Below are 71224 nucleotides of genomic sequence, written 5' to 3'. Positions count from 1 at the left end.
AGACAGTCATTGTTTGAGCCCTGATTAAGCCATTCCTGAAGCTAGCTACCCTGGGACCTTTCAGTTATATGAATCAATGAATTCCCTTTTTGCTTAAAGCCAGTTTATATAGTGTTCATTCCCTTGTGTGTGATAAGAAATATACACCCTTGAACAACAAGGGCATAAATCCAAGTATAATTTACAGTTGTTCTGAGGTTTCTTCACATCCTCGGAGTCAACCAACTGTACATCATGTTGTCCTGTGGTATTTACTATTGAAAAATATCCATGTATAAGTGGACCCACACAGTTCAAACCCACGTTGTTCAAGGGTCAACTGTATGTTTGATCTTTGTTCCTGGCACAGAGCTTTTAAAACCTCTGTAATTTCCTAAGTGATGAATGTCTGTTGTTATTAATAACAAGCCCTTTCTATCACACTTGAGTTTATGTTAATGAGGTAACTTAGGGTAGGGTCCCCACAGAGTCTCTGGATAGGGAATGTTTCCTGACATCACCCAGTGTACCTCTTCATCTGATGGTTCATTTCTATCCTTTATAATAACCTAGTAATCGTAAGCGTTCCCCTGAGTTAGTGAGCCATTGTAGCAAATTATAAGAACTGAGGAGGCAGTTATGGGAACTCCCTATTTATAGCCAAAATCCATCAGAAGTATGGGAGGCCTAGAGTTGCAATAGGCGTCTGAGGTAGAGAGTAGTCTTCCCCTCCCCACCACAGCTTTATTGAGATATAATTAACATGAAACATTGTATAAGTTTAAGTTGTACAATGTGATGATTTGATGCAAAATGATTACCACCATTTGTAGCCAACACCTCCATCCTGTTATATAGTTTTTTTCTTTAAATTGGAGTATAATTGCTTTACAATGTTGTGTTAGCTTTTGCTGTACGATGAAGTGAATCAGCTATATGTTTACCTATAGCCCCTCCCTCTTGGACCTCCCTCTCACTCCCCCCATCTCACCCATCTAGGTCATCACAGAGCACTGAGCTGAGCTTCCTGTGTTTTATAGCTTGTTTCCACTAGCTATCTATTATTTACAGTAGCCAGGACATGGAAACAACCTAAATGACCAAAAACAGATGAATGGATAAAGAAGATGTGGTATGTATATACAATGGAATATTACTCGCCATAAAAAGGAACATAATTGGGTCATTTGTAGAGATGTGGATGAACCTAGAGTCTGTCATACAGAGTGAAGTAAGTCAGAAAGAGAAAAACAAATATCATATATTAATGCATCTATGTGAAATCTAGAAAAATGGCACAGATGAATCTATTTGCAGGGCAGGAATAGAGACGCAGATGTAGAGAAGGGACATGTGGACATGGTGGGGAAGGAGAGTGTGAGACGAATTGGGAGTTTAGGATGGACCTACATACACTACCATCCTGTCACATAGTTATCATTTTTTTTGTGGTGAGAACATTTAAGATCTACTCTCTTAGCAACTTTTAAGCATACACTACAATATTATTAGCTATAATCGCCATGCTGTACATTAGGTCCCCAGAGCTTATTCACCTTACAACTGGAAGTCTGTACCCTTTGACAAACATCTCCCCATTTCCCCCACACCCCAGCCCCTGGCAACCACCATTCTACTCCCTTTTTCTCTGAGTTTGGCCTATTTGTCCTGCTCTGTCTGACTTATCTCACTTTGCATAATTAATGCCTTTAAGTTTCATCCAAGTTATTGCAAATGGCAGGATTTCCTTCTTTCTCATGTCTGAGTAATATTCATTGTATATATATGAACAATATCTTCTTTATCCATTCATCCATTGACAGGTAATTAAGGTTGGTTCCATATCTTTCCTGTTGAATATGGGGGTGAAGATATCTCTTTGAGATCCTACTTTCATTTCTTTTGGATATATAATCCAGAAGTGAGATTGCTGGATCCCACGGTAGTTCCATTTTTGATTTTTTGAGGAACCTCCATACTGTTTTCCATAGTGGCTCCACCAACTTACATTCTGAAGTGGGGGGGGGGCAGTCTTAACCTGTGGGGTCTGATGCTATCTCTAGGTAGAGAGTGTCAGAATTGAGTTAAATTATAGGACAACCAGTTGGTGAAAAAACCCACACATCCTGTGTCCAAAGTGTTCTTTTTGTGGGGGAGTGGGGTAGGATCTTAGTTTCCCGGTCAGGGATTGAACCCGGGCCACCTCAGTAAAAGCGCCAAGTCCTAACCACTGGACAGCCAGGGAATTCCCTGGTGTCTGAAGTGTTCTGTGTGAGAATGTAGAGAAAGTTTTCCCAGATCTTGCAAAGGAAAGAGACCTGGAAGGGATGAGAGCCACTGAAACTTTGCTCCACCGGCCTGCTGTTGAGTGTGAGAAGGATCAGGACAAAACTACACACATGAGAAGAAGCCTCTCCACGCTTGTGGGAGTCTCTTGGGAGGCTTGGGCTCAAACCTGGGTCTGCTTTTAATGAGCTGGGTCAATGGACATGTCCCTTCTGCTCTCAGGGCCTTGGGCTTCTCACAGGTAGCCAAGGGGGAGACCTTCCTTCCCTGCTTTGCCAGTGCATGGGCCCTGGGAGCCGCTGGTGGGGTGTGGAGGCCAGGAGCAGCTTATTCAAACCTGGCTCTCAGATCATGAGGCCTTGTTCCATCTGGGAGAGGAGCCAGGGCCCTCCTGCCCCCATTCTTCATTGAGAAAACTTGGGCTCCCAGCCAGGGTGAGAGCCTCATGCTGTGGCAGCTGAGCCTTCTTCTTTGCTTCTGGCCTTTCTCTCCTCTGCGCTCTTTCCCCAAATCCTGTCCTGAATCAGTGCTCAGGGAAGCTGAGCACAGGATGTTAAGAATGACTTTATCAGGAAAGCCCATCTGCTCTCACAACTCAGCCTTTAATCATTGGGAATTGCCTGTCTCACATGCCAGAGAAGTGGTTCTCACAGTCTGGACTCCACACCAGCAGCAAGAGCAACACCTGGGAACTTGTTAAGAATGCAGGTTCTCAGGTCTCATCCCAGGCCTACAGAATCAGGTACTCTGGGGATGCAGCCCAGCAATGTATGTTTGAAGGAGCCCTCCAGGGGATGCTCCCTCCAAGTGTGAGAACTACTTGGATCTCTTCTAGAACTAGCTTGGAGCTGTCGCTCATACAAAAGATGCAGGAGGGGATGGTCTGGTACTTGCCTAGATCCCTTTTAGCTGCAGATATGCCATTCCTCAGCTACTATGAGTGAGGGTGTCTTCTAAGGCCTCCAGCTGGTCCTTCTATTGAGCATTGCCTTGTGCTAAATCCCTATGCCCAGAAATGCCTGAGAGGTTATGTACTCACCCATCATATGTGGGCCACAGCCAATGACTGATGGATGGGGTATAACAGGCTGACCGCTTGTCTTAAGATGGGACACTCTGGTGTGAATTACTCTCTGGAGCCCCTCTGTGAATTAGGTTAAGTCTAGACTTCAATTGCTCCAAGTTGCTGCTTATCTCAAATCCCAGGCTCTTGTTGGTACAATAGGTATGAATTACTGCACAAGACCCTGGTGTAAAAAGAAAATGTCACTTGGTTTGCTTTGGAAAACTAAAAATAAACCTAGCTCCGAAGCCCTGTCTGCCAAAATGGCTATGCTTGGTACCCTCCTTTGAATGCTGGTTTGCAGTCAGCCAGGAGGGCCTCTTGAAGTCCGGGAAGCTGGGGAGGGCCCTGGTCACAGGCCCTGGTGGCCACAACTGTGCTGGGCCCATTTTCCTCTTGGTCTTAAAGAATCAACTCATCTACCCTTGATCCAGACATCACAGGGCCATGTTTCATAGGGATCCCAGGAAACACAAAAAAATTGTCAATGATTTTCCTCCGCAAACTCTCCTTCCTGAGAGGAGAGAGAAGGAAAATGTTTACTTTTTGTCCTCAATAGAAAAAAAAAAAGGCAAGACATGAATTAATTTCTCCAATTAGTTTCTGGGAGTTTCAGAGCAGATGGTAAATGTATGTGTGTGTGTGTGTGTGTGTGTGTGTGTGTGTGTGTAGGGATATGTTTGCATATTGTGTACACAGAGATGTGTTTGCATGTGTGAGAGACTGGGACTTGGGTTCCAGTACTGAGAGATAGTAACCAAGGCCAGAGACCTTATCACTCCCTGAGAAGGTGTCCATCTCTCCCCTAGTCCCAGTTTTCTGCCTCAGGCCTCACAAATGATATGCTCTCATCTGCTACCCTCTTGGAGCCTATTGGGAGCAACAGAAGGTGGCACTGGACAGGACAGTGGGATGACCTGTCTAAGTTCTAGCCACCTCCCTGTTTTGGCACTTCAGGGATGTGGGTTTCTGACTCCTGTTGTTTGCTGTTTTTGCTGTTTGGAAGCCACAACAGCAAAACCTGGGTAATTATGGTAATATAGTAAAACATTTACAGCATTTTTTCCCCTTGGGAGCTGTGATTATGGGTGGTTTCTATTTGATGTGTTTGTGTTTATTTGCATTTTTGAAACTTTCTACAATTGACATGAATTATGTGTATAATAATTAAAAATGAAACCATAAGATTAATTATAAACACCTATTCCTTGCGTGTCAGTTTCCTCTCCACCCACATCATCAATGGAAAGTTTGTATTTCCTCAACTTTGTATTATGAAAATTTCTTGGCATACATAAGAAAATGGAAAGAACAGTATGACAAACACCTATATAAATTTTCAATATACCCCACCACCTAGATTCAAAATTGGAAATATATTTTCATATTTGATATATTTATATATATTAAAACATATACATTTTTCCTGAAACATTTTGAAAGTAATGAAAACATTCTAAAACAATTTGTAAGTAAATTGCAGATATCATGATATTTCACTTCTAAACACTTTTCATCTCCTAAGAGTAAAGATTCCTGAGAATCCAGGTCAGTTTCTTGTAGAATGTCCTACAATCCAGCTTAGTCACTGTCAGCCCTCTCTCCTGGGCCACTTCCTTCCACCGAATGTTTCCCTGCATGGCTTCACCTGCCCAGACTGTCTGCAGATTCAGGGTCTATTGCAAACCCCACCTCCCTGACATTATCACTTACTCTCCTCTTTTGTTATATTACTGTTCATTCTACATTTCCTGAGTAGAACAGTTCAGACCAAGACACAGTCCTGCTCTCAGGGAGCCTGCAGTGCAGGTGTTGGAGGCACGGAACAGGTAATCTGCAGTGTGGGGGGCTGAGGAGGCACTGGGACTCAGTGCTCTTGGAGGTAGAGGAGGTGTGCCTCCCTGAGGCTGGGGGCGGCCAGAGAAGGCATTTCAGAGAGGCAGATGGTCTCTGACCCGGGAGCTGAAGGGTACACGGGAGCATGTGGAGTCGGGGCAGATCAGGATTGGTAGAAGGTGCCTCGGTTAGATTTTCATGTCAGGAAAATTTCTCTGCCCACATAAATTTCTCTGCTCTAAGAAATATTGTTTGAACAAATGAACCACTGAATGGAGAATGGATTGGAGAAAAACAGGGACTATTGAGGAGCTATGGCAGTAATCTGGAAGAAAATCACAGTGTAACTTGAGTAGGTGGATATTAAGGGTTCTTAAGGGGTTACAATCAGCAGAGTTTGGTTATTGAGTAGATGTGGGAGGATGAGCAGGGAGATAAGTCAAAACTGGATAAAGCATCCGAATTTCTGGCTTGAGCAACTGGACCGACACTTTGCCCTTGAATCAGGTAATTTGAAAAAAGAAATAAGATTTTACGGCTGGGTGGGGGAAATGAGCTTCCTTTCTCACGTGTTTTGTTTGAATTTCCTGAGGCTTATCCAAGTGGAGACATCTGATAATTGGGAGTTTATATGAAAGGTTAGGGGACTCATCTAGAGCCAGGATACAGACTTGTGGGGCTTCACTGTATGAATGGCAAATGACACCAGACCTAGGAAATGAGTGTGGCTTGAGAGGAGAAATGAGCTGAGCCCCAAACCTGGAGGAACCGCCACATTTAAGAGTTAGAAGAAGACTGAGGTGTGGCCAGAGAAGTGAGAGGAAAGCCAGGACCTGGTGCCAAAGAAACCAACAACACTACCAAAGGAGGATGAAATGGTTAGTGAGCCAAATGATCCTAAGAGGGTAAGACAGATGAGGATGTACAAAGGTCCATGGGAGATGGTATAATTGAAGGACAGTATCAATAGAGTGATAAGGGCAGAAAGATTCCAGGGACTTGGGTGATAAGCAGAACCCAAGGCAGGGAGATACCAATGAGGGTATGCTTTGTGAGCAAAAGGAAGGAGTTGGAAGTAGTGGATGGGTAGAGGGAGGAGGGAAAGCTCTTTGAAATGGGTCTCCCATTCTCCATTGTTCCTCAGTATCCAGCTAGTGAGAGCAAAGCTGTGATGGGACCTAGGAATGCAGGAGGATGGTGCTAACTGCCAAATAAACACACCATACAGGGAAACCAGCCAAGGCTGGGCCCAGAATCTCTGGAACGGAACCCATCTTCCGTCTGCAGCAGGAAATGGTGTTGGGAGCTGAGTTTACTGTGGAATTTCCGAGCAGTGAGGATGTTCCTGGTGAATTCTTTTTATTTATTTATTTATTCATTCATGAAAAAGAGTTGGAATTAAGTCATCAGCCACCCCCCACCCCCCCAAAAAACCCATTCCCTCCCACAGAGGAAGTGCTTAATTTAGCCTTATGTTCCAGTCAAAAAATATCCCTGATGTTTGGAAGTTTCTGCTGGTTGTTTGTCACCCTTGAATGTGGCAGGATGTTAAATGCATATGGCAAGATTGGACTCTTTGTGCCTTGATTTCAGCTGTGGTCCTAAGAGAATAGGTGGCACCATCCCAACCTCCACACCAAGAGGAAGTCCTGTTCGACCATCTATGCAGGATGTGGAAGGACTGTCTCTAAAACCAGCTTTAGGAACCTTAGATGACCCTTCCCTCTCTGGCCCATAAAAGAGGTTGGCAAGGCAGAGAAAGAGAGTTGAAATGAGTGCTATGGGTCTATCTCCCTTGTGGTGAGGTAGGGGGTGCTCTCCCTTATCTAGAGTCAAATGAGAGGGTCTTCGATTGCACCATATGTGCCCCCTGGAGTTTGCAGGACATAGCAGACTGGCATCTGATTCACCGAAGAAAGTTGATCTGTGAAAGACTGTGCCTCAAACTGACTGTCTGAGATCTAAATGGAAATGTGACTGTGTTTGGGAAGTAACTGCAGCCTGTGAGGTGGTGGGTCAAAGGAACTAGTTTTTTTGTACCAGATGTAGCCACACACAAGAGGCAAGGAGGATTGTTTAGGTTCTTCCCCAAGGGCTACCTGGCATAACAGGGTGATCCCAGCATAAGGAGCCTGAAGGTAAACCATCCCAGAATATGGGTATTTAAAGGAGGTGGCTTTGAGAAGACATTCTAAGCAAGTGTTAAGACTGGGACCCCAAGGCTTTCTCAAGCATTTATAGGAAGGGTTCTTGGCTGTACAATGAACATCTGTCTAGCAGCAAGATCAGAATACAGCTGTTGCCTTCACATCTGTGATGTTGTGATTTATCATGGAAAGTATATATTTGGTCTTTGTCCCTGGTTTCTGGTTATAAAACTTTGAAAACCCTTGGGATTTCTTAAGTGATAAGAGCAATAAAGGTGTCTTGATATTCATAACAAACCCCTTTCAACCTCACCTGAGTTTATGTTAATGAGGTGACTTTTGGAAAGCCCCTAAGAATGGAGGAGCTGGTTTCCAGGGCAACCAACTTTCAGTCTCATCTCCCTTGACTTCCAGAGAGGGGACAGGGACTGGAGATTGAGTTCAATCACTAATAGCCAATGATTTATGCAGTCACACCTGTGGAGATGGGGAGAGTGGCATGCCTGGATAAGGCATGGAAGCTCCTCACCCTTTCTCCATACCTTGCACTACACACCTCTTCTGTCTGGCTGTTCTGGAGTTATATCTTTTTATAATAAACCAGTAATATAGTAAATAAAATATTTCCATGCATTCTGTGAGCAAGAACTTAATCAGATCCAAGAAAGGGGTTGTGGGAACCTCTGATCTATAGCCAGTCAGTCAGAAGCACAGGTGACAACCTGGACTTGCAGCAGTTGGTATCTGAAGTGGGAGGGGGGCAGTGTTGTGGGGCTGAGCCCTTAACCTGTGGGATCTGACGTTATCTCCAGGTAGATAGTGTCAGAATTGAGTTGAATTGTAGGACACTCAGTGAGTGTCCCCCATGAATTGAAGAATTGCTGGGTGGTGTTGAAATAAACACACACATTGAAAACTCCAAGTCTATTGTTTCATAGGCCTTAGGGAGCTGTCATTAAGCTAAATAATGGAGGATGTCAGAATACAGAGGCCAATGAATAAAAGTCAAGAGTTTTCAAATGTAAAAATAAAAAAGAGAAAGAAAAAACGTTGTTATTTGGGTAAGTTTAACATCAAATTGAGTGTGGATAAACATACACCTGAAGGCTTCTAAAGGTTGGATGGGACTGGACTGCTAAAGAGATTCCAAGCCTGGTCTGCAACACTTAAAGCAACACCAGACCTGCTGCACCAGTCAGAAGTCAGTTGTGAAAGGTGTGCAGAACCCAGGGAGGGCACATGTTTCAAAGTCTGTTTCATTATTTATTTATTTAGGCCACGCTGTGCAGCATGCAGGATCTTAGTTCCCCGACCAGGGATTGAACTCATGCCCCCTGCATTGGGAGTGTAGAGTCCTAACCACTGGACCACCAGGGAAGTCCCAAAGCCCATTTTCAAATGGAGAAAAATTAATCTCCAAGTGGCAATTCCAAGGCCAAAGAGGAAAAGTGCAGAGCCAAGTGAGCCAGCTGAGAAACTCAGGGCAGAAATTTTACAACTCCTTGTCCACCAAGTGCGGCTTGATCATAGCTTAGACCACTGACTGCTGAGCAGGCTTCCCATTCTCCCATTTTTCAAATGAGAGTTTCTGTTGCAATTATGCTATTTCTACTTCAGCATTGTATACATCACCATGTGTGGTGGGGCTGGACGATTTGTCTTTTATTTTATAGGTCACTGAATGGAGAGAAATTTATCCAGATCTGATGGGGAAAGCAGCACATCTCCCCTGGACCTGGACTTTGAGCTGGAATCATTCATTGGATAAGACTTTGGGGTCATCTTCCTTGGGGAGGGGCAAAGGTTTTCCCATGTATGGGCAGAAGGGTTTACATGGCCAAAGTGGTGGGCAGTTAGAAAGATTACTAAATTGTACCCCATATTCTCTATTTTCCTTTTATTTTATGGCAGTAGAAGTTTTTGCTAGGCACTTGATTGCTCATCTAAGACCCCACTTCCCAGATTCCCCAGCAGCTAGATGGGGCCATGTATCCAGGCCAATGGGATATTTGTGGCAGTGATGCATATAATTCTCTGGTTGTACTGTTAAACAAAGTTTACTTGTGTTCATTCTAGTTTAATCTTCAACTCTGAGATGATATTTTATTTCAAATTCTCTCTTGAGCACTCTCACCTTATTTCTAAGTCTTTCCATTTTGATTTATGTTGCCATTTCCTATCTTATATGTTCTTCTCATTTTCTTTTAGCTCATTTTGGTATAGTACATTACATTCTGAAATCTTCTTTGTGGCCACATCCTTCTGGCTCATGTTCATTATCTGTAGGGATGTTACTTTGCTCCTTGTCCTCTTTTTTTAAAGTAATAACACTGTATGGGATTTGGCCTTGATAACTTTCTATTGCTTATTTCTATGTGGAGTTAGTTTACCTGAACTTTTTGAAGGAGGCTGGCCAGGACTTCCTGTACCAGCTGAATAGAAGCAGTGACTGTGGGTTTTCTTGTCTTATTCTAGAATTTTAAGGGTAAAAATTTAATGTTTCTCCATTAAGTATGATTTTTTTCTCTCTTTTTTTTTTTTTTTTTTTTTGCTGTACGCGGGCCTCTCACTGTTGTGGCCTCTCCCGTTGCGGAGCAACAGGCTCCAGACGCACAGGCTCGGCGGCCATGGCTCACGAGCCCAGCCGCTCCGCAGCATGTGGGATCTTCCCGGACCGGGGTGCGAACCCGTGTCCCCTGCATCGGCAGGCGGACTCTCAACCACTGCGCCACCAGGGAAGCCCCAAGTATGATTTTTTAAAAAGGATTTTGGTAAATATCTTTTACCAGTTTTAGGTAGTACCATTCTGTTTATTTATTTATTTTTTAACATCTTTATTGGGGTATAATTGCTTTACAATATTGTGTTAGTTTCTACTGAGTAACAAAGTGAATCAACTACATGTATACTTATATCCCCATATCTTCTCCTTCTTGCGTCTCCCTCCCAACCTCCCTATCCCACCCCTCTAGGTGGTCACAAAGCACTGAGCTGATCTCCCTGTGCTATGTGGCTGCTTCCCACTAGCTATCTATTTTACGTTTGGTAATGTATATATGTCCATGCCACTCTCTCACTTCGTCCCAGATTATCCTTTCCCCTCCCCTTGTCCTCAAGTCCATTCTCTACGTCTGCGTCTTTATTCCTGTCCTGCCCCTAGGTTCGTCAGAACCATTTTTAAAACTTTTTTAGATTCCATATATATGTGTTAGTATACGGTATTTGTTTTTCTCTTTCTGACTTACTTCACCCTGCAGGACAGACTCTAGGTCCATCCACCTCACTACAAATAACTCAATTTCGTTTCTTTTATGGCTGAGTAATATTTCATTGTATATATGTGCCACATCTTCTTTATCCATTCATCTGTCGATGGACACTTAGGTTGCTTCCATGTCCTGGCTATTATAAATAGTGCTGCAATGAACATTGTGGTACATGACTCTTTTTGAATTAAGGTTTTCTCAGGGTATATGCCCAGTAGTGGGATTGCTGGGTTGTATGGTAGTTCTAATTTTAGTTTTTTAAGGAACCTCCATACTGTTCTCCATAGTGGCTGTATCAATTTACATTCCCACCAACAGTGCAGGAGGGTTCCCTTTTCTCCACACCCTCTCCAGCATTTATTGTTAGTAGATTTTTTGATGATGGTCATTCTGACCAGTGTGAGGTGACACCTCATCATAGTTTTGATTTGCATTTCTCTAATGATTAGTGATGTTGAGTATCCTTTCATGTGTTTGTTGGCAATCTGTATATATTCTTTGTAGAATTGTCTATTTAGGTCTTCTGCCCATTTTTGGATTGGGTTGTTTGTTGTTTTGATATTGAGCAGCATTCCTATATGCTAACGACGGAAAATCTGAAAGAGAAATTAAGAAAACACTCTCATTTACTATTGCAACAAAAATTATAAAATATCCAGGAATAAACCTACCTAAGGAGACAAAAGACCTGTATGCAAAAAACTATAAGACACTGATGAAAGAAATTAAAGATGTTACAAACAGGTGGAGAGATAAACCATGTTCTTGGGTTGGAAGAATCAACATTCTGTTTTTAGATAACTAAGAATTTTTATTTTTAATGGGTGTGAATTAAATTTTTAAAAATTTGAGATAATCTTATGCATTTAAAAAATTTAGTAATATGGTGAATATTTAATACATTTTAATGTTTAACCATTTCTGAATTCTGGAGGTAAATCTAACTAGGGTATGATGTATTGTTGCTTTAAATACATTGCTGGATACAGTTTGTAGAATTTTATTTTGAATTTTTACATCTATGTTTATGAGATATATTGATCTGTGATATTTCTTTCTCATTTCATTCTTGTTTGACTTGGGCATCAAGGATTTTCTAACCTCATAAAATGAATTGGGGCATGTTCTATTCTTATTTTCTGGAACAGTTTGCATGAGACTGGAATGATCTGTCCCTTGAATGCTTCGAAGAAACTGCCTATAAAATCATCAGAGACTATTTTCTAATGGGTAGATTTTTAGACTTTTGACTACATTTTTCAAATGGATATCAAATTATTTAGCTTTTCTATTTCTTCTTGAGTCAGTTTTGGATAGATATAAAATGAGAATGTCACCCATTTCATCTAAGTTTTCATCTATGTTTAGTAACAAAAAGTTGTTCATAGTTGTTTATAGTTTCAATTTCTATCGTTATGCACCTTTTTTCATTTTTAACATTAAGTTGTGCCTTTTTCTTATATATTGTATATGTATTTAATTCCTTAATTTTATTATATCATTCCTTCTGCTTTCTTCAGATTTATTCTATTATTCTTTTCCTCTTGTCTAATGTTGGCTGATTAACTCAACAATTTTCAACCTTTCTATATGTGGAATCTAAGAAATACAACAAACTAGTGAATATAACAAAAAAGAAACAGACTTACAGATACAGAGAAAAAATTAGTGGTTACCAGTGGGGAGAGGAAAGGGAGGAGGGGCAATATAGGGGCAGGGGATTAAAAGGTACAAAACTATTATGTGTATTAAATAAACTATAAGGATATATTGTACAACATGGAATATAGCCAATATTTTATAATAACTACAAATGAAGCATAAATTTTAAAAATTGTGAAACACTGTATTGTACACCTGTAACTTATATAATATTGTACTTCAACTATACTTAAACTAAAAAACCCAATTTTCAGCCTTTCCTCTTTTCTAGTATTATCATTTATGGTTATATATCAATCTTATGCCATGTTTCCTAGAAGTAGAGCCTAAGATAGGGATTCTTGTGTACACGATTTATTGAGAGAGGGCTCTAAGAATAACGGAGCTGAGGGAAGCTGGATAAAGCAGAGGAATGAGCTAAGCAAGGATGTGGGCTCAGCCGGTCTACTTGGGCCTGATATATGGGGAGCTGTAGAACACGCCTGGCCATAGAACCGTTCCCACCTTGAGGCAAGTGGGCTGGACATTTGTACTCCTATTTGAGTCAGTGATTGGCTACAGACTGCTAGTGGGAGTGGTGGATGGGGGCATAATCTCCCAGGTGAGATAGATCCCATGAAATGAGTAAGGGCAATTCATTGGATAAGAGGCAGACCTGAGCTGCTAGCAGGATACTCATAGACACTGGAGATGGGCACGTTGACCTGTTAAAGGGGCACCAACAGCAGCTACTACATCCAATAATATATAGGTAACATTTTTATTATTTCATATTTGTACTACTATATGATTTTATACTAAATTTATTTTATCTATAACTGATTTAGAAATGAGTTGAAAATAATTTATAAATGTGGTTTTTAGTTATCTCTTTGTCAGATTTATAAATTAATTGCTTTATATTAAGAGAACATTTATGATACTCATTCTTTGCCATTAGTTTTGAAATGCTTTATTCTGTGGTCAATTTTTTTGTAAATATTGTATATGTGCTTGAGAAGAATGGTGCTTTTTTACCTCTTGTTGTGTGCTAGGTTCTACATATGCCTTAGATCAAGCTTACTAATACTATTGTTCAAACCATCTATATTCCTTAAAAATGTTTAATCTACTTTTTTCTCAATTATTGAAAGAAGTTTGTTAAAAATTTACCTTAAGATGATTGATTTGTCAATTTCTTCTTATAACGCTATCAAATTTTGTTTCATCATATTGCATCAATTCTAAGATGTACATATTTTTTTCACATTTTAACATTTCTGTTATTGGGATACATTTCACAATTGAAGGTAAATTGTGATCGCTTTTGGCCAGGTGGAAGTCATGATGAAGTTGTCATTGCCTGAGCATGGATGAACTTGGGCATCGTTATTCCTATTGCCATCATTTCACATGAGTGACGTGCATGTTGGCACATCATGTGTGGAAGTTAATGTCCATTTTACTTTGCCTAACAATATTATATTAACTCAGCATTGAAATAAAAAGTTGTGTACATTCTATGTGCAGAAAGAGAGCAGCAGGCAAAAGCAGCTAAATGATGTTGAAGCAATTATCATTCTTTTTTTTTTTTTGTAAAACAACAACCAGAGATTTTATGAAATAAAATGAAGATATCCATAAGCAGATGAAGCTGTGTTATGACTAAAAAGCTTGCCTGTCACTCACCAAGCAATGTAATGAAAGGCAGGAGAAATTCCCAAACCCTTCAAATTGGATGAAAGATGTTTCAAAACAGTGAGAAGCTGGTATGACTGACGTGTCACGTGGAAACTATTGCTAAAGCTTTGAAAATGAGTTTCCAGAAGCTTTCTGCTTTGAACAGAAGCTGTTTAATTTCTTGTTATGTGATTCAGTTGGGAAAAAAGATGAAACTATGATTTTAGGCAAATAGAGAATGATGACAAAATCACACATTCTTTAAATACCTCAAAACTGTACTGTCAATTCTAAAAGCACTAAAGAAATTAATATCATAAGCATAGGTTACCAAAACAAGGAAATCACTGTGATGTTATATGTAGCTGCTGCTAACCAAAAGATGCCAATATACTTAATATGAATAAGGTGTTTGGATATGCAAATTTCCAAAATAGAATACTTCAGAGAGTAAAAGAGTTATGGATTCCTCTTTAAGGATAGCAAGGACTGTCCCAAGTAAACTGGGTCACCCTAATTTTAAATTATAAAGCAATTTCTGAGGATATTTTCTCCAAAGATGCATAAAATAATGGAAGGATGCTGGCTGGGCCAATGAAGGATGAGCTAAAAGCCACCTAGAATAGATATAGAGGAGCCGTGGGCAACCAATCCACTTAGTACTTTAGTCTTGATGCATTTTGTGGGCATTTATCTGAACAGTGATATAATAAGCTTAAGAGATGAAAACAATGAAAATATAGATGAGAGGGCCTGAGACTGAGAGAACACAGTGAGAAGTTCTAATATATATTTAATCAGAGTTCCTGAAGTTGAAGACCAAGATAGAAGATGGGAACAGAGGCAATATTTGAAGAGACAATAGCTGAAAAATTTCTGAAACTACTGAAAGATACCTATCCACAGATTTAAGAAGCTTAGTTCCAAACAGTCTACATAAAAAGAAATCTTCACTTAGATACATCATAGTGATGCTACAGAGAACCAAAGACACAGAGAAAAATCTTAAGAGCAGCCAGAGAGAAAAAAAAAGAGAAAGATTACTTTTAGTTAGCTGGCAATAGAAGTGAGAAGAAAGTGGAATGATATTTTCAATGTGTTGGGGAAAAAAAACCCATAGAAATCTATACCCAGCTAAAACATCTTTCAAGAAAGATGAAACAAAGTCATTTCCATAAAACAGAACATCTAAATTATGACTTTATCCCCAGCTGAACTTTACTAAAGATTGTTCAGTCAGTACTTTAGGTAGAAGGAAAATGAACTCAGATGAAAGGGTTGAGATGCAAAAAATAGATGAAGAGAAAAAAAGTAAATGTGCTCATGTGTTTTTCCATTGTATTCACTTCCCAATATCATACAAACTCTCTTGTTATGGCTTCCCCACTTGCCCAATTCTTAGGAGCTTCTGAAACGGAAAATAAAACCACTGCTACCAAATGCGTTTAGGGGGTTGAGAGAAAGTCATTTCAAGGCCAGAGTATTTGCTGTCATCAGAAAGATTATGACTACCTTTATTTTGAAATTTGTGATGGAAACCAGAGAGAGAAAAATATGGCTTAAAGGAAACACATTATGGAATCATTTCAAGGCTTTTTTACTGTTTAAAAAATGAAATCTAGGGGCTTCCCTGGTGGCACAGTGGTTGAGAGTCCGCCTGCCGATGCAGGGGACATGGGTTCGTGCCCCAGTCTGGGAAGATCCCACATGCTGTGGAGCGGCTGGGCCCGTGGGCCATGGCCGCTGAGCCTGCGTGTCCGGAGCCTGTGCTCTGCAACAGAAGAGGCCACAGCAGTGAGAAGCCCACGTATCGCAAAAAAAAAAAAAAAAAAAAAAAAGAAAAGAAATCTAAAAGGAGCTCTCAATTCAATGATAAAACAAACAACCCAATAAAAAATGGGCAAAGGATTTGAACAGACACTTCACAAAAGAAAATGTAGAGATGATAAAAATGCACATTAGAACTCTGAAAGTTTGAGAAGCTCTGAACTAGAGTGAAGGAACTTGAGGGCACTGGGGATGATCTGCATCTTGTAGGTGAGAACGGCTACCGTTCTCTGCGGCAGAAGTTCCTAGTGCTGTGAGCTCTGGCGTGTCTTCTCTCTTAACTAGTGACAGATCTATAAACAAATCCTGGGAATTGCCAAGAACAGAATGCTGTTTAAAGGAGCTCTGATCTTTCTGATGAAAGATTATTTCACAAGGCAAACACATCCTTCAAATGTACTTTTTATTTTTCTGAGTCTGAATTTGAATGTTTTGTGTATCTTGATCTTTGCTCCTGCCACAGTGTTTTGAAAGGACCCTGGACTCTCCTTTCTCTCCCCAGGTCATGTCTTCCAGGGTTGTCAAAGGGACCTGCTCCACTTTTCCACATGGCTCAATTCCAGCTTTCAAGTCTGTGGGGAAACAATGATGAACTGGCCATTCTCCTATGTGTGAGGCCTTTTCCTTCTCCACTAAATAAAGACAAGGATGAGTCAGTCTCTGCCAACCTCCAGGATCTCCCAGTCCTCCCAGTGACTCAGAGGATGGTCTGTTTAAGGGGTAAGTGCTCCTCCCAGGAAGTTGGTAGCCCCAGCCTCCACCTACCTGAGTCACCAGCCCTGGGTGCTCCTATTAAGACACAGAGACCCGGAAAGGCAGGCCAAGAAAGATCAGGGATAAGTGGACCAGGAAAGAGGATAGGAGATGAAGGGCTAAAATGCAGGAGGCTAAATTTTTTCATTTTCTGGTGGCCCTGGGTGGACCAACAAAGGGCTCAGTGTCCCTATTTGAAAATGGGAGAAATTGAGTATCCTACAATATTAATAGACTCAGAAGTGGCCCAAAAGGAGAGAGATGTGTCCTCCAGGAATATATCTGGCTGGAGACAGACACACTTTGGAACTTTTCTGTGCAAAAGGGAGGGAGCCCTGGAGATGGTTTGTCCTCGAGGATTTCTAGGACAAGCTATAGCCTGATCAGGGCCTGCAGGAGGGTGGGGAGGCCTGCATGGGAGGAGGGGCAGGAGGTCAGATGTGGGGAGGCAGGCCTGAGGAAAGGGAGCTTGGCAAGTAGGGGCACCTCTTGGGGCACAGAGCAGCTGGTGGAAACACAGCAGCCCAAGACTTTGGTTTTGGTACTGCCTATGATGCTGGCTCTGGTTTTCTTCTCCCTGTCTCCTTCACTGCTTCTCTGTCCATCTTTGTTTTTCTGTATCCATTCCTCCCCTCTATCCTACAACACAGTGAGTAGTGAAGGTTCCCCTCCCCATGGGTTGAGTGTTTTCTTTCCTCTTTAGATGGTGACTGGCATCTGCTTATGGAAGCAGCAATCAACCCATCCTGTTTACTTGTCACTGACACAGTGCATTGTGGTCAAAAACGCTGTCTGCCACAGCTTCCCAGGGTGGGGTGGGGGCCAGGATACTGACACACACAGGCACACACACTCAGCCATGGCCAGGTCAGTCTGCCCAACCAGAGCTGTGAGGTCCTGGGCTGTCCCACTCTGATGTCTGGGATGTTGTGAGACAGTCCCCTGGACTGAGCTTGGCACAGACTCAGGGCTCAGAAAATATCTCCTGACTGAAGCTGAGTGCACAATGCACAGCTCTTCGGAGGGTGGGGGAGGTCTCAGAAGCCAGAAGGGCAGCACCCAGAGGGGATAATGTTAAATGTTAGAAGGCATCTTGCTCAGAGCTCCCACTTCTATATGAGGGCATTAGGACCAGAGACGGCAAAGAGCTTGGAGAATGGTTCACCCTTAACCACGCCCCTTCTCTGCTCTGCCTCTCTTGACTAGTTCATGTGATTGAGACACACATCTTTGTTTTTCTTGGTTTCTCCAAATCCTGTGCAGTGGCTACTATACAGGGTTAGGCTGGAGATTGACAAGGTTTCTAGGGGTTGGTGGTACGAGTGGGGAAAGGGCGGGAGTAAGGCTAGACATGTGGGGGACAGATGGTGGTGGAGGCATGGAGGAATCGAGGCCAAGAAGATGGTGCTCTGCTTTCAAGGTGATTGCCTACGCCCCGACCGCTAAACTCTGAGCACAAGAGCCCAAGTAGACAAAGATGGTCAAACAAACAAACAAAAAATCCAAGGAAAAAATAAAACCCACATAAGCTTAGAGTCTAGGTAGATGCCCTTTGATGCTTTGCAGAATTCCTGAGGTCTTCTGGAGCTCGCCAGGGTCTACGTCCTGGCCTGATTGTGTCCAACTATGACGGTGAAGAACCAGACAGACATGGGTTCAGGGGCACAACTCCATCACTCATTACTGTGTGACTGGGGCCCATGCTTCCACTAAGAAATGACTCATTGTCTGAAATTCAGATTGAACTGGGTGTCCTAAATTTTTATTTACTAAATCTGGCAACCCTTCCAAACCCTCCAAAAGTCGGCCCCCACCTCCAACCTGAGGCCATCGGTAGCAGACCCTGAATTACTTTGAAGTCTGGCATTTCATCTAAAAAACTACATAAAATTTAAGTTCATCTCCATGTTTCTATCCTTGTTTTGATATAAAACAGGTATTAAACTATTGGGTTAGAAAGCAAACATATTTCACTTATTTACACCTGGTTTTGGAGTTGTTAAGGCCTTCCCATCTCAATGGCCAACTTTCCAGGTGGACAGAAGGAGGCCCTGGGCTGCACACGGGGCCCTAGGATTCTCTGCACCAGGTACCAGTGAACTAGGAAAGGAAGAGCAGGAGGGTGGGACTTTCACAAGGTCATGTTTGTTCAATTTAAAGGACTTCATTTTTGTCTTCTTATTTTACCTTTTTGATTGGTGTTTAATTGTCTCTTCTTTCACAAAATGGGAATAATTTTAGTTAAAAAAATTAAATTCCCTTACTTGGTAAAGTAAAGCGTAGGCAGGCAAGCAGAGCCAGAGCCTCCAGAAAAGCAGGGAGGAGGCAAGAGGGCACAAATCCCCTGAAAACAGCAGAGGGTGTTTTCAGAGCAGTGGCTACACATTGGAATAATCAGGATGCCCAAGTGGTACCCCAGGCCCCCTGCATCAGAACCTTTAGGGGTGGGACCCAGGTGTCAGTGCTTTTTAAAGCTTCCTAGGTTATTCCATTATTCAGCTAAGGTTGATACCTTTGCTTTGGAGCTTTGCTACTTAAAGTCTGGCCTGAGGATCAGAGGCATCAACTTCACCTGGGAGCTGGTTAGAAATGCAGAATCTCAGACCCCACCCCAGAGCTGCTGAGTCAGAACATGTATTTAACAGAGTTCCCCAGTGCTTTGTATGCAATCTGAAAGAACCTGCTTTAGTGGATCTGTCAGGAGGCTCATCTTTTTTTTTAATTAAAAATTTTTTAAAATCTTTATTGGAGTATAATTGCTTTACAATGGTGTATTAGTCTGTGCTTTATAACAAAGTGAATCAGCTATACATATACATTTATCCCCATATCTCCTCCCTCTTGCTTCTCCCTCCCACCCTTCCTATCCCACCCCTCTAGGTGGTCACAAAGCACCGAGCTGATCTCCCTGTGCTATGCGGCTGCTTCCCACTAGCTATCTATTTTACATTTGGTAGTGTATATGTGTCTGTGCCACTCTCTCACTTCGTCCCAGCTTACCCTTCCCCCTCCCCGTGTCCTCAAGTACATTCTCTATGTCTGTGTCTTTATTCCTGTCCTGCCTCTAGGATCTTCAGAACCAATTTTTTTTTTTTTTTTAGATTCCATATATATGTGTTAGCATACGGTATTTTTCTCTTTCTGACTTAGTTCACTCTGTATGACAGACTCTAGGTCTAGCCACCTCACTACAAATAACTCAATTTCATTTCTTTTTATGGCTGAGTAATATTTCATTATATATATGTGCCACATCTTCTTTATCCATTCATCTGTCGATGGACACTTAGGTTGCTTCCATGTCCTGGCTATTGTAAATAGAGCTGCAATGAACATTGTAGTACATGATTCTTTTTGAATTATGTTTTTCTCGGGGTATATGCCCAGTAGTGGGATTGCTGGGTCGTATGGTAGTACTATTTTTAGTTTTTTAAGGAACCTCCATACTGTTCTCCACAGTGGCTGTATCAATTTACATTCCCACCAACAGTGCAAGAGGGTTCCCTTTTCTCCACACCCTCTCCAGCATTTATTGTTAGTAGATTTTTTGATGATGGTCATTCTGACCAGTGTGCGGTGATACCTCATTGTAGTTTTGATTTGCATTTCTCTAATGATTAGTGATGTTGTATCCTTTCATGTGTTTGTTGGCAATCTGTATATCTTCTTTGTAGAAATATCTGTTTAGGTCTTCTGCCCATTTTTGTATTGGGTTGTTTGTTTTTTTGATATTGAGCTGCATGAGCTGCTTGGAAATTTTGGAGATTAATCCTTTGTCAGTTGCTTCATTTACAAATATTTTCTCCCATTCTGAGAGTTGTCTTTTCGTCTTGTTTATGTTTTCCTTTGCTGTGCAAAAGCTTTTAAGTTTCATTAGGTCCCATTTGTTTATTTTTGTTTTTATTTTTATTTCTCTAGGAGGTGGGTCAAAAAGGACCTTGCTATGATTTACATCATAGAGTGTTCTGCCTATGTTTTCCTCTAAGAGTTTTCTAGTGTCTGGCCTTACATTTAGGTCTTTAATCCTTTTTTTTTTTTTTTTGCAGTAGGCGGGCCTCTCACTGTTGTGGCCTCTCCCGTTGCGGAGCACAGGCTCCAGACGCGCAGGCTCAGCGGCCATGGCTCACGGGCCTAGCCGCTCCGCAGTATGCGGGATCTTCCTGGACCAGGGCATGAACCCGTGTCCCCTGCATCTGCAGGCGGACTCTCAACCACTGCGCCACCAGGGAAGCTCTTTAACCCATTTTGAGTTTATTTTTGTGTATGGTGTTAGGGAGTGTTCTAATTTCATTCTTTTACATGTAGCTGTCCAGTTTTCCCAGCACCACTTATTGAAGAGGCTGTCTTTTCTCCATTGTATATTCTTGCCTTCTTTATAAAAAATAAGGTGACCATATGTGCGTGAGTTTATCTCTGGGCTTTCTATCCTGTTCCATTGATCTATATTTCTGTTTTTGTGCCAGTACCATACTGTCTTGATTCCTGTAGCTTTGAAAAGTCTGTCTTGATTCCTGTAGCTTTGTATAGTCTGAAGTCAGGAAGGCTGATTCCTCCAGCTCTGTTTCTATTTCTCAAGATTGCTTTCAGAAGGCTCATCTTGATGGGGTGGTCTTAGCTGCAGCTGGCCTCCTTTAATGGGAATCTGAAGGCCACAGGTGCTGGTCCCTCCATTAGAGTCTGCTCAGTATCTCCTGCTGCTGGGTGTACAAAGCTGAAGACTTACAGCAATGGAGCTTGTATCCTTTGGCTGTGTCTGTTAGTGTATTTTCATTAGTGCATCATTATTCCATCAGAATAAATGTACAGTGACCAAGGATGTTGGCTGAAGATCAGGGAATCCTGTCCTGGAGGAGAAACCTAAGGATACCAGTCAGGATGTGTGGTGAGGACAAGATAAAGTATACAGTTTGGCCTTGACTTAGATGCAATATTAATATACTGCATGCCCAGTTTTGAGCCAAGTACTCTCTTGTTTTCTAACTCTTTCTTCAATCAGATGGAATAGACATAACTTGTAAAAGGCTGGGAGTGGGGAACGATGATACTCTTTATTTGTCCTTCTATATCAGCAGCTATTGCCACAACAGTGCTGTGCAACAACCATGAAACCTTGGTGGCATAAAACAACTAGTATTTATTTCTCATGTGTATGTGGGTTGACTGAGATGACTGTTGATCTCATGTATCTATAAGTTGGCTGGGTGCTGGCTTATCTAGGCTTGCATCAGACAGGCGCTTCAAGATAAATGGCCTTAGGGAGTTTGGCTCTAAGTGCTGGGTTGAGCTCTGGTCTGCTTCTTGTGTCTTCATTCTTTGGCCCCAGACTGAAGGGCAGTAGTTATCCAGGGGAGCATTTCTAATGGAGATGGTGAAAGCATAAGAAGGAAGTCGAAACATGCAGGAACTCTTAAGACTGAGGCTCACAACTGACACACTACCACTTCTACCCCATTTCATTGACCAGAGAAAGTCATACGGTCAAGCCCAATATCAGTGGGTGGGAAAATATACTCCACCTCCCTGAGTCCATGGCAATAATATGGGAGCACAATACTACACAGGGAAATGAAGAATTATGGCCCATACGTCAACTCACTGCATCCTCCAACCAGAAACTATACTGCCTTGGGAATATGTGACCCATCCCTTCTAGAACTTTATAAACTCCCCCATGGAAGAGGCTGCTGGCTCTTCACCAAAAATCACTTTCCTACCCTTCCTGGGCTCCCAGCTAGAACACATTTCCCAGCCTTCCTTGTATTTAGGTGTGACTATGTGACTTGTTTTGGATAATGGTATGTGAGTTGAAGTAATGTCATTTTTCAAGCTAAGGCTTTCCTCTGCTGCTAGCATTGTGCAGATGACTATAAGGCTCTAATGGTTGCTGTAGGCATAAGTTGAAATGAGCCTAGATCCCTGAATCACTATGTGGAGGAAGGCCGTTATGAAATGGGAACACTTCTTTATCATGTGGGTAAGATATACATTTCTATTATGTTTGAACCACTGTATTTTTGGGTCTCCTTGCTATAGCAGGCAGCATTATTGTTACTAATACACTTCTTAAAGCCCTTCTTCAAGGGCTCTGTTCTCATAACACAGGGAGATGCAACTCCCTATGATGGTGGGTGTGGAAGTACTTTGTAAACTGTGAAGTTCTCCACACACGTGAAGTCTATGATTAACGCTTTACTAATGTTTCAACTCAAAATGCAGTGTAAGTCAGCTGTACTGACGTGGCAGAGACTGATGTTAATAATTACTGATATCTAGAGGGGGCCTGATGGTTTAGACATCAGTTTTCACATCCTTTATTCTTTTAAATTTTCACCACAACCCTGAGAGACAGGCTTTTATCACTACCCCCATTTAAAGGATGAGAAAAGGGAATCTGGCAAACTTGCTAAAGGCCTCACAGCTGGTCAGGTGCCTGAGCCTGACCTTCTTCCTCTTGTCATTCTGGAGAAAACAATGAGGAGCTGTCTTAACCCCAGGCCACTTTGCACCAATCAGGCTCCAAAGTCTCCCTTGGGGGGACAGGAAAACAGGTTATACCCAAGGCTGATGCTGGTGGCTTGATGTGTAAGGAGCATTTAAAGTTCCAGGCCCTAGTTAAAACTGCCTACCCAAGGAATCTGTTCTTGAAGATAAGAGAGAGGTATTTCTTGGGGCTTCTGCTTTGTGGTAGATTATCTGCAAAGATGGTTCCTAAGGATTCCTTCTATTCCTGTATGCACATTTGTTATGGGTTGAATTATGTCCCTCCCAATAGACATCTTGGATATGTTGGAGATATATTGGAGTCCTAATCCACAGGACCTCAGAATGTGACCTTATTTGGAGATAGTGTCTTTACAGAGGTATCAAGTTAAAATGAAGTCATCAGGGTGGGCGCTAGTCCATTGGTGTCTTTATAAGGGGGAATTTGGGCACAGAGATAGGCATAGGCACACTGGGAGAACTCACATGAAGATAAAGGAATGAAGGCAGAGACTGGGGTGTTGCATCTACAAGCCCAGGAACACCAAACCATCAGAAGCTAGGAGAGAGGAATGGAACAGATTCTCTTTCTCTCATAAAAGGAATCAACCCCCCCCGACACCTTGGTCTCAGACTTCCAACCTCCACAAGTATGAGACAATACATTGATTAAGACACCCAGTTTGTGGGACTTTGTTGCAGCAGCCCTAGTAAACTAATATAGCACCCCACTTCCTCCCATCAAGAGGTAGAGTCAGTTTATCCTCCCCTTGAATCTGAGCTGGCTTTGTGACTTTCTTTAGCTAACAGAATGTGACAGAAATAATGAATTGGCAGTTCTAGGCCTAGGTCTTAAGATGCCTGGCAGCTTCCATTTTCACCCTCTGGGAAGCCAGGCTGCCATGTTGTTAGTATATTTTGTTGGAGAGCTCACATGGAAAGAGAAGCCATTTGGATTGTTTCAGCTCCAGACAAGCTTCCAGTTGATGTCCCTAGTCAACACTGAATGCAGCAGAAGAACAATCTAGCTGGGCCCAGTACACCAAAAGAATTGTAAGGAAGAAATCATTGTTCTTTTAAGCCACTAAGTTTTGGGGGTGGTTTGTTACACAGCAATAGACAACTGAAATGTGCGCCTTCATTTTTTTGGCAGGTACTCCAGCACCTCTGCCACTGTTGTTCCTAAAGCCAGGTGCCACCAGTACTATTCTCCTCCTGAATGGATTCTGGGTGATGCCTGTCTCCAGACATTGCTCACTTCCATATGAAAATTTGCAATAGTGCACCTGGTTGGCAGGAGTTGGATGATGCCAGGAGACTGGGAAAGAGTGTTTCTGGCTTTGAAAGTAGGTGGTGCAGGAAAGCTTCCCAAACATAGAAGAATGTTCAGAAGGTAGTGGGCACCACTGAAACATAATGAAGGTCTTCAATAATGGCTAATACATTTTTGTGAACCTACTGTGTGCTTGGCACACAGTTTGGGGTCCATTCATCTTCTAATGGTAAACCCTGACTTCACCCTTCCTCACTCTCCATCCCTGTGGTTTAGATGGGATCGACCCCAGGGTTGGGCTTGTGATTCAGGCCCCAACAATGACATGTGACCCAGTCAGAGCCAACTTGGTGTAACCTTTGCTTTTTGCTGGGACAGCTGAAAGAAATGAGGACTTGGGCTGTGAGGATGGAACCTAGAGCTGCTGGCAGCCATCCTGCTGCTGCAAAGAACAGAGATGAGAGATGAGAAGAGGAAGACCAAGTCGATATTTTTTGAGCTTCTTGGTACTGGATCAGTCATACCATTGAAGTCTTCTGTTATGTGAGCCTGTACATTTCCTATTTGCTTACAACAAGTCAATTTAAATAGTTTCCCATCATTTGTAATTTGTCACGTCCACCTTTTTCTTTTTTTTAAAGAGTGTAAGATTTTTTAAAAATGAATTTATTTTATTTATTTTATTTTTGGCTGTGTTGGGTCTTTTGTTACTGTGTACAGGCTTTTCTCTAGCTGTGGTGAGCAGGGGCTACTCTTCATTGCGGTGTGTGGGCTTCTCATTACCGTGGCTTCTTTTGTTGTGGAGCACGGGGTCTAGGCGTGCGAGCTTCAGTAGTTGCGGCTCATGGGCTCTAGAGTGCAGGCTCAGTAGTTGTGGCACATGGGCTTAGTTGCTCCGTGGCATGTGGGATCTTCCAGGACCAGGGCTTGAACCCGTGTCCCCTGCATGGGCAGGCGGATTCTTAACCACTGCACCACCAGGGAAGCCCTGTCAAGTCCATCTTAATCTTGTTTAATACAAGTCTTTGGAGTAGAGACCATTTTACAGATGAGAAAACTGAAACACAGATTAACTTCCTCAAGGCCACATGGAGGCAGAATCCAAACCCAAGAAAGCTAATCCTGAGAGGCCACTTATAAACATTCTGCTCTCCTTGGTGACAGGGAAGGATTCACAAAGGAGGGTGTGACATTTAACCTGACATTTAACTCCAAGGGGACACAGGGGTTTGTTAGGAGCAGGGAGAAAGGCTTCTAGGTGGAGGGAATAGCTTGGGCAATGACAAGGACTTTGCGCTAAGAAGAAACCTCACCTGAAATTCACCTTGTCCCTGGCCTGCAGTCTGTACTCAAGAGTGTCCTTCTTTCAGGGGAGCATCATACTCCATTTCTGCAGGAACACCTCTGTCTTCCTGGCCTCTGGACCCATGTGGACCTATGCTCTGCACTGGGGCCCGGTGGGTTCCCTGTGGGGTCCAGGTTAGGTGGGGCACCCTCCTCAGCCTGAAAGACAGTTCAGGCAGGGACCCAGCTTCCACAGAAGGCTTGCCCCCGTTGGACTGGATCTCTATCAGCCCCAGGAGGCCCTGGAGATGCTCACAGGTTAAACAGAATGAAATTGTCAGAGACCACTGCCCCCTACCCCCTCTTAAAGTAGAACAATGAAAGACTACTGGGGAGCAGAATCTCAAATAGAAAAAGAATAAACAAATAACCTCCAAATCTTTGATTTTTTTTAAGGAAAAAAATGACCCTCATACTTACAGTTGCTTCGGGTTTTATTAAATTCAGGACGAGGCAGTAGGTACCAGTGGAAGATATTTCTAACAGAGGCCACCTCTGCTCAATGTCGTGGCTGTGAAGGGACAGGCTCCAGCGATTTGAATGCCCCCTTTCCCCTTGCAGTTGAAGGTTCGAGATTAATGCGAGGAGGTATGGGAGGGGGTGGTGGTGGCTGGGTGCGGCGGTAGTGTTGCAGAGAAAATGAGGTTGGAGGTGGCCCCTTGGGGACGAGCCCTCTGACCACAACTGAGATCCAGTGGAGGGTCTGCCGGAGTGAAGGCAGCTCCGGGAGGAGAGAGAGGCGCCCATTCCTTTCAACAGGAGGGTTTCGAGTTCTGCGGGTAAACTGAGGCCTGCATCCTTGCTCTGCTCGTCACCTGGCAGGCAGCTTCGGCTCCACGTTACGCCCAAGCACAGGGCGCGCAAGGCTGGGCTGCCTGCTTTTCTTTTGGGGACAGGTGGGGACGTTCGGCGCCCAGCTTGAGGAGGGTCCGTGGAACCCAGGTGGGGAGCGCTGGGCCCGGGTCCCTCCGCAAGGTGGGTCCCTGAGGTTCTCTGCCAACGCAGCCTCCAGCCTCCCCACCCACGGCGGGCGGGTCGGGGGAGGAGCTCGGCGCGTCCCCGCCCCGAGGCGGAGAGGGGGCCGGGCCTGAACAGATTGGGAGGGGTGGGCCGGGGACGCTAGGCGGAGCGGGGCCCCACACAGGCCGCAGCGGCTGGCTCGGGCCCCTACGGTCCCGGCGGCGGCTGGAGAAGGAAGCCAGGCGGCTGAAGAGAAGGGGAGGCGGAGGAGGCCGAGGTGGAGAGCCGCTCGTCGCAAACTCACTTCCCCGGCTCAGCAGGGAAAGGTACCACGCGCGCCTGCTCCCGGCTCCCCGATCCCCGGTCGCCGGCCCCGCTCGAGCGCAGGCTGGGGCTGCGTCCGCCGCGGGAGGGTGAGGGGCCCGCCGCGGCCCCGAGGGCTCGGCCGGCCCGGGGCTCCGGCAGCCGGAGCGGCGCTCTGGCGGGAGGGCCAGGGTGCCCGACATTCCCGGAGGCCGGCGAGGGCTGTGGGCGCCGCGCCCCTTCGCTCGCGTCGTGGGAGGCGGCGGTCAGGCAGGGTGGCGGTGGTCCCGAGGCGGGGGGCTGTGGGAGGGTGGAAGGCAGGCAGGACCCTAGGGCTGCGTGCAGCTGGGGAGCACCGGCGGCGCCCGGCGGGCGCGCTCCGTGGGCGCAGACAAAGCCGGGCGCGGACGCCCCGCGACGGCTTGGGCCGCCCAGAGCATGGGCACTGGGGAGGGAAGAGGAGGCGCCGGGGCAACGGCTGGGACACGGGGAGGGGCTGGGCCGCCCTCCCATAGGGCGTCCAGGTGGTCTTCTCGGGGTATCCCCTGGACAATGTGGGGAGCAGCTCTCTCCGAAGAGCCAACTAGGGGCTAATGGGCTGCGCTGGGCTAGGCGAGAGCCAGGCTCGGAATGGGGTAGGGAGTGTCGAATGCTTAATTTGGGAGAGGGACTCAGAGAAGCCACTGCCCAGGGGTGGGGGCTGGGGCTCCGGTAGAGCCGGTGAGGGGCCTGGGGTCCCCCTCGGAGCTTGCACCAGGAAGGGGTTTATGGCCTGATAAGAGAAGAGCCGTGGCTGGCACCTGTGGTGAAATGTGCCCACAGGTTGGTTGAACAGTCTGCCTGTGGAGGGGGTGGGTAACTTGTCCGTGTTTGGAGCAGGCAGCAAAACGGCAAGTGTCTAGGGGGGTCACTGGAATGGGTAGGTGTGCATCTGAAAGTGTGTGTAGCGAAGGCCCCACGTCTGCGTTTTGCTTCTTTGCCCCCCTCCCCTTTCCTCTTGTTAGCTGGGCTCCTGCCACAGGCTAATGCCTAACTAGGGTTCCAAGATGGTCTGCTCCCTGTCCCCCATTCTTCAAGTTACTTCCCCTCTCTCCAGTATTAAAAGTGGCTACTTTCCCCCTGGATCATTCACAACAGTGTAAGAACATGCTTTGCCACTGCTCCCCTCCATTTTATGGCCCCCTTTTTTGCCTTCATCCCTCATTCTCCCCTAGCTAAAGACACACTTCTCCACTTCCCTTCACAGCAAAACTTCTCCAGAGAGCTGTCTGTACCTGTGGTCCCTGGGTTCTTCAGCTCACTTGACCTGGCTTTGGTGCCACCGATTCACTGAAACTACCAAGTAAAGGTCTCCCTTGATTTACACTCCCCCACAAGTAGGTCTTCCTTGACCTCCCTTGGTCTTGATCATTCTCTCCCATATCCTTTCTTGGCTTCTCCTGGTTTTCTTCCTTACCAACCCCCCTTTCCCCCCACCAAAGCCCTTCCTTACTTGTGTTTAAGGACAACTCCTTCACTCACTCTGAATGTTGGAGGATCCCTGGGCTCTGTTCTCAGCCCCCTCCTCTCCCCTGAGTCCCTTCTATTTACATACCCCTCAAGCTCTCATTTTTTCTTGTAATTCTTAAAATCAAACATTTATTTACAAACACAGGTCTTAAGTGTATATCATTTTCATTCTCATGATTTTAAGTAGCAAATTTTATCTCCAGTCCCAACCTCTCTATCCAGCCACCCATCTGATGACTTAAGGTGTCATAGGTATGAAAAAGTTAATATGGGTGAAACAGAACCCTGACTGTGCTCCCCAAGCATGACTCTCCGCAGGCCTTCCCATCTCAGTAAAGGGCCTGTAACCCACCCACCATTAAAGAAAGGAAACCGGGTAGCATCATCTCCTCCCTTTTCCTCCCTCTCCACATCTAGTGCTACAGCAAGTGCTTTTGGTTCCTTTTGCCAAATCTATCTCAGGCCTATTCTTCATGCTCTGACTCCACTGCTGCTGCCCTAGGCTACTGCCCCAGGCCAAGCCATCTTTTATATCTTGCCTGAATATTGTAGTAGCTTTTGCCTGCTTTCCCTAAGTCTGCAATTGCCTCCTCAAATCCATTTTAACAGAGCAGCAAGAACAATTTAGAAAAATATTTAGTCTCATTGCTCTAAGACCCTCAATAGCTCCCTGTTGTACTTGGAATGAAATTTCAAATCTTTTCCCTGGCCTTTCAGATCTTCCAAGGTCTGGTCACTGCTGACCTCCCCCAGCCTTATCCTAACACTGTCCCCTTTTCATCTTCCTGACAGTCACACCTGAATCACTTCTGCCCCTTGAACACCTAAGCTTTTTCCTGCCCTGTGTCCTTTGCCTGTGTTGTTTTCTCTGCCTGGAATGTTCTTCCAAGGTTTTCTACTGGGCTGGCTATGCTCCTTCTTATTTTTCAGGTCTCAGCTTAAATATGCCTTCCCAGTCTTGGTAGAAGCCCATCATTCCCTGTAATTCATCGTAGCACCTGGTTTACTTTCTTCATTGTGCTTATCACAGTTCATAACCATTTGTTGCAGTTGTCTGTTTACTTTTTCTGGCTTTCTAAGGGCTGGAACCTTGACTGAATGGCCCACTGCTGAATCTAGAGCATTTAGCACAGTACCTGGCATGTAGCTGATACTCAGGAAATATTGAGCCAGGTGGAAAGGTCAGGGCAGTGCAGGAGCCCCTTGTAAACTTCAGGTGATCCTAAGGATTTTTATTTTCTTTCCATGAAAGCAGTTGTGCAAATCACTGCAAGAATCTGAGGGGGTCAGTGGGAAAAAGGGAAGGCTCAAAGGCAGGCCTGTATGCCTAGTGGGAGATTGGGTGGATCTGGGGGTGTGTGGAGTTGATGTGGGTTGCTGTGGGTTGGGGAGAAATGATTTCCTTTGCTCTCTTTGGTGGAAATCCAGCCTGGGTCAACAGAGGGGTGTGTGCCTGTGTGCTTGTGTGTGATTTCTAACTCGTGAGATGGGGATGGCCTGGGCAGCCAGGGCTTTACTTTACCCAGTCTCTTGGGTGGCTGCTGGGTGCCTAGCCCTCAGGACAGGGAGTTGAAGGGGAGGAAGAAGCTGGAGTTGGGGGTCTCTGTAGACCCTTGTCTTTCCACCCACAGCTCCCCTTTTTGCACAGAGGAGCCAACTGAGAATTGAGCTGTTTGGCTAGTGCTCTCAGAATGGAGGGCTAAGAACTGAGGGACCTCAGATCTGGGAGAGGGAAGCTTGGCCCTGGACAGGGGGACTGGTGATGGACCAAGGTAACATTGGGAGGTGAGTGCTGGAACTAGGGGATAGGGGTTCAGATCAGGGCTGGGCTGGCATGCCTAGGAAAGGCTTTGAGCTAGGATAGATGGAAGAAATGAGGGTATCCTGGGTGGGAGAAATCAGGCAGAGGCCAAGAGGCTAGGCCAGGGCCCTGGTATACTCACTGCGTGCCAGGCAGTGTTCTAAAGACTTTGCAAATATTAGCTCCTTTGATCCTCTTTTCTTTTTAATAAATTTATTTATCTTTTTATTTTTGGCTGCATTGGGTCTTTGTTGCTGCACATGGGCTTTTTCTAGTTGCAGCGAGCGGGGGCTACTCTTCATTGTAGTGGCTTCTCTTGTTGCGGAGCACGGGCTCTAGGTGCATGGGCTTCATTAGTTGTGGCACATGGGCTCAGTAGTTGTGGCTCGTGGGCTCTAGAGCACAGGTTCAGTAGTTATGGCACACAGGCTTAGTTGCTCCGCGGCATGTGGGATCTTCCTGGACCAGGGCTTGAACCCGTGTCCCCTGAATTGGCAGGCGGATTCTTAACCACTGCACCACCAGGGAAGTCCTCCTTGAATCCTCTTAACAGCTCTGTAAAGTAGGTCTTATTCCCATTTTACAGACTGGAAGACTGAGGCACAGTCATACAGCTCGGTAGTGACAGAGCAAGGATTTGAACCTAGGCAGCCTGGCTCCAGAATAAATGCTCTAAGACACTCTACTCTGTCACTTCTTTCATGCCTCTCAGATATGCGCCAGCTGAAGTCTTCTTAACAAATGTTTTTTCGTGACCCGCAGAGGTGCCTGGCCTTGGGGCTGGGGAAGTAGGAAAGAAGTCACACCCTGTAAGGTAGAAGGGGTCCTCACTCAGAGAGTGGGCAGCTGAGTCTCTCTGTTTCTTCCAGGAGGGGCTTTGGGCCCAGGCCAGGTAGTTGGGTGTCACGCACACTGTGATTTCCGGGAGCTAGGGAGGACAACTACTTCTCGTACAAAAACAGCTCCCTGCTTGAGATGCCACCATTGGAGTGTCACTTCTCTGGGTTCAGCATTGCCACATTGCCCTCTTCATCTGCCTCTGGAGAGCCCAGAGAGGTGAGGTAGGAACTCTGCAGATAAACTGGCCTGTTTTGTATTCCATCTAGGATGTTGTGAGGTGGAGCTTCAGACTTGGCCTTGGGAAACCTGGATGGGGGTCTGAGTAGGGCTGGACTGAAGGTGGGAGCAGAGCTGGGGGAACAGAGAAATGGGAACTGAAAAGAGCTTAATCCACTTCAGTATTGTCCCTGTCCTTACCCCTTTTTGTCTGTTTGTAAAATGAGATTAGAGAGACTTTTTTTTTTTGCTCCCCAGAGGTTGTAGAAGCCAGGAACTCCTTGAGGTTACATGCTTGAGTACCTTCTTGCAGACCCAGGGTAAAGAGCGAGGACTCCCCATGGGATGCCTGTCTGTAGGAACTGGGCCAGCCAGTTCCTACAGACAGCCTTGTCCTTTGAGGCTTTCCTGTTTGGTCATGAGGACACCTCTGGGCAGGTGACTTGGCCTCCCAGGGGCCTGGCTAATAGGCTGAGAAAGGGTTTGCTGACCACACAGGGCTGGAGTCTGTTTGCTGCAAGTTCTGACCCCAGGGTTTAGGGGATCTGCTCATCTATCTCAGATCCTCCCAGCCCCCCAGGAAAAGAGGGAGGCAGACTCAGTGGCATTCTCTTCTGCATTTTGGGAAACTGAGGCCCAGAGCAAGCACATTGCTGCTGGAAGCTCACTAGGCCCATGTTTCTGAGGAGTGCTCCTTCTCTGGAGTATGCAGGAGGCTTGTCCCCACTGCTTGAGTCCTTGTCTGCTGAGTTGAGGTGAAGGCTGTGGCAGAGCCTGAGTCCAGCAGGCTAGAGCTGAGGGTGGACTTTCCAACAACTGGACACTGGGCCTTGTTACCTGTGGTTGGCATCTGGCATCTTCTATGCCCCACCCTGGTGCTTGGGGCCACTGGGAACACAGGACAGGGTCCCCACTCACCAGGAAATAAGAATGAGCTATGCCAGATGTGATGTAATGAGATGCAGTTCAGACCAGCTTCTTGGAGGAGGAGGTGCTTTTAGAGCGCCCTGATGTCTTGGGTAGCTTTGACCGACACAGGAGGGGATGACATTCCTGAGGTGGAGGGGGAGCCCTGGACAAGTCAGTCAGAGCATTGATTGTCAAGCCACTGAGTCTAGACTTGATTCACTAGGCCCTGGGGAGCCATCAAAACTTATAGGCCATAGGTGCAAGGAGTTGATTAGAGCAGTGGTCCATAAAATTACTTCCCAAACTCTAGCATACATGTGGACAGCTTGTTAAAATTCAGGTTCCAATTCAGCAGGTCTGGGGTGGGGCCTGAGACTCTGTGTTTTCTAACAAGCTCCTGGGTGGTATGATGCTGCTGGCCCATGGGTTATCTTTGTGTAGTGAGGGTTGAGACTGGGGACTTTGGGCCAGGCAGGTACAGGGATGGGCACAGATCAGGTGAGACCCGAAACAGATAAAGGGGACTGTCCTGGCTCCTGTGAACTGTGTTGGGGAGGCATATAGACTGCTTGTATGGGGGCAGGGCAGAGGGGAGCATGTGGAGGGTATGGGATGCAGGGGCTACTCTGTTGGCGGGGTGGGGCTGGGTGAGGTGCTTCTGGGGACTTGGATCTCAGGCTGGGAGAAAGGCCTGATTTCTAGGGTGCCTGACTTTGAGGAGCTCCCAAAACCATGAGAAAGTGTTTTAGGCGACTGCCCCAGGGCAGGGTGACATGGAGATGGCATGTAGGGCGTCTTATCTTTCCCCACAGCCAAGCCCGGCCCTGTGGTTAGCCAATCTGGGGTGAGCACTCTTCCTCCAGCCAGGGTTGGGCCAAGGAGATTGGGGAAACAGCTGACGCCAGCCTTAGACATGCCATCTTCCCCTGAAAGCCCCTAAAGTTCCCCCAGCTGTTGAGCTCTCACCCCCAGCGAGCATCCCTGACCCCTGCCTGGCCTGCGTGAGTCCTTGTAGCTGCCCTGATGGTTGCATGAGCTGCTGTTGGGGTCTTATCCCACTCAGGCCGCCTCCCCAGTGCACCTGGAAGTGGGGAGGCCTGGATGCTTCATTCTGCTCTGCCCCTGGCTGAGACACTACAGGCAAGTGTGTGCTCTGCTCTGAGGACTCAGTTTCCTGTAAATTGAGGGATTCAGTCCCCTCTCTGGGGAGCAGGGTGGAGAGTTGCAGGGTTTGTTGAGTAGAGCACTATATCTTCCCAGAATGGCAGCTTAATACATTTTAATTTTGGTTTACTATTGAAACTTGCGTGCTGATGATGGAGTCGAATGAGCAATTTGCCCAGAAGAGCTGTCCAGCTTGATTTGGGGATCTCCCAAGACCCCTTGTTCTCTGGGCTTTGCAGAGGCTGAAGGGTGGTATCTGATACCACTGGTCAGATGAGGTCCCTCTAGACCCTAGCAGGAGGGTAGGCAGTCACCTCACCCAAAGAAAGGTGGGAAGGGCAGACACTAAAGGCAGCGGTTCTGTTGCCCTGGGCAGTGCCAAGAGGGGCTTTCAGGCTAAGCTCTCAAAATGTCACTTATAACTCCTAAAAGGATAACCCCCCCCACACTCCCCCTCTTGATTCCTACCCATGTGCTCCCTGCTGTGCCAGGCTGTCCTGAGGGGGTGGGAGGAGGTGGCATTTCTCAAAGACTGTTCTGAGAAACCTCAAGGGTTCAGGGAACAAACAAGGGTAGAAACTGGAAAATCCACTCCACTATCCTATGGGAGATTCAGAATGCATTTAAGAGAATTAAAGGCTTTGACAAGTGCTGTAGAAAAGAAACTGGTGTTTTCTAAACTGATTTGACCATAGACAATTTTTTTTTTGAAGACATCCTAATAATGACCAACTGACCAATAGAACACCTGGTTGGAAGGGCTGATGTGGGAGGATGCTGCTCCATCAGAGACTACAAACACGGGTGATGGGTGGGCCCAGAAGTGCCAGGGAGGGAAGGTAGGATGGAACAATAGCTTCCTGGGGGAGGTGGACTTGGTGGGATGGGTACATTTGGAGAGTTAGTGGAAGAAAAGGGTACTGTAGAGGGAGGGATGGCCTGGAGGGGACTGGGGCCCGGAACCTGCCCTGGGTTCTAGTGGCAGTAGCTTTGCTTCACTGGGTGGGTGGGCAAGGGACCCAATAGTAACCAGGCCTGGGTCTTCTGGATTCTGGGAGGGCCTCCTACCCCATCCTTCCCTCCCATCTTCTTGCCCTGCAAGTTCTTTCCCAGCCTCTCATCTCAGAGAGTGAGGTTGTGATCCCTGGGCAAGAAGGTAAAACCTCTCTGTGCCTCACTATCCTCATTTGTACCATGGGGATAATGTTACCTCCCTGATAGGGTTGTTGTGACACCCAGATTCTTGTTGGCTGCTCTCAATGTGATTGACATGGCTGCAGGCAGTGTCTCCAGGAAGGACCCAGGGAAGGGGACACTCGTCAGGGATTTGAGAGGCACAAAGGTCAGCAGAGAGCATGTCAGGCTCAGGATAGGGTCTTGATTAGAACAGAGGGGTGATTTTCCAGAAAGGCAAGAAAAGAGTGAGGACTGACTTCCTGAGGGAGTGGCTAGCAGGGTGGGGATATCTGGGCAGAGTGAGGAGACTTCACAGGCCACCCTGGGCCCTGTGGGCCTAGTCTGGGTATGGGAGTCCTGGGGTCCAGTGGGTGTATGTAGGAGACAGCGGGGCTGAGGGCAGGGAGGAGGTGTCAGGGACCTGCCTTCATTCATTAGCCCACTGGGAGCCATTGAAGGTTTTTGAGCAGGGCAGTGGTTTGATCAGATCAGTGGTTTAGTGAGAAAAGTGGCAGAGTGTGATGGTGGGTTGGGGGTACAGGACCCCTCCCCCCTCATTGGGCTTCCTCAGAGAATTGCTGTGTGCTTTCATGTCTCAAGCATGGGGAGGGGCGAGTTGCTAATATGACCCTCAGATTATCAGAGCTCTGAGTCATTTTCCCAACAGTTTAGGAATCTCACTCTTGTCACCTTCCTGGAAGGGGTGTCTAAAGTGTAGGACAGGGAGAGTCCCTGGGCTCGTGCTCGTCCTGCCTCCCCTGTCGCTGGGAGAGAAGGTCAGTGAGGCCACCCTGCCTTGCCCCTCACCACACCTCATATCCTCTGAGGTGTGAGGACTCTTTGTTCAGCAGCTCAGGTGGAAGTGATGGGGTGCAGCATTTCAAACAGCGACCCAGAAGTTGCTGTAATGGTGCGATGTGGGTAACAGGCCTACGTAGTGACAACAGCCCTCAGGGAGGCCCTGGTAGGGGGTGCTCAGCGAGCTTTCTTACCCAGTTCAGCTGCACTTTCTTCTTCCTTTGACCCTGTCTCTTTCTTCCTCAAATAGGCAGGAGCCCAAGGCTTTTTCTTGCTCTCTCTAAATCAGGGGTCAGTAGGAGGGAGGATGAAGAAAAGCATTTGGGTTCAATAAGACCAGGGTAGCTTGGCTGTTGTGTGGCGAGGGTAAGTCCAGTACCCCTGCCCCTCAGTCCAGATTCGTTTATCATCTAGCTGCTTCTTGCAGGAGGGTGTTAAGAAAGGTGTGATTTAAGACCAAGAGAAGCAGCACTTGGAAATGAGTTGTAATTTATTAGGAAACAGAACAAAGAACCCAGCCACCCTCTGCAGCCTTGTGCCAGGCCCTGGTAGACCCATAATTCCTGTCCTCCCCATGTGGCCCACGGGGCATGAGCTATTTCACAAATGGGAACACTGGCAGTGCCAGCAAATGGCATGACTGGGTCTCAAGCCCAGGTTCTAGGACATCTGGTTTCATGCCCTTTCCTCAAGTCACAGACCCCTCAGAGCCCGTCTCCAAACCTTCAACCATGCCTTCCTACCCACAACCAGACCTCTTCCCCAAGCCAGCCCAGCCCAGCTCCCCCAAACTCCTGACTCTAGGGAGAAGACACTGATGGGTGCTCCTAGTGGACTGGCAAATAACTAGACCTTGAGTCAGCTAAGTAGGAGACACGCAGGACCACCAGTGGGCAGACATTCATAGGAAAGATTTTAAAATGAGGCCTTTAAATGTTAAATAAACATATCTCTTTTATCTTTTCTATTTTGGAAAATTAAAAAATCATATACAATTAATGGAAAACTTTTGAGTTAATCTGAGAAAGTAACTCAAGAAAAGGTGATAAACTTGATTCATTCCTCGATTTTAAAAAAAGAGTAAAGCCTGAGCTTTAGTATCTTACTGAGTATATTTTGGAGTGCCTTATGTTAGATGACAGGTTGTGGAAACTCTCTGAAACTCAGTTTCTTCCTCTGTAGAAGGGGGATAGTGACATGAAGATTAACCGAAATATTCCACGTGAAATGCTTAGCATTGCCCTCTGTACCTTGGACGTACTCAGTGAAAAATAGTGGTAACAATGATGATAGAATTATAAGAACAGACATTTCTTGATTCCAAAAGCTCTCTTTGAACTCAATAAAAGAACTTGAAGAATATGTTTATTGTCTAAGCTCAGCGTCTTAACTCCATAGGTGTTTTATGGATTGAATCATGGGGCCCATGGGTGCATTTTGAAATGAACACCATTGGCTTTTCAGACCGAGTTCCAGCTCTTTCTGAGGTTGGCAGGGGTGGGGGAGGGTGGTGTTCTGCTTCAGGGTTGAACTTTATGAAGAGCCCTTTATTGGGTGATCCTGTGTCAGGAGATCCTGTGCTAGGACTTGTTAGGAGAGCACAGTTAAACCACCTTGGAGTTACCAGGAGGGGAAAATCTTGGGCCAGATGAACAGCAGGTGACTGTTTAGAGGGAATTATCATTTAGTTGCTCTTAGAATTTTCTTTTGTGCTGCCAAAAGCCATTAGACCACTATCCTTGTCACTCTTTATGGAGGATAAAATCAAGGGCAAAGGGCTGTGGTCTGGCCAGCCTTAAGCCAGTCCCTGTGGGGCAGGGAGACCAGGGTGGCTGGCCTGCAGCCCACCTGACTAACGCCCTGGCCAGGAGGCAGGTGATCTCCCGGCGGCAGCCCCAGTTTTGGCAGTGTAGCTGGGGTAAGCTGCCAGGCTTGGGGACACCTCCTTCTAGCCCCGGGTGCCTGGTACAATGTGTGCAGTGTCAGTGCGTGGGGACGGGTAAGACAGAAGTGCCAGGCTGAGGTCTGTCCTTAGGCCTGCTGCCCCGGGAGGCTGAGTGAGGGCCTGAGAGGTGGGCAAGTGCTGGGTAGAGAGAGATGAGCTGAGCATTCTCAAGCCCTGCTTTACCCCTCACTCTGTCTGGGTGGCCTCCATCACACCTGTGAACCTTTCTGATATTTCCTCATCTATAAAATGGGCACCAGGTGTTTGGGAGGATTAAATGATGCCATGAATGGAAAGTGCCCAGCATGGGACCTGGCACATGAAGGGCTTAATAAATAGAGATTTGCTATGGGGGTTATCTGTTGGCTGGATTTTTGGGGGATGTTTTCTTTTTTCCATGTTGTGATTATGCACACCACCTTTGCTCTGTGATAAACCATGCTGAATGGGGGTTGGGGGTGGGGGATGAGCATAGAAGAGGGAGCTTTGCAGGAAGAGAGTTTACAGTGGAGGGGACCCTCTTCCCACAAGTACTGCCTGAACCCAGCAAAAGCCTTGGACAGCCCAGCCTTGCTGTCAGGGCTACGGTCTGCCCTGTGGGCCAGGAGCACGAGTCCTGGGCTGGGCAGAGTGGGGACCCACCCGTGGCTCAGGAGAGAGGATTGGCCTGCAAGAGACCCCCCTCCCTCCCCCGCCTCCCCCAGGGGCTGGAGCCGAAGCACAGACGGGCTTTGTGCAGAGTCACGAGGGGCCAGCAAGGGGGAACTGCACCGGCTGAGCTGTCTCACAAGCCTCAGTTCTTGTCAGTGGTTTTGAAAGAGTCAGGGGAAAGTGCTGACTGTGCTGTCCTCCTTCCCTCCAGAACTGTGAGGCCTGTGGCTCCTGTCAGGGAGAGGGGAGGAGCCTGCCGGGAGGCTACCTCTTCATCTGCCAACTCACACCTCCCAGGCTTCAAGTGCCCCATCTGCTGAATGGGTGGATCTCCATGTGGGGACACTAACCCAGGTCAGGGGCTGGTCAGGGCCATGCCTGCATGTGATGCCCTATGCAGTGGGGCTGGGAGAGGGGCCCTGGGCTGTGTGTTTGGAGGCAGCCTCAGCCCTTCGATGGGAGATGGCCTGGAGAAGCGTTCCCAACTCTTGTGATAGCCCCAAGGAGAGAACTGGGCTCTGGAGTCAGACCACTGGGGCCCTCCTCCCACCTGTGGGTCTTGCACCAACTTTTTGTCTTTCCTACCTCACAGGCTTGTTGTGAAGGGGAAGGGAGATGACCACTTGACACAGAACTTGTAAGGGTTGGTCCTGGTGTCATGACTGGTCACCCAAGTCATCCTGACCCCATCCTTGCTCTTACCCCCATATTTCATCATTCAGCAAGTCCCTAGGAGGTCACCATAGCACTTTTTGCCCTCTGGTCCTCTCCTGCCTGTCACTTCCTCTGTTCTGGTGTCCCCTTGTCAGAGAGGCTTCCCTGACCTCCCTACACAGAGCAGCTGCCTCTCCCCTTTCCTGCTTTGCTTTGTGGCATCTGTCACCCCTGATCCTCCAAGGGGAGGCATCTGGCTGTTTCAGTATCTCGAGTGCCTGGTACAGAGTAGCACTCACTCAACTTTTTGTTGTTCGTGTTGTTTTTATTGTGGTAAAATATACATAACATAAAATTTATCATTTTAACCATTTTTAAGTATAGAGCTCAGTGGTATTAAATATATTCACATTGTTGTGCTACCATCACCACCATCCATCTTCAGAACTATTTTTCATCTTCCAAAACTGAAATTCTGTATCCTTTAAACACTAACTCCCCATTTCCTCCCTCCCCTGCCCCTGACAACCACCATTCGACTTTCTGTCTCTGTGAATTTGACTACTCTCTAGGTACCTCATGTAAGTAGAATCATACAGTATTTGTCCTTTTGTGACTAGTTTATTTCACTTAGCATCATGTCTTCAAGGTTCATCCATGTTGTAGCATGTGTCAGAATTTCCTTTTCAAGGCTGAATAATATTCCATTATGTGCATGTACCACATTTTGTTTATTCATCCATCGATGGAGACTTGAGTGGATTCTACCTTTTGGCTATTGTGAATAATGCTGCTATGAAGGAGTGGGAAACTGCCTTGAGGGAGACAAAAAATAAATCTCTCTGAAAACTTCTGAGTGGTAGCCTAATACCTATTAGAGAGCAGAGCAGGTGTGATGGCAATACTCATTTTGCAGATGAGAAAACAGTCTTCCTTGGGTCACTCAGAGTTAGACCCCGTCCCTGCACCCTGGGTTCTCTCTGAGGGAGCAGTCCCTGTGAGCAGAGGTACATTACAGGTGTTCAATGCAGAGTGCTTTGGGAGTCGGGCAGCAGCTGGGGAGGGAGGACAGAGGGAGACCCTCAGCCTAAGCTGGAAGGTGGGGAGTGGACCTTGGGTACTGCCTGGCCTTTCTGCTCTCTCTGCCTCCTCTACTCCTGTACAGGCAGATCCCAGATGTTCTGGGCTGGCCTGGAATCTGCATTTGGAATCTGCTGTAGAGAAGTGATTCTTAACCTTGGCTATATGTTAGCATCATGTAGAGTCCTTAAAAAATTTCCATGCTTGGACCCCACCCGGAAGAGTCTTAGATGACCCAATCTCCGGGCTTGGTATCGGTCTTTTGTAAAAATCTCCAGGGGAGTGTAATGCACAGGCTGGGAAGGCATTCCTGTCTCCTGGGCCTTGTATGCTGTAGGGCCTGGGCCAGGCTCTCTGCTCACTTAACCCCAGACCTGAGTTTTAAAAAAGAAGGAGCTGGGACCCTGAGCAGGATGGGGAGTTTACCTTGGGGTCTCTACTCTGAGGGGTTTCCAAGGAGAGAGAACTGCTGACTGTTAGTTACCTGGTGCTGTGTAACAAACTACCCCAAAACTTAGTAGTTTAAAGTGACAATAAACAGTTATTATCCTCATAGTTTCTGTGGGTCAGGAATTTGGAAGCAGTTTAGTTGTTTCTGGTTTGAGATCTCTTAGGAGGTTGCAGTCAAGGTGATGGCTGGGAGTGCAGTCATCAGAAGGCTTCACTGGGGCTGGTGGATTTGCTTCCAGGGTGGTTCAGTCACATGCTTAGCAGGATGGTTTGGCTGATGGTAGGACTCAGTTCCTTGCCTCTCAGTGGGCTTATGTGGGTTTCTTCACAACATGGTGATTAGCTTCCCCTCTTGTAAGCAGTCTAACAGAGCAAGGTGGAAGCCACAGTGTGTATTATGCCCTAGTTTTGAAAGTCACACTCCATATTTCTACAATATCCTATTGGCTACACAGATCAGCTTGGAGGGGACTGTAGGGCATGAGTACCATGAGGGGAGGATCATTGAGGGCCATCTTGGAGGCTGGTGACCATACAGATTGTCCTGTTTTTGCAGTTTCAGCCTCACAGACCTTGCCTGGGTGGAGCAAGTGCCCCCAGTAAGTGGTGTGGCCCTTCTCTCTTACTTCTCTATTCCTCCCCGTCATCAGACCATAGCAGTGCCACGGTGGGGTGGTGTAGTTCTGAGGCCTGGAGGTCTTGCTTTGGAGTCATCATGCAGGAGGGTCTGTGACCTCTCTACTGGCTGGATTTCCCATCCCCACCCATGTCTGATGTCCTGGCCCAGCCATCCCTGTGGTGACCCCGGTAGTGTGCAGACTTAGGCCTGTAGGAAAGCTAATATAAAAACCATTGCTGCTACGTGCCTGGCTCTGGGCTAAGCACTCTGCATTGTCACACTCAACCCTGTGAGGCAGGGACTCTTTATCCCCATTCTAATGATGAAGAAACTGAGGCTCAGGTCACTCATCTAAAAAGTTGTGGAGCCTCAAACCCCTGGTATTCAAAAACAAGGGCCTGTATGAAAACCATGGTGCAATAAGGTATTCCCAAAGGAGGAGGCTATTTAGCAAGCTGAGTCATCAAGGGAAACATAAGGGAAGGGTGTGTGTGTGTGTGTGTGTGTGTGTGTGTGTGTGTGAGAGAGAGAGAGAGAGAGAGAGAGAGAGAGAGAAAGAAAGAGAGAAAGACTAAAGGGAGGTGGGGAGAGAGGGAAAGGGAGAGAGAGAGAGGAAGAAAGGTGTCTTCCTGGGGTTCCCCAGGGGCCATGGTGACTTGGGTGCCTCAGAACAGGGCTGGTATGGTCTTGAGGCTGGTTTTCTCTCTCCAGATTCAGCCTTTCCCAGGGTAGTGAGTGACTGTGAGTACCATCTCCCATCAGCCCTCCCCTGCTCATGGCCTGATTTGATGTCACTAAGGGCAGTCTCACACCAATGTAGTCACTGGCATAGTAACCAGTTCTGTGGTCTCTTACATTTCTGTGGTTGATGACTTCCTAGGGGGGCAGGTTTAGAGTTTGGGTGTCACATCCTGCTCAGAGGGAGGGAATACAGGCCATGAGTTCTCATCCTAAGGATTGCTAAAGGGAGCCACAGTGAAACCTGTTCCTTTAGGACTTTGCTGAGGAAAAGGAAACTGGCTAATAGGGTCTGGGGTCAGGGCTGGCCTCATTCAAGGTAGGGGTGACTGTTCCCATTCTACAGATGGGGTGACTGAAGCTCAGGTGCTAATGGACTCACCCAAGGGAATGCTGGTTAGGGACAAAAGCTGCTGTCTGGGCAATTTCATCTTCTCCAGGAGTGGCAGCTATCATGTCAGACCCCTGACCTCTCTCTGGGCTGAGGGAGCGTGGGCTGTGCCTGCCTCTGGAAGATCTGGGATCTAAGGGGAAGAATGTGGGCCTTGCTTGCAGAGAGGTGACCTGGCCAGTTAGGACCTCTGTGTGCAGACACACACAAAGATGGGAAACCAGGGCATGCATGGATCAGAGATGGAAGCTGAGCTGGTGGGGCTGGCCCAGATTTTGAAAGGTTCATAGGAGATGCTTAGATGACTAGTACCTGATCTGATCTATTGTCAGAGCGTGATCCATTCATTTTTGCTGAAGGTGGATGGGATCTCTAGGATGGAGTTTGGGATAAAGCTCTTTGGGTGTGAGTATCGGGGCAGGAATGCAGTCCTGGACTCTGCCCTGGTCCATCTGCACCTCTGTTTCTCTCTCCACTGCCAGCTGAGCTTTATGCCCATCAGAAAGACCCAACCCTTTCTCTGACTTCTGTCCATGCTTTCTTCCCCTCCTCCACCCCCACTCAGGTAGTCTCCAGTTTCTGTCTCTGCAGGCAGCTATAAGCTGGGGTCCTGAAACAATTCACTCAGGTCTATCCCACCTTGCAGAGCATCAAGGGGAACAGAAGCCAGCCAGAGCACTCACCTCTCCAGGAATACCTTCCCCTCCTGCCCACCAGTGCCTTTGTGGGCCATGCCTTTGGCTCTGGCCTCCCCTCCCTCAAACACTGAGTTTAGGGCTGTCTTTTTCCATGCAATACAGGCTCCCCACTTCTCTTCTGAAAAAGGCTTACAAAGCCTTTTAAAATTGTGTTTTTAGGGACTTTACGCATCTGGTTGCAGGGAACAGGTGTGGGTAATAAAGACATTGTGCTTGGAGAAAAGTCTAAGTGCCAGGAAGGAAGATGGGGCCCCTAGAGCCCCTTCCTCATGTCGGCCTGTGAGGGCCAGAGAACATTGCTGGCTGGAGGGCTCTGCAGAACGAGGCCCCCGTGCCTTGTCTCTTTTATTGATTGAGCTTAGGGTTGGCTAACGGCCACTGTATCTGATGCCTACTCCCCACCCCTTCTCTGGCCAAGACTGGTGGGATGGTCAGGCTGAGTCAGGGTTGGGGGTAGTCAAACACAGGCTGTGGGATAGTTTGACTGATGTCAATATCAAGGTCCACTCTGATATTAGGGTTGGGGCCAAGGTTGAGGCTTGAGTCTAAGCTCAGGTGAAGACTTGGGTTCTTTTACACATGAAATGGAGCTCTGGGTCCTGGGACAGGTGGCTCCCTCCTCCGTACTAGTCTCTTTGGGGATTATCCTCCCTCTCCCTCCCACTCTGAGGGGGCCCTGGCAGGTGGCCACACCTTTTACCTGTGCTATCATTTAATTCTCCCAGGAGTCCCACCAGGTAGCTGTATCCCCATTTTACAGATGGGAAAGTTTAAAGACTGAAGGAGGCAGGCAGTTAAGCATCAGACGGGGCTTAGATAACTACGTCCAGGAGGCGGGGTACAGATGCTGTGTCCTTGGGGTGAGTTCAGAGGTGTTGGCCAGGTGAGGCCCAGAGAAGGGAAGACACTGGTCTGGGGTCACCTGCCAAGAGAGACTGAGCTGGGGCCCGAATCCAGGTCTCTGGGCTCCCAGGCCAATGTTCTCTCCCTTCCCCCTGTGTCTTCTGGGCTGACAGGCTGCTCCTGCCCTGTCCCCATGTTTATCCACCCCAATCTACCTTCCGTGGCTGGCCAGGCCTGGCCCAGAAATCCGACTTCTTTCACTTCCTGGCTGGCTGGCCTGGGTGAGGAAGACTGGGAGGGTCTGGCTGGGAGGAGTTCAGGCTCAGTCTCTCCTTGGGTTTTACGGGTGGGAGGAGCCTCATGGGCAGACACAGAGTCCCTTTGTCTGGGCCACTGTGCAAAGCAGCTGGTCTGGGATTTCTGGGCGTTTTTTACATTTGAAGAATAATTGCATTGTCTGGGGGGTCCTCGAGAATCCAAATCTGCAGCTCCCCCCCCCCCCAAACTGCCAGGCAGTCCAGAGAGATTCCTCAGGACCAGTACCCCAGCTTCCCTCCCCCTCCCTTCCTCCTGTTAGAAGCCTGAGGCAGAGAGGGATTCCTTCAGGGAAACTGAGGTTGGGTTGCTGCCCTAGGGCACTAGGAGTATCTGTTGGGAGGTGACACTTGTAAGTCCCTAATGGGGAAGGTGCAGGTGGCCCCCAAAGCCCTGGACAGAGCTCACATGAGCAAATGTGTGGCTTGGAGGAGAGAAGCCTGCTTATTGGAAAGGGTGGGCCCATTTTTTTTTTAATTAATTAATTTTTTTTGGTCATACCATGCGGCATGTGGGATTTTATTAGTTCACTGACCAGGGATCCAACTCGTGCCCCTTGCATTGGAAGCACAGAGTCTTAACCACCGGACTGCTAGGGAAGTCCTGGAGTGGGCCCATTTTAGAGTGCTTCAGCTGTTGGAGTCTGGACCCTAAGGTCCAGGTGGGCTAAATACCTTGGCCATACTCTTCTCTGGGAAATGGTCATTCATCCTGGAGTGACCTTGGGGAAAGGACAGGGAGACAGACATATTTGGGAGTAGGCGGTATTCAGAAGGGAGCCAAGGATGGGCAGACTTCTTTTGTTTCTTCTGAGGGGCAACTCTGGAAGGGTATGGGGCACCTGGGAGGCTGGGCCCCTTGTGGCATTGTTTTTGTTGTAGTGGTCAGTGTTAAGGAGGGAAGTGACCTGCTGATTGCCTGATGAGCTGAAGTGGACTCCAACGCTGAGGAGGAAGGGGTGTCCTGCACCAACCTGGGCCACTGACCCTTCTTGTGATTCACTCCCAGGGCCTCCTAATCTTCATCCATCCTTCTTTGGTGACCCTGCCATGGGACAGGACCTTTCTTCCCTCTTCTTTCCCTGCTGCCTTCTTTCCAATTTGGCTTCTTGGGCAGGTTCAGTCAGGGTAGTGTTGGCTCTGGCCTGCAGGGGGAGGTGGTGGCCTGCAGGCCAGAGAAGTGGGGGTGGGGGTGGGGGTGGGGGTGGGGGTGGAGCAGGGTGGGGTAAGGGTGGGAGGCAGTGGGGCATTTGGGCATGTTGAATGGGGGTGGACCTGATTTCTTGAAGCTGCTAGGCATGGCCTGCCTGGGGACACAGCGGCCCCAGCCTCCCACCCCTATTTTGCCTTGGAAACAGGAGCAAGTAGGCAAGTGTCTGTTGCCCTGTGCCTCCCTCCTCCCCCTCCCTGCCTGGCTGAGCCAACACTTTTTTCTTCTCTCCTTTATCTGCTCAAAAAAGTTCAGGGTGTTCTGTTTCTCCTGTGCATACAGATCAAGGAGGGGGATGTTATTTATTTATTTAATTTATTGAAGGCAAGAGAAGGACAGGGAGGCACCAAGGAACATTAAGTGATTCTTCTTAGGCATTTTCTCATAAGATTAAAAAAATTCCAAAGGAAGAGATGACACAAACCAACAGAAAACAAATGTGCCCCCCCCCCCCCGCCCCGCATCCTGAGATAAGAGGGCCCAAAACTCCAGTTCAGCATTTAGCTGAGGGCCCAGCACACAGTAGGTGTTGCTACATACAGTTTTCTCTCTTCCATTCAGTTTGGACCCCAGGGTACATTGGCCCCATGGGCCATTATGGGGGACCATGAGGCAGATGCCTCATTTTTGCCATCTGTGGACTGTGCATGTGGTTTCTCTGGCTTCTTGCGGGAGCCCCAGGGGTTGACAGGCTTATCTGGGACAAGGCCTGCGGAGAGACAGAACTATGGGGTTAGCAGTGAGGGCCAGGGGAATAGGTGACCTATATGGTCCCTGTTTACTTGCTCCCACCATGGCACCATATGTGTGATGTCTCTTTGAGTTGAAGGTCTCTAATATGTTGGGAACTTGGGGTCCTTTCTGTGTTCATCTTAAAGGCAGACTGCCTGCCTGCATTTCCCACAATCCATTCCTGAAGCCTGTACCAAAGGCAGTGTATTCATAATTTAGCTACAGAACTTTACAAATGATTTTCCCGCACAAGGCTCTTAAAAATGCTGACAGTCTCTTGACATCCATATAGGGCCGTATTTAACTGTCACAATAATGCAGTTAGGACAAGCTGGGCCACTTCAGAGAGAAGGAAAGGGAGGCTGGGAAGCCAGGAAGTTCAGGTAGCCCCCTGGGAATGCACCACTGCCCCAAGCATTCCTTACCTCTACCCAAGGCTGCAGTTTACCCTAATCCCTGGGTTTTCATAGGTGGTGCTCCAGGGAGCCTGGGAGGTTCTGCCATGAGACCTTAGGGACCTCCGGAGGTAGCAGGAACTCCAGTTTCAACCCAGTTACACCCTGGTCTCCACAGGAGCTTTTCGAGAAGGGGTTCCACCAGTAAGGTCTGAAAACCACTGTAGCGATCCCACCCCTTTACTGTGTAAAAGTGGTTGTTTTGGGGAGGGCCGCCTCAGGCTGGGGGTGGGGCTGGAGGCCTAGAGAGCAGCGCACAGGCGGAGCCCCCCAGTCCTGGGGAACTGGGGCGTGGGGGCGAGGTGGGCAGTCTCGACTCTGGCTAGCATAGCAGGGTGCCCAGCTGTGGAGGCCGATAGCAGCAGCTCTTAGCTCCATGTGTGTTTACAAACCTGACGCAGAGCACGCTCCTTGCCAGCGCCGCGGGGCGGACTCTTCCTCCCTGCTGGCCTCTGGTGCAGTCAGCCGCACCCTCACCTCTAATTTTAGTCCTCTAGTCTTCCGCCAGAACCTGGGGGAGGGACGGGAAGGTGGCAGAGGGGGAGAGGAGGAAGGGTAAGGGGGAGGGGAGGTAAGGGCTTGCGCCAGCTCTGACCTCCATGCTCCCAGGAGGCCGAACAGAACATCACTGGGACGGGGGTGGGGGGTGAGGTGGACCGCAGAAGGACAGACAGACATAGGAGGGAGGAATGGGAAAGCCGGGACACAGGCTCTCCTAGAAGAAGGCAGGGATTCAGGCTGTGTGGGGAGCCCCTGCCTCTGAGGGTTTCTGGGCCTCGGGCGCCACCTTCCGGCCCTCTAGGGAACCAGTCCCGCACCGAGTTGGCCGCCCGGGGGTGGGGGGTGGGGTGTAGTTTGGAGGGAGTTTGAGAGCAGGAGTGGGGTGACATTCCTGTCCGTGCCCAGGTGTGGCATCGGCAGGTGAAGTGGGCGGGGGAGGTGCAAGGAGCAGCTTCTCAGACTGAGAATATTTAGAAAAAGACCCCTTCTAAAATCTGTGATAAAAAGATGTTAGAGGTGGAGTGGAAATCTAAGTGGTCAGACCTTGAGGCGTGTGAAGGAGGAAGTTAGCGCACAGCTTTTATTTTATTTTTTATAGTGAACCAGGAATGAATATCTGAATAGTTATTGAGATGTATATGCATACATATATGTAGTGAGTGGCACAAATCCTAAGTATACAACTATGTACATTGTGTAACCACCATTCATATAAAGATACATATTCCTTCCACCCCAGAAAGTTCCCTTCTGACCCTTTTCACTCATTCCCCTCCTCCCAGTCTCTCTTCTGTCATCACAGATTCATTTTACCTCTTTATGGATTTCACATAAATGGAGTCATACCGTATGGAGCTCTTTTGTCTCTGGCTTCTTTTGTTCAATGTAATAGTGTTGAGAGTAGTTTAGTTCTGTTTATTGCTGAAGAATATTCCCTTGTATGAATATGCTACAAATAGCACAATATATTTATCTATTCTTCTGTTGACGGACCTTTGGGATATTTGTTTTTGGTTATCATGAATAAAGCTGCTAGGAACATTCTATGTCTATTTGGTGGAGTATACCCTGTTTCTCTTGGGTGTATTCTTGGGAGTGGGACTGCTGTGTCATAGGAAGTGTTTTACTTAGCTTGATTAGGTATGGGTGACAGCTTTTTATATGCCCCCTGTCCACTGCCCAGCAGCTACTTTCCACTCACACTCACTCCCCTGTTAGGTCCTGGATACTATGGATGGTATGGGTAACTAACTGGACAGTATGCAACTTCTGCCACTGAAACCTTAGGCAGCTTGGGTCAGGAAAGGAATGCGGACAGGATCAGATCTGAGTGGCCCTTTGGGATGGCCCACAGATACCTTCAAACCCTTGTAGTCACTCCAGGAATAGAAGGGTAGCCTCTCCCAGCCCTGGGGCCAGATTCACGGACCCCCTTGGCCTCCCGTCAGCTCCCTAGGCTGGCGTCTCTGAGCAAGCTGGCTTAGCGTAACTGTCAATTTGATGTCTGGCCTCTGGTGCCACGGGTCCTCACGGTCCACTGTTTCCTGGGCTCTTCGCTGCTTTGTGGTGACTGAGGGGCTGGGTGGCCTGGGAAAAAAAACTGGAGACCTACCCGGAATAGCAGAGGTTCATTCGATACCAGCCTCGTGGCACTTTCTGGGGGGAGGGTGGGACTGTGTCCTGCCTACCAAACTGCCACCTCATTGAGGCTGTGAAAAACTAGCTGAAAGCAAGAGGAGAAGAGAAGACAGGGCAAGAGAGAGTGAGTGCCAGGGAAGGGCCAGGGGAGGGAGGGAGAGCAGAGGGTCTAGTGCAGTGTGTGCAAGTATCCTGGGGTTGGCTCCAGCACCCTGAGGTCTGTACAAGCATCCTGGGGTTCATGAGAGCATCCTGAGGTCAGTGTGAGCTGGACCACAGCAGTGGTACTGGGCTGTGCTGGGCTGTGCTAGGCGGTGTTGGTCCAGGGTTAGCAGCACCAGGATCAGTTTCTCCTGATTTTGACCTTCTTGGTCATACAAGACCAAGACTCTTGTCTTACTGACTCTTGTCTCATCCTTGGGGAAGAGGCGGTGCCTACTAGGTTTGAGATGGGATTGATGGATTTCAGGGGTTTGGGGTGGGCTGTCAGCTCTCCTTTTTGCTGATGGGGGCCCACGGTGCATCCTCCCTGCCTGTTTCCTTCCCTGTGGCTCCCTCCCTCCTTCCCCACATCTTTTGGAGTTGGCTCTTCTTGCCCAGGTCCTCGGAAGGGATTGAGAGGGCTCAGGGTCCCCCCTTGAAGGCAGAGCCTGTGAGCATCTCTTGGGGCAGGTGGGAAGTGAAGGCAGAGCAGGTGAGCTGTGACCCCCTGCCCCCTGCAGGTTCCTAGGAGGCGAGTGTGGACGGTATGCAAAGTTGTGAATCCAGTGGTGACAGTGCGGATGACCCTCTCAGTCGTGGCCTGCGGAGAAGGGGACAGCCTCGTGTGGTGGTGATCGGCGCCGGCTTGGCTGGCCTGGCTGCTGCCAAAGCACTTCTGGAGCAGGGCTTTACGGATGTCACTGTGCTTGAGGCTTCCAGCCGCATTGGAGGCCGCGTACAGAGCGTGAAGCTTGGTAAGTGCCTCAGTTCACCTCAGTCCAGTCATCTCCTAAGGTCACTTCTTATCTCCCAGTGCCCTGACCTAGCCTGAAATCTCGTTATTTTATCTTCTTCCCGGGGGTTAGTGTTCTATCATGCATGCTGCCTGGGCATTTTCCCTTCCTTTGCCCCTCTCAGCACCCTTCTGAGGTGGGCAGGATGGGGCTCTGGCCTCTATCTTTGGAACACGATCTAGAGTTCACAGTGTTTAGGAGGGAAAGGACACCCAGGACCAAACTTCGCAGTGGGTAGACTGGTTTCTATTTCACAAGAAGGGGAATTCTGCAAGTTTCTATTAGTTGTTAACTTTTGAGTATGAATTAGTGTTATCATGACTGAGAGCTAGCCCTGGGACAATAGGAGCTAAGGGCAGTGGAGGTGGAAGAAGACTTTGGGCCTCCTTGTGAGTGATGGGCAGGTCTTAGGATTGTCGAGGAGGAGGGTCTCTCCAGGTTGCAGAGAAATAAGGCCTCTGCAGAAAGCAGCCAGATAAGAGACATACCCTAGGGCTGGGCAGGTTTTGCCAGGGGTCCTAGAGGGTGGGAAATTGCCTGAAATGCAGGTAGAAGTCAGGGGGGTTTCCCATCCAGGGGGTCTGACCATGAAAATGGCCCAGTGGGACCACTCATGGTGGCCTGGAGTGTGTGGGCTACACTGACCCTCCAGAGGATTTTGTGTCTGTTGCTACATGGGCAGCAAGGCCAAGCAGATTCTGTGTGCTTACTTTTGATGAATGGGGCAATTGGCTCAGAGAAGTAGGTGGACAGACTTAGAATAAGCAGAGGTTGAGGAGCAACCTTCTCTCTTCTTTCAAAAACTTTGATCACATTAAAAGTCTTCCCTTAGAGTATTTCCTGGAAGGTGTATGTGAAATTATGTCTGTCTTCCCCTGGCACACACAGGAGTATGTGTTGGCAGTGAGGATGAAAGTGCAGTCCAAGGCATGTGCAAACCTGGGGACAGGCAGCTGGGAAGCCCTGAGACTCTTTGCTCAACACCTGATTGGCTGACTAGGAGCCTTAGGGATGGGATGGCTCCATTTGTGGTTCTTGAATCTTGATAAGACATTCAGGGTCTGACATAAAAGCAGAAGACGGGAGGACAAACAGCCCAGTTTCAGTGGTAGTTGGCAGCCGAGACGTGCTGTGCAGGGAAGTGATTGTAGAAGGGAGGGAGGTGGAAAGGATGGGGCTGCAGGAGGCTGAGGGGATGCACATGGCAGGAAGCCTTCCTCAGAGGGGAGGGAGCTTGGGTGGGCCTCAGGTGATGAGGGGAGTTGGATAGGTAGTGAAAAGAAGGAAGGGGGTAATTGCACACATGGAATTGCACACGTGATATATGTGAAGAATCAGATCAAGGCAGACCCTGCCAGGATACGGGAGAGCAAATCCAGGCAAGGGCGTATGTGTGTGTGTTGTGTGTGCAGACACCCAGGGCTGAAAGCCCAGGCTGCAGTTGGACCTGCAGCAGTGTGAGATGCTAGCTGTGAATCCCGGTGGTAAGGGCAGCGGCGATGACCAGAAGCCCCAAGGACACCGTGAGGTAGATGTGGAGATGGTGCCTGGTACCCTTTGGATGCAGGATGTAACAAGGATGACAAAGGTGAGAGGCCTGTGGGAGAGGGCAGGAAACATCCTCAGACTGAGGTGTACTCTGGGCTACCCCACCTCCTTGTAAAGCTTGGGGGATGGAGTGGAGCACTGACCTTGCTGCTGACCTTGAGCTGCTCACCTCGTTCCTGCTTATGCCTGGATACCCCATGCCTGGACATCACTGCCCGGTGACTATGACTTGGAGCTCCCTGGTGTACCCTGGGGAGGGTACAGGCCCCTTTTGCTCCTATTGGGAGCTCAAACCAGGCAAAAGACCTTGGGGAGCCTGAGGCTCTAAAGGAGAATTAGTAATAAATGTCCCCAGTGCCCCCCACCCCCACCCCCCAGGAACCCCGTGGAGGAAGAAGGGCACTGGGTTTCTAGCTTTTCGTGCCTTCTGGTCTGCCCACTTTCCCTGGACAAAGGGACCCACACATTGCTGCCTCTGATTCCAGAGTCACCAGGAAATTCTGTCTTGCTGGCTGTGGCTTGATCTTGATTGTGTTTTCTCTTGCTCTGTGTTTGGCACATAGATGCACACAGAGCTTTTCTTTCTTTTTTTTTTTTTTTTAAGTAACTGATGGTTTAATTAGAAGCAGCCCAGGAAAGAGAAGACACAAAAAAGAGAAATGCCCAGTTCCTGGGGTGAGGGGTGAGTGTTGTCTGTTATAGTGTATTAGATAACTATTGCTGCATTAACAGACCACCCTAAAATGTAGTGGCTTAAAACAACATCATTTTATTTGCTGATATTCTGTGGCTCCAGAAATTTGGGTTTCTCTTCATGGTGGTCACAGTCTAGAGAGTGGAAGCCACACGGTGTCTTGAGGCCTAGGCTCTGAAACCACAAACATTGCTTTCATTGCATTCTGTTAATCAAAGCAAGTCACAAGCCAAGCCCAGAGTCAAGGGGTGCGGAAAGACTCCATCTCTTGATGGCAGGACTGGCAAAGTCACATTGCAAAGGGCCATGTGTGGAAGGATAGGAGGGATTATTGTGACCATCTTGGCAAAAAAGTTACCACACATGATGTCTTGAATCAGGCCTCCAAAAACAAAACGAAACACCAAAAAATGTTCCTGTTTTCCTTTCATTGTTTCAGCTTCCCTGGGAGCTAGGCAAGGGAGGAGACAAATGTATCACAGCATGTAGCATGAGAAAAGGAAACTGAGGCCCAGAAGAGGAAATAGGCACAGGCACAGTGACAATTTGCCTCAGAGCATCTGATACCTTGGCTATGGATGGGGTGGTAAAATGAGCCACCAGCCCTGTCCCAACTGGCCCAGGAGTTTCCCTCTGCCCCAGTCAGACTCTTAGGGTTCTGCCACCTGTGCCATAGGATGAGAAAGCTTAGTTTTCTCCAGAAGTCTGTTTTAGACTGCCTTGGGGAGGAGTCTTCCAAACTGGAATGTTTGCCTTCTTTCTTCTGCCCCAGACTGTGTTGGGAGGTGACCATTTTCCATCTGGCAGAGTGGCTTAGACTCTTGGGCCACTGGATTTTGAGGAATTGGAATAAGGCCAAATGGGGACCTTGGGTCTGGAAGGCTGGGCCTCCTCACTGGGTATTTCAAGGATCCTTGCTCCCCTCACTGGGCCCATTGTACCCACTGGTACCCATAGAAGTTCTCCTGAGGAGGAGGAGAGGTCTGTTGTCTGGTGTTATCTTAGGAGAGTCTTCTAATTATTCCAGTGAGATGACTTGGTGTCAGATCATAGAGTTATTCAGGGTAGAAGTTAGCTATAAAGTAGAATCCATTTTGTGCCACATGTGGTTTCTACTGAGATATTTTCACTGAAGATTTTGGTTCGTTGCTAGAGCGGTACCTAATCCCCTTCCTTCCCCCTGTTGTTGGGGATGGAAGGATCCTCTTGGAGGAAGGAGGGTGAGGCAGTGTTCTGGCTCTCTTCCTTGCCCCTATAAGAGCCTATTGTCGCCATCAGGACACGCCACCTTTGAGCTGGGAGCCACGTGGATCCATGGCTCCCACGGGAATCCCATCTATCATCTAGCAGAAGCCAATGGCCTTCTGGAAGAGACAACTGATGGGGAGCGCAGTGTGGGCCGCATCAGCCTCTACTCCAAGAATGGCGTGGCCTGCTACCTCACCAACCATGGCTGCAGGATCCCCAAGGATGTGGTTGAGGAATTCAGTGATTTATACAACGAGGTGAGGTATTAGGGGGATAGTTGGGCAAAGGGTTTGTGGGGCAGGGAGCGCCCTGGCAGTGTGTGTGTGTGTGTGTGTGTGTGTGTGTGTGTGTCTGTGTGTGTATGTATCAGACTTGAGGGGCCTGGGCGACCTGCTGGGGTCTTCTATGATCCTGGTCATGTCTGCACATTCTCTGGGCCCTGCATTTGGAAAATCAGGACAATTTGAGGGTAGAATGAAGACAATGAGTGGAGCAGTACTAGGTAAGAGATTATTGATACTCATGATTAAATATTTCCCCATAAAGTCCTTAAACATCTTTTATTAGATTTATTACTAGGTAAGTGGGTATGATTACTGTTGTTATTGCTCGTGGATACTCTTTTAAATGGTAATTTTAAAATACTTTATTTTCAAATTGTTCCCCGTGTATAGAATTATAACTGCATCTTTTTTTTAATTGAAGTGTAGTTGATTTACAGTATTATATTAGTTTCGGGTGTGCAGCATAGTGATTCAACATTTTTATATGTTATACTCCATTTAAAGTTATTACAAAATAATGGTTATATTTCCCTGCTGTGTGCAATATATCCGTGTTGCTTATTTATTTTATACATAGTAATTTGTATCTCTTAATCCCATACCCCTGTCTTGCCCCTCCCCACTTCCTTCTCTCCACTGGTAACCACTAGTTTGTTCTCTATATCTGAGTCTATTTCTGTTTTGTTCTGTTCATTCCTTTTATTTTGTAGATTCCACATATCAGTGATAACATAGAGTATTTGTCTTTCTCTGTCTCACTTATTTCACTAAACCTCTAGGTCCATTCATGTTGTTGCAAATGGCAGATTTTCATTCTTTTTTATGGCTGAGTAAAATTCCATTGTGTGTGTGTATGTATATATTATATATATAATATATATAACTATATAACTATATATTTTATATCTGTCTACCTATCTGTCTAACATCTTCTTTATCCATTCATCTGTTGATGGGCACTTAGGCTGCTCCCATAGCTTGGCTATTGTAAACAATGTTGCAGTGAACTTTGGGGTATAAATATCTCTTCAAATTAGTGTTTTCTTTTTCTGTGGATATATACCCAGGAATGGAATTGCTGGGTAATATGGTAGTTATATTTTTAATTTTTTGAGGAACATCCATACTGTTTTCCACAGTGGCTGCACCAATTTACATTCCCAGCAACAGTGCACAAGGGTTCCCTTTTCTCCACATCCTCACCAACATTTATTATTTGTGTTCTTTTTGATGATAGCTGTTCTGACAGGTGTGAGCTGATATCTCATTGTCATTTTAATTTGCATTTCTCTGATGATTAGCTGCGTTGAGCATCTTTTCATGTGCCTGTTGGCCATCTGTATAACTTCTTTGGAAAAATGTCTATTCAGATCTTCTGCCCATTTTTTAATTGAGTTGATAGCTTTTTTGATATTGAGTTGTATGAACTGTTTATATATTTTGGATATTTACCCCTTATTGGTCATATCATTGGCAAATACTTTCTTCCATTCGGTAGGCTGGCTTTTTTTTGTTAATGGTTTCCTTTGCTGTGCAAAAACTTTTAGGTTAAATTAAATTAAATTTGTTTTTGCTTTTGTTTCTTTTGCCTTAGGAGACTGATTGAAAAAAAAAATTGCTACAATTTATGTCAAAGAGTGTTCTGCTTATGCTCTTCTAGGAGTTTCATTGTTTCCATTGTTACGTTTAGGTCTTTAATCCATTTTGAGTTTAGTTTTGTATATGGTGTGAGAAAGTGTTCTAATTTCACTGTTTCACATGTGGCTGTTCAGTTTTCCCAACACCACTTATTGAAGAGACTGTCTTTTTTCCATGTATATTCTGCCTCCTTTATCAAAGATTAATTGTGTGTGGGTTTATTTCTGGGCTCTCTGTTCTGTTCCATTGATCTATGTGTCTCTTTTTATGCCAGTACCATGCTGTTTTGATTGCTGTAGCTTTGTAGTATAGTCTGAAGTCAGGGAGTGTGATACCTCCAGCTTTGTTCTTTTTTCTCAAATTTCATTGACAATTTGGGATCTTTAGTGGTTCCATATAAATTTCTTTTTTCTTTTTTTTTTTTTTGCGGTACATGGGCCTCTCACTGTTGTGGCCTCTCCCGTTGCGGAGCACAGGCTCCGGACACGCAGGCTTAGCAGCCATGGCTCATGGGCCTAGCCGCTCCGTGGCATGTGGGATCTTCCTGGACTGAGGCACGAACCCGTGTCCCCTGCATCGGCAGGTGGACTCTCAACCACTGTGCCACCAGGGAAGCCCTCCATATAAATTTTAAGATTATTTTTTCTAGTTATGTGCAAAATGTCATGGGTATTTATAACTGATTTTTATTTATTGATTTTAGCTACCTTGCTAAATTATTATTTTAACTCTAATACTATATCTATTAATATACCACATTAATTTATGTTCTAATGGTATTTTGGAATTTTATGTGTATAATCCTATATACCAAAAGAATGAGAATTTTGCTTTTTCCTTTCTAATCCTCAGACCAGCGTTGTCCAATAGAATTTTCCACGATAATGAAGATGTTTTAGACATCTATCCAGTTTGGCAGTCACTAGCCACATGTGGCCTTTGAGCTCTTGAAATGTAGCTAGTAATACTGAGAAACTAAATGCTTAATTTAATTTTAAATTGCTATAGAGATCTAGTGGCTATTGTATTAGACAGCATAACTTAAAACTATTAATTTTTTTTTCTTGCCTTACTGCACTGTCAATCTCCAGTACAGTGTTGGATAGAAATATCAATGACACACATCCTTGTCTTATTCAGGTTTTTAAAAAGAATGTTAATATTTTTAGTAACTTTCAGTGGTGCTGTGAACTGCAAAGAACAAGCAAGGTAACATGTAGATCTTGCCTTCTGATAACTTGTCATTTATAGTGTAATGACCCTTCACTTCAGGTCAGTAAATTGGTCAACAGCCACCTATTGTACATTTTCTATGTCTTTTGGGCATGGGAAAGGAGAAATGACTCTTGCTTTGGGGTTATCCCTGCTCAGTGGAGGGCAGGCACACTCACTGTCTTATGTGTGTGCACCCACATAGTATGTTATGTACAATCCTATAGTGTTGTGTGTTCTCACTTCTAATATTATTATTAAGCAGGTAAGAATTAGTATTCTTCAAAGTAGACCTTCTTGGTCTACTGGGAATCAGTCACGTCCTGATTCCCATGTTATTGTGAGTGCTTCAAGCCTGGATGCCTCTTGAGAATGACTTTCTGGGTCCATGACTTACTTGTTCTTTTAAATGTCCCTCAAAGTAGATCATCGTCAACTTCTGCTTGTGGGTTTGATTTTTGAAAGCCAAGAGTGTGAGTCATGGAAAGTAGGATGGATAAAGGTGGGTTATCACTCTGGGTGGTGCTGCTTTGGGTCAGAAGGAAGAGGTGTTAATGAAGTCAAAAGAGAAGTCAAAAGAGAGATTTCCTTATATAGCTGTTAGACAGTGCTGGAGGCCATTCTGAAGAGGTGTGCTCTAAGAATGTGAAGCCTTGCCTGAGGGTGGTTTCATAATAAATATGTAGTCTCCCTCCCAAGGTGATGACTTTGAAGGGCTACTCATTTGAATGTATTATATTTGTTAACAAATAAATGAGTTTGTTCAGTAGTTAACATATAGAGCTTAATCTCTGTAGCAAGATTACCTTGATTCAAATATTGGGTTGGCTAAACAGTTCATTCGTTTTTTTCCGTAAGATGGCTCTAGTAGTACTTTGTTGTCCTTAAATTCATTCAGAACAATTTTGTTAGATTGTATTGTGACAGCTGTCATATCAGCGTGCATTTAAAAAAAAACTTATCAAAATTGGTGAATTTTTATGTAGCCATTTTAATATTGAAGATGGAAGAAAAATAGCAACATTTTCAGCATATTATGCTTTATTATTTCAAGAAAGGTGAAAATGCAACTGAAAGGCAAAAAAAGATGTGCAGTGTATGGAAAAAGTGCTGTGACTGATCAAACGTGTCAAAAGTGGTTTGTGAAGTTTCATGCTGGAGATTTCTTGCTGGACAATGCTCCATGGTCGGGTAGACCAGTTGAAGCTGATAGCGATCAAATCGAGACATTAATTGAGTATGATCAACGTTATACCACGCGGGAGATAGCCGACATACTCAAAATATCCAAATCAAGCGGTGAAAATCGTTTGCACCAGCTTGGTTATGTGAATCACTTTGATGTTTGGGTTCCACAAAAGTTAAGCGAAAAAACCTTCTTGACTGTATTTCTGCATGTGATTCTGTACTTAAACATAATGAAAATGGTCCGTTTTTAAAACAAATTGTGATGGGCAATGAAAAGTGGATACTGTACAATAATGTGGAACGGAAGAGATGGTGGGGCAAGCTAAATGAACCACCACCAACTACACCAAAGGCCGTCTTCATCCAAAGAAGATGATGTTGTGTATATGGTGGGATTGGAAGGGAGCCCTTTATTATGAGCTCCTTCTGGAAAACCAAATGATTAATTCCAACAAGTACTGCTCCCAATTAGAAAGCAACAGTCGAGGAAAAGTGTCTGGAATTAGTCAACAGAAAATGCATAATCTTCCATCAGGATAACGCAGGACCTCATGTTTCTTCAATGACCAGGCAAAAACTGTTACAGCTTGGCTGGGAAGTTCTGATTCATCCGCCGTATTCACCAGACATTGCAACTTTGGATTTCCGTTTATTTCGGTCTTTACAAAATTCTCTTAATGGAAGAAATTTCAATTCCCTGGAAGACTGTAAAAGGCACCTGGAACAGTTCTTTGCTCAAAAAGGTAAAAAGTTTTGGGAAGATGGAATTATGAAGGTGCCTGAAAAATGGCAGAAGGTAGTGGGACAAGATGGTGAATATGTTGCTCAATAATGTTCTTGGTGAAATTGAAAAATGTGTCTTTTATTTTTACTCAAAAACCGAAGGTACTGGGACTTCCCTGGTGGTGCAGTGGTTGGGAGTCCGCCTGCCAGTGCAGGGGACACGGGTTCGAGCCCTGGTCCGGGAAGATCCCACATGCCTTGGAGCAACTGGGCCCGTGCTCCACAACTACTGAGCCTGCGCTCTGGAGCCTGCGAGCCACAACTACTGAATCCCGTGCGCCTAGAGCCTGTGCTCTGCAACAAGAGAGGCCACCGCAATGAGAAGCCCACGCACCACAATGAAGACCCAACGCAGCTAAAGATAAATAAATAAATTTATAAAAAACAAAAAAACCCCGAAGGTACTTTTTGGCCAACCCAATACCAGTTCTACCAGTTATTAGCTGCATAATCGTGAGCAAGTTATTGAGCCTCTCTGAGCCTTACTTTCCTCACCTGTAAAATGGACACAGTTATACCTACTTCATAGTGTTATGACGGTTAAATGAGATCCCAATGAAAAGTGCTTAATGAGGATTGGGGTGAGTATTATTAGCTGTTACAGACCTGTCCCATTTCCCTTGCATCACATTGGGAAGATGTCATTTAACCCAGGACAGGAGACTGAACATGACAAATGCATGTTCAGTTAAGGCTGTCCTAGTCAGTGGTTGACACAAAGAATCACATAGATGGACTAAATTTGTTTGTCCTCAGTTGGGCATTTTGGCCTTTAGTTAACATAAGCTGACTAGCTACTGTGTTGCTTATCACTGAAGGGAAAAGCCCCGGGTAGGGAGGAGGCAAGTTGAAAGCCTGACTCCTTGGCAGTGGAACTGGGTGAGGAATTTGCTGAGGACTCCAGTTAAGACCAAACGCCCAGCATCTTGTGACTGTAGGGAGAAGAAAAAGAGATAATTTAAGTCATTTTCTTCTTTATATTCAGAGACATGTTTAATTCCTGTTTCTATCTTATGTGGAGGCTTTTCCCTTGAGTGGAGTGGTGGGGGGTGGGCCATGCCACTTTCCTTCCTCTACTCAGCAGCCCCAGGGCCGGGCTGCAGGGCAGACATATTCCTATGAATGTGTGTTGACCAAATTCAGACTCACTTTAGGAGGGGAAACACGCCATTAATCAGCATCAGCCACAGATGTTTGGCCAAGGAGCCCAAACTTACCAGTGTCCTGGGAGGGAGAGTGGGCATGTGATCATGCTCACAACCCTTCAGTGATGCCAGGGTCTTTTTTTTTTAATACATTTATTTATTTTTGGCTGCATTGGGTCTTTGTTGCTGCTCACGGGCTTTTCTCTAGTTGCGGTGAGCGGGGGCTATTCTTCCTTGCAGTGCGCGGGTTTCTCATTGTGGTGGCTTCTCTTGTTGCAGAGCATGGGCTCCAGGCGTGCAGGCTTCAGTAGCTGCGGCACGCGGGCTTCAGTAGTTGCAGTGTGCAGGTTCAGTAGTTGTGGCTCATGGGCTTAATTGCTTCGCTGCATGTGGGATATTCCTGGGCCAGGGCTCGAACCCATGTCCCCTGCATTGGCAGGTGGATTCTTAACCACTGCGCCACCAGGGAAGTCTGCCAGGGTCTTAGATAAAGTCCAGGGTCCTTGACATGACTGTTAGTTCTTCGTGCCCTGGCCCTTGCCTGCCTTTCCAAAGTCCTCTCTTGCAACTGTCTTTCTCCTCACTGCCCACTTCAGCAAGACAGAGCCACTTTGCATCTTACACTCTCCCTCTCCCCTGTCTTTGAATATGCTGTTCCTTCTGCCTGAAATACTTTCCCTCTCCTTTCCACTGCCTACTTGGTTATCTCCTGACTGTCCAAGGTTTTCTGAGCTGATCTCACAACCCCTGGGTTCTTTCTTGTCACAGCACATCATATAGAAACAGCCCAGTTATGATATCTCTCCAGCTTGAGTGAGGACCAGAGCTTGGTTCCATGTCCGTCTTCCTCAACATTACAACTTGTGTTGGGCACATAGCCCAGTAAGTGTTTGTTGAGTGAGTGTTGGGGCTCAGACCTTGCCCTTTGGGGATCCCAGCCTGACCCAGGACTGGCTTACTTTCCTCAGGGAGACCTGCCCAGTGTTTGGTGGGAGTTATGTATCAGGCAGGCAGGGAAGGCAATAGGACCCCACTCCAAGGAACTGTTCATTGCTTTTTGTTGATGAAGTGTGGTCTGGAGTTCTTGCTAAAATATGCCCGTGAAGTGTACTTCCATTCCTTGGTGCACTGGGGCCTCCTTCCTCTCTGCATGCCCTGCCCCAACATGGCCATCTTCCTTAAATGCATCTGGGTCCTGCAGTAAAGGGTACACTTTGTGTGGACCTGAGTATGATTGGGAGGGTCTCCAGAAAGATCAGATTTCAAGGCCCCTACTGCTCCCTCTCCCACAAAACACTGGCCAGACCACAGCTCCAGACTGCCCTCCTGGGATAGGGTGAAGCAGATACACCTGAGCGGGAATGTCAGGGGAAGAATTTGTGCATTTGGTTCTTGGAAAAGGGAAATGTGTGTAGACCTGGGTTCTTCAGTGGGCAGTATGCTCAGCCATGTAGAGCGCATGTAGGGGCAGTACCTTCCCCACAGGCTGTATAGGCACCAGACATTTCACTTTGTTCTAAGCAGGGGCTGAGTAAGAGAGCCTCTGGGACCCACCCCACCTCCTGTGTGTGGAAGCAAGGAAGCTGACTGCCCAGATTCAGCCCCAAACCTCGATTTTGTTGGTTCAGCCTCAGTGCAGCACTGAGCACGACGTTGATTTACCAAAGGAGAGGCCCCGTGGGCTTAGCACATCCGGGAACACCTTGGAGGTGGTGACTACTGAATTGGAGCTCTTAGGTCTGAGATGGAGGTAGGATGAGTGAATGTGTTTTCAGTCTCCTGGGGTCTCTTTGTAGGTCTATAACTTGACCCAAGAGTTCTTCCGGCACGGTAAACCAGTCAATGCTGAGAGTCAGAACAGCGTGGGGGTGTTCACCCGAGAGGAGGTGCGCAACCGCATTAGGGACGACCCTGATGATCCAGAGGCCACCAAGCGCCTGAAGCTCGCCATGATCCAGCAGTACCTGAAGGTATCTTTGCCATCTCGGAGCTCTGTTGAGTACAAATGCCAGAGTGAGGAAGACTGACCCTGGGGAATCTGGGTCCGAGGAGGGCGGCACTGCCCTAAAGTCCTGCTCCTACCCCTGCCCAGCCTTGGCGGTCACCTGGCTCCCCTCTGGCTCTTCCCACAGGTGGAGAGCTGTGAGAGTAGCTCGCACAGCATGGACGAGGTGTCCCTGAGCGCCTTTGGGGAGTGGACTGAGATTCCCGGTGCCCACCACATCATCCCCTCGGGCTTCATGCGGGTTGTGGAGCTGCTGGCTGAGGGCATCCCGGCCCACATCATCCAGCTGGGGAAACCCGTCCGTTGTGTTCACTGGGACCAGGCCTCGTCCCACCCTTGGGGCCCTGAGATTGAGCCCCGGGGTGAGGGTAACCATAATCATGACACTGGGGAGGGCAGCCAGGGTGGAGAGGAGCCCCAGGGGGAGAGGCAGGATGAGGATGAGCAGTGGCCGGTGGTGGTGGAGTGCGAGGACTGTGAGGTGATCCCAGCGGACCACGTGATTGTGACCGTGTCGCTGGGCGTGCTCAAGATGCAGCATGCCAGCTTCTTCCGGCCAGGCCTGCCCGCTGAGAAGGTGGCTGCCATCCACCGACTGGGCATCGGCACCACCGACAAGATCTTTCTAGAATTCGAGGAGCCCTTCTGGGGCCCCGAGTGCAACAGCCTACAGTTTGTGTGGGAGGACGAGGCGGAGAGCCACACGCTCACTTACCCACCCGAGCTCTGGTACCGCAAGATCTGTGGCTTTGATGTCCTCTACCCGCCTGAGCGCTACGGCCACGTGCTGAGTGGCTGGATCTGTGGGGAGGAGGCCCTTGTCATGGAGAAGTGTGATGACGAGGCAGTGGCTGAGATCTGCACAGAGATGCTGCGGCAGTTCACAGGTGCGTCCCTGTCCCTGTCCCGCTGCCTGCTCCATGGGCCTCGCTGCGTCTGCCCTCCTCCGCTAGACCCTCTGGGTCTCCTGAACTGTGTGCTAGCATCCTCGTCCCTAGGTCGTGACACTGAGGTGGTGTGCCCACTGGGAGAGATGCGGTAGGGCACTGCGTCTTGGCCTTGGCCTCCTAAATTGCAGGCTCTCCCCCTGTTTGGAACTTGAGACACTCAAAACCACAGGCTCTGTATTTCTTCTCTGTTTCTAAGGGCTGTTGGTGAAAAACTCAGATTTCACCGCAAAACCTCAGATTGCCGATTTCCTACTCATGTTGTCTTGCTAAGAGATGGATTTGTGGTTTTTTTCTGTCTGATTTTTAGTTGAACATCTTTCCTCCACTATCCCAGAAGAGCCTCACAAGAACCCCTAAAATTGGAAGGGGGAACATTATTATCTGGAATGTTTTTCAGATAGGAAAATTAAGGTCCACAGAGAGGAGGTATTTTGCTGGGGGTCACAACGAGGCGTTGAGGGGTACACAGCTTGAACCCCAGCCTCCATCCCTCCCTCCTCCATACTCCATGTTTGTCCGTAGCAGCCTGGCCTTCCTGGAGCCCTAGAGGTAGAGTGGGAGTTGTCTTCCCAGGGGTGTCTTCTGTATGCAGCCATTTCATATTCTCCCCCCCTTTGGCTCTTCTCACTCCCCAACAGGGAACCCCAACATTCCAAAGCCTCGGCGAATTCTGCGCTCAGCCTGGGGCAGCAACCCCTACTTCCGGGGATCCTATTCATATACACAGGTGGGCTCGAGTGGGGCAGATGTGGAGAAGCTGGCCAAGCCCCTGCCATACACGGAGAGCTCCAAGACAGCGGTGAGTGTGGGTGTGCTGGGTATGTGAGGGAGGGGGTGCAGAGTGAGGGGATCTGTGAGGGGTGTGGTGGGCATTTTGTATGTGTGTTTGGTCCAGGGGAGGAGTGGGAGGGTAGTGTTCACTGAGGAGTGCCAAGGTAAGATAGATGGAGTAGCTCCCATAATGAAGGAGAAAACAGACAATGTGCACTCAACATCTGGAAGAACAGAGTCAAATTGAGATGTGTTAAACTCTTTCTTGAGGTTATAAAAACTGAGCCATTTAATGCTGTGCTGTCCAATATGGTAGCCATTAGCTTTAAAGTAATAAATCCAACATTTTGTTCGTCAGTTGCACTAGCCACCTTTCAAGTTTGAGAGCCACGTGTCACTCATGGTTACAATGTTAGAGTGTGTCACTATAGAGCATTTCTGTCATCGTGGAAAGTTCTTTTGGACAGCACTGACCGAGTATGTTTTGTTTATTTTCCCCAATATGTTTTAGAAAATAAAATTGAGAATACTGACCCTCCCCCAAATTACATCAACTATGTAATAATATACACAGAAAAATAATAAATTGAAAAGAAATTATCTCTATATATTTCTGTTCCCATGAAGTAAATTTTGAGTTTTCCCCACCAAGCACACACATACAATAAATGTTAAAACCCCAACAGAATTATATTTAAAATAATTCTTTGGTGTAATTGGTGAAGAAGATTGTAGTCAACCAATATGTGTTGTGCCTGCCCTGGCTGTGCTCAGGGGGAGAGAGGAAAAGGCCTTCACTGCTGCTACAGCCATCCTCCTGAAAAGCACACCTTTTCTTGTCACCTGCATCAGTTAGGACTAGTGCATATAACAAAAAGCAAAACAAAACAAACTGTGGTTTAAACAAGATGGAACTTTACTTAGGTCACATAAAAGGAAATCTGGAGGTAGGTGTCAGGGCCCAGCATCAGTAGCACCTGGCTCCATCTTCCAGGCCACCTTGTGGTCCAAGAGGTCTGTGGAGGCTGCTGCTCTTGCTCTCATATCTGTGACAGGCTGATGGGTAAAAGAAGGGAACCCCTGGGCTGAGTCAGTGTTTCTGAGCAACAGTGAACTTGAAGTTGATTGGCTAGAACTTAGTCACATGACTCCACCAGCTGCTAGTGGGATACTAGGTTGGGATACATCTTTTTTTTTTTTCCCCAGATGGCAATGGACCCAGTTAAAAGACAGGATTTTTGTTACTGAGGAGAAAGAGAATGGATGTGGGAGTAGGGAGCTTGCCCTCTGCCACAATATGTGCCCCCTTTTCAGCTTAACCACCTCTGTGGGCTCTTTGTTGGTGGGTTAAAACCTCACTACTCAAGGTGGGTGGTCCATGGACAAGCAGCACTGGCATCATGTGGGAGCATGTTAGATGTGCAGACTCTCAGCCCACCCCAGACCTGGTGAATTAAAAACTGCATCCTACCAGGGTCCCCAGCTGGTACCTTTGCACATTCAGTTTGAGATGTACTGGAGTAAAATCCAAACTCAAGCTTGGAATGCAAGCATTAGTTCTGTGCTTGGACCCCACCTAAACAGCCTCCTTTCTTAAGGTTGAGCCCTGGCTATACCAAAATTCTCACTGTCTCCTAGACCAGGCCTGTTTTGGTGCATTTTTGCCCCCATTTTTCCTTCTTCCTGAAACGTCCTTTGCCTGTTTATTTATCTAGCATCTTCCGAGAAGAAGCCCAAAGGTCCTGTCCTCTGGGAAGCTTTGTGTGATCTCCCTGACAGTGGGCCTCTTTCCTGGGCTCTCAGCACCTCGCCCAAACACCCATCACGTCACGTATGACGCCATTTAGTAATTGGGTTTCGTGTCTGGCTTCCCCACCAGCAAGGAAGCTCCTCAAAGCAGCTGCCTGGTCACCTTTTATCTTCCAAGTGCCCAGAACAGTCCCTGGAACCTAATAGAGGCTCCATAAAGGTTTGTTAAATTACTGCCTAACTTTATTGAGTGCTTATATTCTTTCAGGTTCTGAGTCCTTTAGATACATTATTTCACTTAATTCTTACACCCACTCTCAGAAGTAAAGGGTATAAACCCATTTTGGAGATGAGAAAATCAAAGCTTAGGGAGGTTAACTCATTCCCTGAGTTCACTAGTAAGAGGCACAGTGAGTCTCTGAAATTGTAGAGACAGGACTCATGAAAGCCTCAGAGCAGAAAGGACTGAGGCCTGGATGTTTGGGGAAGAAGCAGGGGAAGATGGGGATGGGCAACTCCTCATCCTGTGGAAATAGTACCTGCATCTCAGATGCCTGCTTATTCCTCTCTGACTTGTAGTATGGATGGGTGGTTCCGGGGCAGACAGGTAGCCTTTCTTGCTCCTCCACCTTCACTTCCCTGTCCCCCTGCCCAGCCCATGCAGGTGCTGTTCTCAGGTGAGGCCACCCACCGCAAGTACTATTCCACCACCCATGGTGCTCTGCTCTCTGGCCAGCGCGAAGCTGCCCGTCTCATTGAGATGTACCGAGACCTCTTCCAGCAGGGGACCTGAGGGCCTCCTCGCTGCCGAGCGTGTTCCTTAAAGAACCACTAACTTGTGACTTTCAGCCCTGCCCCTTGCTGTTGTGTACTCCTCATTTCCTAATCCTCTGGAGAATGGATTTGTATCTTTTGTAGAGCTAGACATCTAAATGGCTTCAGACCTGGCCCTGTAGCTTTTCCTTTTCTCCTTGCTGGGTGGTGACCAGGGTGGGGTCTGTTGATTTACCTCTGTGCTCTGACCTCTGACCTCCCCATGCCTCCCCTCATCTCTGAACTTGTTATTGTAAGTGCCTTCAATACTCTGCATTTTGGGATAATAAAAGAGGCTTGCCCTTCCTGTGCTCCTCAGCTTCTCTCTTCCGTTTTTCTTAGCCTTGTGTGTATGTGTGTGTGTGTGTGTGTGTGTGTGTGTGTGTGTGTGTGTGTACGTGTGTGTATGTGTGTCTGTGTTTATCTGTCATATCCTCTTTGAGTGAAAGGATGGTGGGGGTGCTGTGGTCTGGCTATACCCCCAGAAAGGAAGGTGCCTGCCTTTAGTGGAAGGGGCATCCCCTCACCCCAATCTGTTTGTGGTTGTTTCCTTTCCTGCCCGTGAGACCCCTCTGGAGTAAGGGCCCCTCACTGCCCAGCCTCAGCTCCTTCAGGACAGGCCTGGGTCTGCCTGTTGGCCATTTGCCAGACTTCTCAGAGCCTGATCGGGTAACATGGCCACATGGAGTGAAGGTGAGTTTTATGGGAGGGGACACCTGTTGTGGCTCCATGCCAAGCTCAGATGTGTTAATTATTAATCAGTGTCACCTGGCCACAGGGCCCTGGGTCTGGCCCTTGGCTTAGCTTCTGTTGACTTCTGGGAAGGTGGATAGTCCAGCCATTTTTTTGCTGAGTGAAAACACAGACACTCACATATACACCCCTTATATACCCACACACACATACATCACTCCCACACAGATACACTACCCCACACCCTTACACCTATACGCAACTACACTTACACACATGCATAAAACCTTAAAGAACATTTAGTCATTTTCTTACTCCAGATTTCTAGTGACAGAGTTTGAATTCTATAGGGTTGAGGGGTTGGGTGGTGGAGGAAGTGATGAAAAGTCAGGTGCACCCCCTGGTCTAACTCTGTGAACTTAGGTTGGGTCCACTCTTCAGAAGTATAGGGCAGTGCCCTTGATATGACTCTACGTCCTTTCCCCCTTCACCTCAGGCTGTGATGGACATGTCTAACACATAGATATTCCTCTGCATGCCTCCCTGCACCTGCCTGCACATCCCTACATGCACACCCTCCTACATGCATATACACCCCTACACACACACCTACATGGACATATCTAATAGGCATCCTTGCTTTGCCAGGGTTGACCCACCAGACATCCCTCATGGAGTTTATGTCAGGGATTCATGTTCGCCTGATGCATAACTTGAAAAACTGTAAGTATATATTTAAAAAAATTTTTTGAATAGAGGATCTATCAATGTAGTTAAAGCTCTAAAGTCATAAAAGGATACACTGAACAACCTCCTCCCACGCCTGTCCCCAATACCATTGCCACTTCCAATGGCCCCGTGTTATTAGTATCTTGTGTATCCGTTTTTAGATATGTCACTGTAAATGTATACTGTTCTCTCTCCTTTTTATGCTAAAGTGACAAAGTATTCATCCTGTTCTGCATTTTGCTTGTTTTAGTTAACATAATGTATCTTGGAGCTATTTCCATAACAATACTTAAATGGACAAGTGATACAGTCTTGGACCCTCCCCATGTCCTGGATTTTCCCCACCAACTGTGCTAGGGAAAGTGGTGAAAGAAGTGGCCCATCACATAAGTATGGGGGATGAAAGTAATACTTAGAGTCTCTGGATCACAGGTGTAGGAATTTTGAAGAACTCTATGAGGGTGAAGGGCTGGAAATGTTTATTTGGTGATTGCATGTTGGGGAGCTTCAGGTGTGCCCAAGTCAGGAGGGTAGTCGTAAGTGCTGGAGGTAGAGTCTCTTAATTTGACATGGATGCCAGCTCAGGCTGGGGAGGGTGATTCATCCCATCAGGGAAGCAAAACCTCCAGAGAGTTAAGTAATGCAAGTAATGCGCCTAAGATCACTCAGGTAGGTGGTGATGCTGAGACTTGATCCAAGGTCTGTTTCATGCCACAATGCAGGCTTATTCTAGTTACTATGTGATAAAAAGAAGAGGCTGGTGCCATCAAAAAAAATCTTAGGCCATTACCAGACAGAGTGGAACTGGGTACAGCCACACTGGGAGACTGTGGTGGCAGGTTCTACTAAAGCAGGCCATGTGCCTGCCAGCATTTCCACTCCTGGGTATATACCGAAAAGAAATGAGTGTATATGCCCACCAGAAATATGTACCAGAGACTAGATGTACCAGGGACACAGGATGAGTTCCTTGCTATGATTAGGTTCCTGAAACAGCCGTGGCATTGATTGAAACCCAAATGACTCTTAGTGCTGTCTAATATGGCATGCTCAGGCCAACACCTGTGCCTATGCCTGCTATACAATTTCTGTCACCTGTGGGAGGTCACTTGAGAGGAAAGTTCTTTCCTGGCACTGGATTCTATGTAGAATTTGTTGCATGGTTTCTTGTGCTGTGGGCATTAGTGAATCCATGGGCAAGGTGTCCAGTTATGGCTTTGTGGAAGCCTCAGAAATGTTCCTTCAGGGGGCCTGGGTTACTTGGCAAATACTGTCTTTCCACTGTTGCTGCTCTGGAACAGGTGAGGAATATTAGCTCCGCCTTCATGGGAGCCACTTGGAATGTCTGCCCTACCTACAAACAAAGGTAGGAGTGAAGTGCCTTTGGTTTGAGTCACTCTGCATTTGCTCGGGGCTGTCAGGATGAGCCCACAGGTGATCCCAAGGTACAGAGTGAGGTGGGCTGCTGGTTCAGTTCTAGAGAACTGCCTGTCTAATTAATGGTCTGCCAAACATAATGGTATATTCACATGAAAGCCGTGTTTTCTCATAATGACCAGCTGGTGTCCCTTTTTCCATGCTTGGCCCTTTTAGCCTGTTCTCCACACAGCAGCCAGTGTGATCCTTTAAACTATATGAATCCAGTTATGTGCTTCCCTGGTTTCCAGCGATTCCCACCATACTGAGCATAAAAGGTGATTTCCAATGTCCTGTGTGATCTGTTCTGTGGCCCCCACTTCCTTCCGTGGCCCCCTTCTTTTGGCCCTAGCTGTCCCCTTTATCTGGAATGCTTGCCCCCAGGTAGTGCAAGTCTCTTTCCCTCATTGCATTCAGTTCTCTAATCAGCTGTCACTTCTCTAGGAAAACTTCCCTAAGCACCCCGTTTCACAGCACTCCCAGCACTCTTTGTCCCTCCCCTTGCCTGTTTCTTCATAGCCCTTCTCTTTCCATGATGTCATATTTTTTTTGTTTGTTTATTTGTCCATCTGTCCCCCCCACCCCTTCCCCAGGATGTAGGTTACATTGTCCAAAATAGTGCCTGGTATAGTGGGTTATCAATGAATATTTGCAGAATGAATGAACAAGTGAATGAAGAAGCTGAGCTGAATGGTGTCATCCCCCAGACCCACCATTGGTGCTGGCCAGCAGTCCTCGTGGGCTTCCCTTGTCAGCTCCCCTTCAACTCTGACACCTCCCCTCCCCCACCAACTGTCAATAGGCACCATGGTCTCCTGCTTCACGGACGAAATAGAAGCCACCTGGAGGCAACTTCCTCGACAAATCTACAAACTGCTAGCCTTCACACCTGTCCTTTTAGACCAGGGGTCCCCAACCCCTGGGCCAAGGACCGGTACCGGTCTGCAGCCTGTTAGGAACCGGGCTGCATAGCAGGAGGTGAGCGAAGCTTCGTCTGCTGCTCCCCATCGCTCCCCATTGTTTGCATTACCGCCTGAACCATCCCCCCCGCTCCCCCGGTCTGTGGAAAAATTGTCTTCCACGAAACCGGTCCATGGTGCCAAAAATGTTGGGGACTGCTCTTTTAGACCTTTCCCAGGCACGATGGAAGTGTGTGACCCATCACTTGTGCATCCCATGCCCCAAACTCAGGGACTTTGCTTGTCCTTTCCTATCCGCATTCTCTCCACTACATGCTTGCCACCCACACTTCAGTGTCCTCACATCTTTCCCATCACCAACCCTCATCTTACTCCCACTTTTCCTTGCCTCTCTTTCGGCCAAGCATTACGTTAGCATTTCCTACACTTGCTCTCTCTGCATCCTTACTATCCTCACCCTAGCAGTGGTTGGTGGGGGTCCTCAGGCCGCAGAGGGAGACACAGGAAGGACTGGGCTGGCTCTCCTTTTCATGGCTGGGAGAGGTGAGGAGGACCTCTAGGTCTGCGGAAGCACAACCTCATGGGCTGAACCACATCCTTTGGCGCCATCTGCTGGCCATTTTGGAATGCAACCCTCTTGCTGCACAGGGAACATTTGTGTCCTGGATTCTGTGAGCTTTTCTGAATAAAAAAAAAAAATTCAATGAATCATAGAAAGTACCTTTAATTAATGCTGAATAAGTTAATAAAGTAAGATTCCCCCCCAATATTGGCCCCCAAGATATTTTCTTTTTTATTCATTCGTTCATTCACTATTTTGTTCATCCAGCAGACTTTTGTGTGCCAGCTTCTGTGCTAGAAATGTTTAATTATGCTTCAGTAAATAAGTTTATTAAGTAAATAAATAAGAAGTATGAACTTATTTTATTCCCCAAGTGAATCTGGACTGTATGATTTCAATTCTTTTAAGTTTGTTGAGGTTTGTTTTATAGCCCAGGATATGGTCTATCTTGGTGTATGAACTATGGTGCTTGCAAAGGATGTGTAGTGTGCTGTTGTTGGGTGGAGTGTTCTACAGATGTTGATCAGATCCTGCTGGCTGACAGTGTTGTTGATTTCCTCTATATCCTTGCTGATTTTCTGTCTATTTCTACTGATTGTTGAGAGAATAGTTGAAGTGTCCAATTATAATTGTGTACTTCTTTATCCTTTCAACCCTATCAGTTTTTTTGTATTAATAGACTTTTTTAAGAACAGTTTTAGATGTACAGAAAAAGTGAGTATATAGACCCTACCTCCATTTTCCCTATTATTAACATTTTACAGGACTTCCCTGGTTGTCCAGTGGCTAAAACTCCACGCTCCCAATGCAGGGGTCCCGGGTTCGATCCCTGGTCAGGGAACTAGATCCCACATACTGCAACTAAGAGTTTGCATGCTGCAACTAAAGACCCCGCATGCCGCACTAAAGACCCTGCATGCCACAAGTGAGGACCCCACATACCGCAACTAAAGATTCTGCATGCTGCAACTAAAAGATCCCGCATGCCGCAACTAAAAAAGATCTCACGTGCTGCAACTAAAAGATCCCGCATGCCTCAACTAAAGATCCCACGTACTGCACCTAAAAGATCCCGCGTGCCGCAACTAAAAGACCCCACATGCCTCAACTAAAAAAGATCTCGCATGCTGCAACTAAAAGATCCCCATGCTGCAACTGAAAAAGATCTTGCATGCTGCAACTAAAAGATCCTGCATGCTGCAATGAAGATCCCATGTGCTGCAACTAGGACCTGGCGCAGCCAAATAAATAAATAAATAGATAGATAGATAGATAAAATATTTTAAAAAATCCAACTACAGAAAAAAATCTTACATTAATATGATGCATTTGTTATAATCAATGAACCGATATTGGTATATTATTATTAAATAAAGTCCACAGGTTAAATGAATAAACTAATGTCTTTTTCTGTTCCAGAATTCTATCCAGGATGCCACATTACATTTAGCCATCATGTTTCATTAAGTTCCTCTTGGTTGCGATGTTTTCTCAGACTCTCCTTGTCTTTGATGATCTTAACAGTTTTGAGTATAGTCAGGCATATTGTAGGATGGACCTCTATTAGAATTTGTCTGATGTTTTTCTCATGACTAGACTGGGGTTATAGGTTTCTGGAGGAAAACCACAGAGTTAAAAGTGCCATTTTCATCTCATCACATGACCTTGATCACTTTGCTGAGATAGACTTTGTCAGGTTTCTGTACTGTAA

At 47.0% G+C, this 71224-nt stretch overlaps 1 protein-coding gene across 1 annotated transcript; it reads left to right on the top strand.

Annotated features, from left to right (window-relative positions):
* Positions 1-26776: 26776 nt before the first annotated feature.
* On the top strand, positions 26777-65748 carry SMOX (spermine oxidase). The gene is made up of 8 exons (XM_082856359.1): positions 26777-26861; positions 48893-49126; positions 51318-51395; positions 52686-52912; positions 60702-60875; positions 61038-61797; positions 62499-62659; positions 65036-65748. The coding sequence occupies exons 2-8, from the start codon at positions 48919-48921 to the stop codon at positions 65171-65173; spliced, it is 1746 nt and encodes a 581-aa protein (XP_082712485.1). The 5' UTR covers positions 26777-26861; positions 48893-48918; the 3' UTR covers positions 65174-65748.
* The last annotated feature ends 5476 nt before the right edge of the window (positions 65749-71224 follow it).

The sequence above is a fragment of the Leucopleurus acutus genome (genome assembly GCF_964270905.1).
Source record: "Leucopleurus acutus genome assembly, chromosome: 16".
Classification (NCBI taxonomy): domain Eukaryota; kingdom Metazoa; phylum Chordata; class Mammalia; order Artiodactyla; family Delphinidae; genus Leucopleurus; species Leucopleurus acutus.
Note: the sequence above shows the minus strand (reverse complement) of the source record. Positions and strands in the feature narration are given on the sequence as shown.

Excerpts from the sequence above, each read along its gene's own strand:
- SMOX (XM_082856359.1), top strand. The coding sequence starts at position 48,919 with ATGCAAAGTTGTGAATCCAGTGGTGACAGTGCGGATGACCCTCTCAGT. Across the intron at positions 52,913-60,701 it reads TCAGTGATTTATACAACGAG|GTCTATAACTTGACCCAAGA; the intron begins GTGAGGTATTAG and ends GTCTCTTTGTAG. Across the intron at positions 61,798-62,498 it reads GATGCTGCGGCAGTTCACAG|GGAACCCCAACATTCCAAAG; the intron begins GTGCGTCCCTGT and ends ACTCCCCAACAG.